Source organism: Saccostrea echinata, unplaced genomic scaffold (assembly GCF_033153115.1).
Source record: "Saccostrea echinata isolate AGI-Se365-2 ecotype Australia unplaced genomic scaffold, CSIRO_AGI_Sech_v1 ptg000045l, whole genome shotgun sequence".
In the NCBI taxonomy this organism is placed as follows: domain Eukaryota; kingdom Metazoa; phylum Mollusca; class Bivalvia; order Ostreida; family Ostreidae; genus Saccostrea; species Saccostrea echinata.
The window spans coordinates 3,220,236-3,292,324 of NW_026889794.1; the positions used below are offsets into that span (position 1 = coordinate 3,220,236).

The 72,089-nt window shown below is 32.5% G+C and overlaps 4 protein-coding genes and 1 pseudogene across 4 annotated transcripts in view; all 5 read right to left on the bottom strand.

The window, feature by feature from the left end:
• LOC133201784 (alcohol dehydrogenase [acceptor]-like) overlaps nt 1–2,362 on the bottom strand; it is a 6,752-nt gene extending 4,390 nt beyond the window's left edge. Inside the window, exons 1-6 of the mRNA XM_061337586.1 lie at nt 2,252–2,362; nt 1,895–2,103; nt 1,454–1,643; nt 1,112–1,240; nt 521–642; nt 197–364 (exon numbers count right to left, since the gene is read on the bottom strand). Coding sequence (XP_061193570.1) covers nt 197–364; nt 521–642; nt 1,112–1,240; nt 1,454–1,643; nt 1,895–2,103; nt 2,252–2,321 — 888 coding nt within the window. The 5' untranslated portion in view covers nt 2,322–2,362. The remainder of the gene's footprint in view (nt 1–196; nt 365–520; nt 643–1,111; nt 1,241–1,453; nt 1,644–1,894; nt 2,104–2,251) is intronic.
• A 3,636-nt stretch (nt 2,363–5,998) lies between these two features.
• LOC133201636 (alcohol dehydrogenase [acceptor]-like) lies at nt 5,999–18,367 on the bottom strand (annotated as a pseudogene).
• Nucleotides 18,368–34,980: 16,613 nt separating this feature from the next.
• LOC133201774 (L-sorbose 1-dehydrogenase-like) lies at nt 34,981–45,524 on the bottom strand. The gene is made up of 12 exons (XM_061337575.1): nt 45,457–45,524; nt 43,419–43,550; nt 43,076–43,284; nt 42,636–42,825; nt 42,291–42,419; nt 41,723–41,844; nt 41,401–41,568; nt 41,000–41,138; nt 39,541–39,689; nt 39,010–39,202; nt 36,905–37,136; nt 34,981–36,346 (listed from the first exon to the last, which is right to left on the bottom strand). Exons 2-12 carry the CDS (start codon nt 43,546–43,548, stop codon nt 36,181–36,183), a joined length of 1,827 nt encoding a protein of 608 aa, XP_061193559.1. The 5' UTR covers nt 43,549–43,550; nt 45,457–45,524; the 3' UTR covers nt 34,981–36,180.
• Nucleotides 45,525–50,105: 4,581 nt separating this feature from the next.
• LOC133201778 (alcohol dehydrogenase [acceptor]-like) lies at nt 50,106–56,793 on the bottom strand. Its single transcript, XM_061337580.1, has 11 exons — nt 56,661–56,793; nt 56,002–56,210; nt 55,556–55,745; nt 55,258–55,386; nt 55,009–55,130; nt 54,205–54,372; nt 53,631–53,775; nt 53,177–53,325; nt 52,654–52,846; nt 51,635–51,866; nt 50,106–50,532 (listed from the first exon to the last, which is right to left on the bottom strand). The coding sequence occupies exons 1-11, from the start codon at nt 56,785–56,787 to the stop codon at nt 50,367–50,369; spliced, it is 1,830 nt and encodes a 609-aa protein (XP_061193564.1). The 5' UTR covers nt 56,788–56,793; the 3' UTR covers nt 50,106–50,366.
• A 3,864-nt stretch (nt 56,794–60,657) lies between these two features.
• On the bottom strand, nt 60,658–63,456 carry LOC133201781 (techylectin-5B-like). The gene is made up of 6 exons (XM_061337583.1): nt 63,374–63,456; nt 63,005–63,148; nt 62,716–62,858; nt 62,180–62,276; nt 61,396–61,560; nt 60,658–60,977 (listed from the first exon to the last, which is right to left on the bottom strand). Exons 1-6 carry the CDS (start codon nt 63,411–63,413, stop codon nt 60,724–60,726), a joined length of 843 nt encoding a protein of 280 aa, XP_061193567.1. The 5' UTR covers nt 63,414–63,456; the 3' UTR covers nt 60,658–60,723.
• Between the last annotated feature and the right edge of the window lie 8,633 nt (nt 63,457–72,089).

Here is a 72,089-nt window from a genome sequence, read left to right on the forward strand (position 1 = left end):
AACGAATGAAAATTTATATATTTTTTCTTTTTCAAAAGACTTATTCTACATGCATTTTTTTTATTTTATGAAAGATCATTCTTCCAAGAAGCTGAAGTCTATTAATGCAACTTACTGTTTAATTAAATCGTAAAAAAATTTCCTGAAAAATGTTGGTTGTACTTTATACATTAGGCTATAACATTGTTTTCCTCACCCCCAATGATTGTAGGTGGTCCTTTGGTCCAATACCTGACAACATGAGAATTTGTGGACTATTAAATGCACCAGCAGAAATAATTACTTCTTTCCTTGCCTTTATTATATGTTTTAAGTTGTCTCTCAAAAGTGAAATGCCCACTGCTCTCTTGTTTTCTATCAAAATCTGAAATTTGAATTTAAATAATCTGAAATATATTATATCAGCATAAAAAGTGGTTTTGTAATTATATATAGACAATGATTGATCTCCAATTTGGCAGTATTTTAGCCATATTTCGGCGAACTTAGACAACAAAAACATTTTAATCAAATATATTACTTTGGTAACATAGGAGTTCACAGCCACATGAAGATTTGGACGATTCATAGCAGGTCTTAGAAAGGCTTTAGCTGTACTCCATCTCTCTCCGTTTCTGACTGTTTCTTGTGAGTGACAGTAGCCTTCATGAAGAAAGAGGAAACCTTAACATGTATGTATTAACCGCTTTGAACGTAACAAAAAATAAGTTTTCAGAGTATTTACTTTGCCCAGTGATAGGAGCCTTGGCTAAGGGGATTAAATGTAATAGAGGAGCTATATAATTGCAAAAAACATTTTATAGGAAATGATGCAGGTACATGTAAAGACAATTTTGCTCAAGTTCTATTTTTAACCCTTTCGCCCTCGTATTCTGTAGAAAAATTCAAAATGGGGCGAATAACATCACTAAACACAATCGTGTCTGGACAAATTTAAAACAGTGAGAAATCAGTTTCAAGCTTAAAAGATAAAAAATAACACGTATTTAAGATGACAGTGAAGACAGTAGTTTTCCCAGAGAGAAAAGAACTTTATCTGTGTTACAACAATTAAGATTCGCTTCAGATGACATTATTATTGGAGACTAGTGAAATTAAATATGTTTCGGACCTATTTGTGATTTTCCATTGCAGTCCACAACAGAATAACCAAGCTCTTCTATTCCTCGTCTATACACATCGTTCAGAGGGGTGGCTGTTCCGTCGCTAACTGTAAGTAGACCTCCTTTTCCATGGTAGGCTGCAACAGATATTAAACTTGACAGATAATACATATAATATAGCAGGTTTAAATGCAACTTACTTGATTTTTCATTGAATAACTTCCTTGAATGTTTTATTGGATAGAAACAAATATTAAAATTTTCCAAGTATACACATTTTTAAAATTTCAGAACATCACGAAAATAGATTAGTTTAAATAATAAATGATACAGCAAAAGGGTATTCATACGTGAGTTTTTTAATCTTGATATTTGAACATCTTCTGATTTAATGAAGTATGGGAGAGTATTCTTGTAGCTCCATCCTTCGGCACCCTCTTTTGCCCAACCATCAAAATCATGGCGGCTCCCCCTTACGTACATCATATAGTTTATGGAGCTGCTTCCACCAAGGACACGCCCTCTCGCCTGAGCACTTATCTGTCAAAATTGAAAAGATTTTTTTCTATTTCCACATTATTTTTTTTCTTGCTTTTTCGACGGTTTGAATTTTCTATTTCTTTTTCATCAAGAATTGATTAATTCCATGGTCGTAGTTACATGTAAATACATTATTATTGAGATCGACCAATTCCCATTTTATTTTCGAATGTAGCAAGTAAGTTATAGTCTATGTAATGTACCATGATTTCAATGCACTGAAAAGGATTTTTTAAAAATCAAAATTAAACCTTATTTTTTAAACCGAAACATGCGTTCTTTTGAGGAACTGTTCTATAGGCCCAGTCTTGTTTTGTATTTTGCAAACCTCCGGCCGCAATAGGTATATGCATCAGTTCATTCTCGTTTTCCGATCCTCCAGCTTCTATAATTAGTACTGATGACCTTAAATCTTCAGTCAGTCTGTTAGCAAGAACACATCCGGCGGACCCTGCTCCAACTGCAAAATAATCAAGCAAAGAGGACCAATGTTTCTTCTATGAAAAGAACTATTGCAATTGACAATCATTTAAAAATCGAAAATTCTCTACTCAGAAAATAAACTTCATACACGATCACCAAGTGATGGAGTATAATTACACACGTACCTATTATATAGTCGTATGTGCTGTTAAAGACAATGTTTGTTTCTTTACTTGCTTCGTTCTTTGTATTCATGTAGTAGTACACAAAGACAGCAAGTAATACCACAAAGAAGAAAGTCACTGACTGATCCATACCTAAATATAATCAAGAACATATTTGATACATATGGTATTCAAATTAAGTACTGTAATAGCTGTACCTTTAGAGTTGTTACTTTAGATATTTTATTTAAAGTTTGACTTGCCACTATTGTCCGTTTTACATTTTTGTTAATACTCTTTTTGATATTTTTGCTAAAAAGAAAACGATTATGCTGCGTCATTATCAAAATCATAGTGGATTTTACTTAAAAATATTTAACTACTACTAATGCCTAACCTGATTATGTATTTTTTGAGTTTAATAAAAAGAAGAGAGATTCTATAGTATTTTAATGAGATAAAGGATGGTAAATGCCAATTTATTTTATAATATGATTATGAATTCATGCGTTAAAGAACTTTATGTAAACATTGCTCGTCTAGATGGAATATCCTTTCGACACGAGACTATTTCCTAATAAAAATACTTTCGGTGTGAAAATATTAAATATTACCTTTTGCATTAAAACCGGGAAAAACGTATAATTCACCCTGCAGTTTCATATATACAATGCATATAAAACAGAGAGAGAGAAAAATCTACCTTTGAAAATCAGATAATGTGTCTGTCACTAGTTCGATTATTCGAAGTTTATATTGGTACATTTCTTCTATTTAAGTGCACTAAAGCATAATAAAAAAGATTGTATACAAATATAACTGATGTTTTTGAGATATAATTAAGATAAATATATCTATTATAACGTTGAATCATTCCGTTGGAGAAGATTATTGGTATATGTTGGAAGTTTCAATACTGATCGAAGAGACGTCTTTTTTAGGTCAAGGTACATTTTTATAGAAACATTTGGAACCTCTCTCTCGAGGTACTTCTTCATTACGCATTTTTTCATCAAGTACATTGCAGAGATATACAAATAGATAAATCTCATGTTAATCCGGATATGGTGAACTCTTTTAAATAAATTAGGTGCCCAGTGAAGCGCTTACAAATAGTGCTACGTGTTCATGTGCGTAGCTTGATTGTCAACTTTTACATATACTACAATCGTATGAAGAAAATAATCAAAATATTTCACCTGCAGATCAAGAATAAAAGGAAAACAGATATTAGGTGCATAAACTTATTACCTGATAAAGCAATGTCTGGGATGAAAGCTTGATGCAAACAGATCCACGTGTCCAAAATGTGCACTTGTGACCTACTTACAAGTAACCTTTAAAATTGTATCGTGCAATCTGTGTTAATCTTTCTATTTAAATCATACGAAAGGAATGGAGTACATTATGCAATATTACTTGTAGACTCGAAACAAGAGTTACAATTAATTATTTTTGCCGCATAACTTACTGATACAGAAACCAATAATTTTCCATGAAATATCCATTTTTCGTAATATGTCTAGTAAAGCGCGTAATTTAACTTGATGTTTATATGTCAATACATTTCAGAAGTATTTTTCTAAGATACTTTATAAAGAATAAAACATTTCTTCTCTCTTGAACTACCATGAATGAGCATGAATATCTCTATTGTGATGACAAATACCGTACTTGACCTAAAAACAATAATGCAAAGTGTTTCAGAAATGATTTATGGATGACATAATATTTTGGCAAGTCATCAGATAAATTATATAAACATCAGATCCTAATTAAATTTTTGAAAATTTCTAAGGTTCAAATATAACGCTTCACACTTGTATATTTCTCAGGAAACGCTGACGCACACCATGAAACAATCAAAAGTCAAATTTATTTCATAAAATTTAATATTCATAGCTTTCTGACATTAAACATCCTGTGTACTGTTTTCTTGTTAAACTTTAGACTCGCTTTCGTCTTATACGACATGACACAAATATATTTACACTGTATACAGGAAAGTAAACAGAAAATGAGTCCATGATTTTGTAGTGTGTAGTTTTAAAATTTGTATCCATAATCATAAATTCTGCTAAATATATCAGTAAAATCCTTATGCATAAATTGCAATGAATTATTTTAAAAAATTATCTACGAATTTCCCCGCTTACCTGATAAAGCCAAAGGGCGCGCGGCAGGTGTGGCCGGTCGGCAGGGGATGCTCACTCCTCCATGCACCAGATCTCACCTATGTTTTCAGAGGTCCGCGTGTGCTTTCTCACAATTTGTATATTTTAATTTGACTTTAATTTTGAGCATAATTTCTATTCTTTATAATATTCACGTTTCACACCAGAATATATCAAGTAATATTTTATCTAAGCAAACATAAATAACTTTTAGTGAACATGTAACTTTTAACTAACACCAATACTTTATAGAAAAAGAATTTACCTTCAACTGCATTTTTCAAATTGGTAATTTTTGTTTACTAATTATGTTGAGGACACAGAAAATGATATTTTGTGAAAAAACACAAGATTATTTTGGTTTTATCATTTTTGTAGAACAAATTATTATTATTATTATTATTATTATTATTATTATTGGTAATTTTTATTTTTTAAATTTATTTATTTTGGTTTGCTTTTGTTGTTCTGTACTGACTCAGTGATCGTGAAGTCTTTGATCAGTAAACAAGAATAACAAACAAGGAATTAAAAAAAAGATATATATATATATACTCCAAAGTCAAAATCTCCTAGATCAATAAATGTTTAGAAACTTTATTTCCCTGCTGTTCTTATAAAAACAAATACTTGCTACTTTAAAGTTAATGACACTATTTTCAAGCAAATACTGTTTCAAAGCAAACCAAGTCCGTGGGAAGGGACGTTTAATGGTGCCCCTTGTCAAAGATAACGAACCCCTTGTGAGAGAACGTGTGTCTGGGTTTTAGAAAAGAGTAAGCTCAATGGGGGCCAACAGGAAAACCCCAAACTTTCTAAAAGAACAAATTATTACCGCAAAACAATGGTTTAAATATTACTGACTCGGTGTAAAATGACACTAAATTAATCAATCAATCAACCAATTAATCAAACAAACAATCAATCAATCAAAAGTCCAAGTGTTCAGGGATATGTATATCCACTAAGTACCGGAAAAATCTTGGGTTAACTTCATATAAATAATTATGTCCTTTACAAAGAACTTCCAATTGAAATTCCAATGCTATAACAAGTTTAACTTACTGTACATTCTTATCTATCTTTACAAATAAGTGAAGAGATCTTTCACATATTTTCAGTAAATTTGTAACAAACCATAGATTCTAGTGATAAAAAAAATAAATAAAGAATAGTTCTGGAGAAGTTAAAAAATGTAAAAATGAATCTTGTCGCATTTTCCCCTTTTCCTTTTCTTTGATGAGTTACAAATGCACCAAACTTAAAATTGTATTTTTTTTTATATATAAAAAATGTTAATATACGGTAATATAACTTTAAAACCTCAATAAAACAAAACAGCAAATATTATTAACCTTTCTGAAATAAATGCTCTACATCTTCTACAGATTTTTTTTTCTAATAATAATAATAATAATAATAATAATAATAATAATAAGCATTGTAGTGGGCGTGTAACGTCATCTGCCCTGATTCATTCTAATATACAAAATACTACAACCATCATCATACTCAGAAATGATATGATCCTAGTTCAGCATTGAACACATGTATGTCCTTTTCATCTCTAATTCTGAATGATTTGATCAAAATATTAGTTTGCTAAGGAATCTGTGATTTTTCTTATATGAGTCACACTGTCAATTTCAAGTTTCATGTCCTCCGCTTTTTCTGCAATCATTATAGTTGGAACATTCGTATTTCCTGATGGCACGTTACGCATGACGGAAGCGTCCACTACTCGAAGATTCTTTATTCTTTTGACCCTGTTAAATAAAGTGATTAAAAATAGATAAAATACATATTTATAGATATTTACAGAGTAATTTTGACAGCCCATAAAAGTTTATTATACATATATATATATATATAACCTCAATCCTGTTTTCAAGGCAACTAGAAAAAGTCGGTCAATCTTACTGTAATTTTTCTATCCTATCTAAATTTTTGTTTCTAGATCTTCTCGCAGATGGCTAGGGCAATATTAATAATAATAAAACTTCAGAGAAATGAAATTTATCATTTTCCGTTCCTTCAGTTTTAAAAAATTTCAAAATCGTAATCGTTACCTTGGAAACAAACAAAATGTGAACATTTTCATGTTTCGTTAGGGATTTTTCCTAGCATCAAGGCAAAGAAGTCAATGCAAAAAAACTAATGACTGAACATTTTTTTTCACTTCTGACATGTAAATACAAAGACTTTTTTGTTTAAATTTTTTTTTCTGAAAATATTTCAAACTTCATTATGTTGATAAGGTAAAGAATTCAAAAATTTGTGGTAGCTTCCAGTCATTAAGATTTCAAAATGGCTGCTGTTACTGTGGAAACAAAAAATGTTATTTTTGAAAATGTCAAATTCTAAAAAAATTCTAAATACATGTACTACTAGTTTACATTTATATTCAAGTGTAATATTGTACTTTTGCTGTAAGTCCGGCTTGCGAGCTAAAATTTTCCATTTTGTATCTTGTCTGCATTAAAATAAATTATACCAAGAGGCCCATTGCCAAAAAAATAAATAAATAAATAAATAAATAAATAAAAAAAAAATAACGTGAGTGACCTTGGTCGAACGTTTTTTCTTTTTTCTTTTGGAGTCAAAGAGCTCCAAAGGAATGTAGAGGGGAATCGATGAAATATTTGGATGAAACGTTATCTTTACATTTCCTTTGAAAAAATATTTTATTTTAATTCCGATGTTAATTTTAAACCCCCTATTGTGGCCCAACAACCCCCTTCCCACCTCCACCTTAGGTCATGATTTGTAGACACTTGAATCTACACAACCCTAAGGCCCGATCTTACCCCAGGGATCGGGTACTAACTTTAATATTTACTACCTGATGATGCTGAATACTAATATGACTATGCAGATCAAGCCTTCTAGGTACTGATCTGGTGTTTTCGGGGTGTCAGGGGCCCGTGTTTTTGTTTTTCTCTCTTCACATTTCTTAACATATAGACCAAAATAGCGCGGACAAACTTTGATAAGTGAATGCTATGGCTCAAGTAAGGTAAAAGCTTACATTTATTAATCAAGATGAAAGTGAATTTACCTTAAATATAGATCAACAACGGCAGTAGGGTCATTTGGTGCCCCCATTCTACATGTAGACGTTGGGTGGTATACAGTGTAGGTATAATACTTGATTCTACAGACCCAGTATTCTTCAGACGGAAAAGGAAGTGTATTGCAGGGAGGTAAATACTCCTCATAAGGATCCGTAGGTGATGCCCCAATAGATTTAAAAGCTGTAGTGTTTGCTACTTTCATATAGATCTTTATTCCTACAAAAAATGAAATACAAGAAATAATTTCTAGAATTAGTGTTTGCTACTTTCATAAAGATCTTTATTCCTACAAAGAATAAATTACAAGAAATAATTTCTAGAATTATTGGCAGTTTTGGATTGTCTTCTTTTTGTTACTTACTCTTTTTATAAGAAGCATTTTTGTAAAAGCTCTACGTGAAGGGAATGAGAATTTTGCAACATTTTTTTTTCACTTTTAAATAATGTGCTTCTTTATTTTACGATGAAACAAGTTACAGTTGGAGTCATGTCATCAAATGGGGACATAAAGAAATGGTGATATGTCACATGTGATACAATGCGATCCCGTAGGTATAACATTGAATCATACTTGTGTTGTATACTGGAAAGAACCAATTGCAAATATAAATGTTAATTATATAATATATTTACCTTTTAATATCGTCTGGATGATCCAAGTAATTGGGATCTACGAGTGGCGGATCAAAGGGATCGCTACTCTGAAGTCTAATAGTTCCTCTACTCTTGGGGTGGAGAAGTACATTTTCTGCGAAAAATGTCCCAATACCTTTGTTGAGGTCATTTTCAAATTCCTTTCGAATGCCTTCCTTGTTCTCAAAAAAGTAACACAAGAGAGAGCGCATGCGCGACAGGAAAGACGAAAAATTTTGGCAGAGAAGATCGAGAGGAGAAAAAACAACGTAAATACAGTATAATTCCATCATCAAGTGAAATTATTTAGTTAGGAATACAGTTTGAACCGCGATATATGATTGACTCGCGTAATGTAGGCGTTTAAGGTTGGTAAGTCGGTTCCCAGCCCCAATATACCACTTTGACCAATCTCACCACGCCATATTGAATCTAAACCGAACATCCGTCTTAAATCCTAACCATCCATCATCTTCTATTATCAACTATATAATCAAATGACAGAAAACAAACTGAGGAAATACTTAGAAAAACCACGATTAGCTCCCACTGGAGAAAGGAAACTTAAACCCATTATTCTATCGGATAGTAAGGGAAACTACCTACGAAACCATGTATCAACTAATGTAGAGAAACAAATTATCTGGCAATCGAAAAGTGGAGCCAGGATTGAAGAAAGCACCAGCTGGCTGAGAAGAAACATCGCAAAAAGTATAATAAACCACGGAGACATCTGGTTATACGTTTGGATAGGAACGAGCGACCTCACAAGCAAAAACAAAAAGTACATCAGCCTTAGAAACAACAGTGAAGACGAAATACAAAAAATCTCCAAAAAATACAGAGAAATATCAGAAATTATCAAACAATACCTAGGCTCAAAGCTAACCATCTTAAACACACCCATTTATTCAATGAAATAATGGAACGAAGCGAAAGACACAAGGACCCAGACACATTTGACGATCAAGACGTAGCCCTAGCAACCCAGATATACAACCTAAACAAAGAAGTCGGAGAAATTAATAAAACACTAGGATCATACTCTCCAGAATTCACATCTGACCTGCAAACCAACAAAAAGGTCAATGTAGGAGATGGTCGTAAATTGAAAACGATAAAGCGCCACAACTTCAACCTCTACGTGGACGGAATTCACCCAGGCCCATTACTATCCAAAGTCTGGTTGAAAAAGATATCAGAACAAATTAAGAGAGATTGCTGGGAAACACCGAGTGGTAAGTAACGAGACAGTGTAAACAGATCCAGTCAGTATGGGTTTTTCCGCGCTATACTGGTTCATCATGTTTGCACTGACTCTACTCCTACTACTCCATTTCACCATTAGCAACACTGAACACCATGTCAAATCATGGAATTACCAACAAATTACACACCAACTTATGAATACTAAAATGAATATGACGGGAAGGAGACCAATATACATCCTGCTCAGAAACGATAAAGCGACAAACCTGACACTTTTGATAATCATACTATCCGGGGACATCGAATTAAACCCTTGACCAAACAACAAAAGCATTTTCCCATGTGGCCTATGTGAATTACCTGTGACCTGGAAATGCCAAGGGGTATGTTGTGATGCATGTGACATCTGGCATCATAAATCGTGTATAGAATTATGTACCCATGATTATGAGCTTCTCCAGCGCTCTAACGTACAATGGCTATGTTGCAAATGCGAAAGCATTAATGTCAACACTTTCACTTTTAGAAGTTATGAAATAGAACAATCAAACATATACTAAGGACTCACGGGACTAGATTTAACCATCGACTCCGTAAAATCAGTCTTTAGCCCATTACAAGCAAGCAGTCCAATAAACAAACAAAATGCAGTCATACCAACCATAATTCTACAAAATCCAGAATGGACAGCAACCCCTACGATGTTCCACCTAAAGAAAACCCTACGAATTATGATTCTCAACTGCCGAAGTATAAAAGATAAAAAAGAAGAATTCGAAACAGCTATTCATTATTTAAAACCAGATATAGTATGTGGGACAGAGTCCTGGCTCAAAGGGGTAAAACCAGGACAAAATCCATCAAAGGACGCAATTAAATCCAGCGAAATATTCCCACCAGAATACAATGTATACAGAAACAATAGAGGTACACTAGGAGGGGGTGTCTTCATCCTTGTAGAAAAATCAATAACTTCAATCGAAAAACCAGAATTCATAACAGAAGGAGAAATGCAGTGGGTAAAAATCAAAGTAAAGAACAGCAAGGACCCACTCATTGGCTCATTTTATATGCCACATAGAGAACAGAAACACCTGGACGAATTAAAGAAGTCATTAGAAATAATAGACGCTAACAACACCACAAACAAAATAATTACAGGAGACTTCAACTGCCCAGATATAAACTGGAATTTACAAACAGCAAAGGGACCAGATAGAGAAATACAACAAGAACTCACCGACATCATGAGCGCGAACAACCTCACACAAATACATGAAAACCCAACTAGAGAAGATCACCTTCTGGACCTGGTTTTGGTCTCAAATCCAACTTTAGTAAAATCATCTATAAATGTACCAGGCATATCGGATCATGACATCATAATTACAGATATGGACACAAAGGTACACTACAATCGTACGTACACCAACTAGAAAATGCTACATATACAGCGAGGCAAACTGGAGTAACATAAACAAAGATCTAGAGGAACTCCATACAACAATAGACGATAACAACCAAAGAAATGACTCAGTACAACAACGCAGTACAGTTAAGGCTGCACATGAAGATAATATGGTAATGAGGTCATAATGAGGTTTGACGTCATGACAGTTGCTCCGCCTTGATAGATCCATATAAGGAAATAGAGCTCAAAAAAGCTATTTAATGATGATTGCGAGAATTTGTAATGAATGTCTGTATTTTCAGGTTTAAATAAATAAACATTAGTGATTTTCTCTTATATAGTAACAACACGTCTTCGAAATAATTCTCTTTTTATTGTGTCGTTTGGCTGCATTCGGCTTCAGCCAAGCGCTTGCACTCGGTGACACGGAATGGTGTTTACATCTAAAAAGATGTTGTCCTTTGGCATACATGTACAAACATGTAACATAATATAAGCACAGCACGTCATGATATCAAATAGTATAATTTAGATGCAGTCACACTTACAGTGTATTTGTGAAGTCAAACTGCACAGTGTACAATGTATGTGCACTGTACATACAAGAGAGTAAGACCCTATAAATTTTAGTTTTTACCTCTGGCAATCAAAAATATGTGAATTTTAAGATTTCAGTTTTTACCAGTGCTTCATATTTTAAATTCATCATAGAACTTTTACTATCTATATCACTAGGCTGTAAATTTGTAGAATTTCTACATTAATGAAGATAAAATGTTTGAATTTTCATTTATCTGACTACATGTACATTAAGTCAGTCTGATATGTATATACATGTATTTATGTATTGTTTATATGTATAATTCTTTTGTCATTGTAGTTTTCACAGAATTGGTTAAAACTAGCATTTACATCAGCTAGAACTATCAAAATAGATGCATCAATTTCTCCACTGGGTATGATCACACTAAAGCATTTCACATTAATTTTATAGTATGCCAGTGTTAAATATTTTTTTTAAAATGTTGTATAGGTGAAAGAATTAAATGTTATCTCTAGTATATTGATTTGTTTTACTTAAATTAAGTATAGCTACCAATTCTACTTTTGCAAATGTCAAAGATTTCAACTTCCCAGAAAAGTTTTGTATCAAAAGTTTGTTTTCATTTATTTTATGAATTTCAGAAAATATAGTATAGCATGGTTTGTTTTGTACAATGCAATGTCATTTCATTCTACAATAGTAATCATTATGTTTTTCACTCATTACATATATATTGTGTTGTAGCTACTCCCAAACAATTTGAACAATTCCTTCAGGCAGCAAGTGTTTGCAACAATAAAATAAAAAAGGTATGCTCCATATCAGCTATAAACCATACATATTCCTAGCAAGATTATTGAAATGTTTTGATAATAAAAACAGTAGAGTCATGTATATGCTTTCCATGTTACTCAAAGCATTGTTTTGAGTATCACTTTTTTAAAACACCAATGAACCTTCCATAATGGTATTTCATTTTGTTTTCAGAATTGATTTCATCCAGAAGAACTGTTTGAACTGTGGACTGTTTGAAATATTTGCACCTGCTCAGAAATCCCTTCACAGCTTGTCTTTGAATTTGAAAGGCTGTTTTTAATTAAATAAAATTTCTAGATAACTAATACTTTGAATTTTTAACAGTACAATGGTGTGAAAGTTTGAAGTCTGTTAAGATTTGAGTATCTTTACTTGCATGTATTCTGACAGGTGCGTAGCTGCTTATACGCAAATACGCAGGTGCGTACACATCGTTTACAAATTTAAAAAAATGGGGGGTTGGGAGGGAGAGATTTGTGAGAAGAGAAAAAATATCAATACCATCCAGCAAATATTTCTGTTTCAAATTATTTTATCTCATACTGTTTCGATTCAAATTCAAATTCTATATTACCATGTCTTTATAAAAAAAAATTAAAAAAAAAAATGGTAATGTTTTATTAAATCATTGCCAAACCAAATAAAACATTCATTAATTTGTAATTCTTCTACAACACATTGATAATTTATTTTAAGATCTTTGAGAAAATATCAACCGTTGAATGCTGTGATCCACTAGAATATGATTTGAAATATAACATTATTTTTGTTAAAAATTGAAATTATTAATTATATTTGCTGCCGAAAGATGATACCAATATATCTTTTTAAAAAATATTCAGCCTCTACATGTACATTAAATTTGCATTTAACTTAGTATTTAACTTTGTGTTAAAAACAATATTACTATGTCTTGTAATTTCTAAAGAAAATCGAAATGGCATGATTTTGAATGAAATATTTGGTAAAAACCATGAGTTTCCAGGGACTTCGCCCCTGGGCCCTCATCTGGACCCACTGGGGGTCTCAAAGCGGACCCCAGCCATTCTCTGCGTACATTTCACTTCCATTCTGGTATGCGCCTGTCTGTGTTTTGGGGTACAACAAGATCTAAATTTCAGCATGTATATTGTGTTCACCTGTTCTTTAACAGAGTATCTGTTTCTGTATTACAAAGTTTTTACTATGATTATCTTGTTTGCGCATTGATTGATAATTACTCAAAAACATGAGACTAAAGCCCCCCTCCACCCCACCTACGCCGATATGATTTGTGCTACAATACCCAAATAAGTAAAACCTGATGTAAACACTGTTTAATAATTTATTTTTAACATGCCAGTAAGTATATGGTATCAAAGGAGCCAGAGGCAAACTGGTGAGGGGGGGGGGGGGGTGGTGGTAGATCTGTAGAAAGGAAAACAGGTTATTAAATACAGGAGTAAGCACCCCAATCCCTACCTTCTGTTCTTAAAACTTTTAACGTAGTCTAGAATCCATAAACAGTTGAAGGTTTGATAACTAATATAATCACATATGAAAAAAAAAAAAAAACTAAGTTCTGTTGGAGATATTTTTTCTGTGTGTCTACTGAGGAAGAATAAATGTTTAATCATTGATAGGGGCTGTCTATTTTTTATTTTTATTACAAATGACTGAATCTTTCAATATTTTTAACCATGGGCATTTTCCAATTTATTTGCATGATGGATGTTGCGGCAAATTTTAGGCAAACGGAGGAAATGCAGTAGGTGTCAAATACGTCTTGTGTAGCGTATAAAGGAAAGAAGATATACAAAACAAAGTAAAGTCAAAGATTTTTTATGCATACCGTTTTGATTTAGTGAAATAAAGCCCAGCGCAGTCCGTAGGTATTTGTTTAAAATTTGCGAGGTACACAAACTCTACTAAGTACCACAGAGTTATCTCCCATGCTGGATCAATGATGCGTTTGAAAACTATATTTAGAATGAAAGTGTTAAGATTTCAATTTTTAATCAAAAAGTGCAAGGGCAAGGCGACAACCCAAGAGGTAGGTTTTTATTTTAAATTCTTTATTTTACTGTATAGTTTTTAAAAAGTGATGCTCATTTCTTTGTAATTCATTAGGCAATTTAAAATTTCCGATTAAATGATGAAAAATACCCTATTTTTGAATACTGGTGTTTGTTTTCAATGGATAACTTAAATATCTCAGAAATCTGACTGAATGAGCATCAGTTTTTCGATAGGATAGATACCAAGGGACACAATGAAACCTTGTGCAGTTCAAATATTGTTTGCCTTGCCCTTGCACTTTTTGGTTAAATTTGACATTTCATATTCTGACATGAAATCGGAGCTCATGTGACTTTAGAGGGTCACATGATGACAAAAAATACCGATGTGAAAAGCGATGGACAAACTCTTCATAAAGCCATTAAGATATTTCAGATAGAGTTTCATGCTAAAAAATAAGACGGTTGAACTTTAAGTGTCTCGTTTTTGGTGACTTTTTATAGAAAATGTTGCCTTAACTGTACTGCGAACTATGGTCAACATTCAAAACGCAACTCTTTAGGACAATCGACTCAAACATACCAAACGAAGAAATAAGATCCAGGAATAACATCCCATGGATAAAACACAAACACAAGAAAATGCTTAGACGGAAAGAAAGGCTTTACAACCAGGCCAGAAAAATGAAAAAATGGTCCAACTATAGAGCATACCAGAAAGAATGCAAAAGATCACTAAGAAGAGCTGAGTGGGAACATGTCAACTCTAACTTAATTGAAGGACTCCAGAACAATAACAACAAACCATTCTGGAAGTTTGTCAAATCAAAGAGGCAAGACTCAAATGGAATAGCACCACTCAAAAAAGGAACAACTTTGGTAAACGACAGCAAAGGGAAGGCAGAAATACTACTCAATCAATTCAAATCCGTCTTTACACAATCATCAAAAGGAGATATGCCAAACACAAGAATCAAGTCCAGACACACTAAAACATCAATTAAAATCGACCAGAATGGCCTAGAAAAGTTGTTAAAGAAGGTAAATCCATCCAAAGCATCTGGTCCTGATAACATACCAAACCGCATACTACAAGAATGTGCAACGAACTTAGCACCAATCTTGAAAATCATCCTGCAAAAATCGATCGACACTGGGGAATTACCAAAAGACTGGAGAGATGCAAATGTATCTAGCATCTTTAAAAAGGGAGATAAACACCTTCCCGAAAACTACAGGCCAGTCTCTCTTACCTCAGTCACATGTAAGATCCTAGAACACATCATTTGTAGGTATATCATGAATCATCTGGAAACAAACAACATACTCACGAACTTAAATCATGGATTCAGATCAGGATACTCATGTGAGACCCAACCCCTAACAACGCTAAATGACTTCCTCAAAGAACACGACAAGTCACATCAAGTCGACGTTGCCATCCTAGATTTTTCAAAGGCCTTTGACACCGTACCTCATGACAAATTACTCCATAAACTACATCAATATGGCATCCAAGGAACACTTCACACTTGGCTTAACAACTTTCTAACAACGAGGAAAATGAAAACAATAGTAGAAGGAATAGAGTCGGAGGAAACATCAGTAGACTCAGGAGTGCCGCAGGGTACAGTCCTCGGCCCGATAATGTTCTTATGCCATATTAACGACCTACCAGATGCCGTGAACTCGTCTGTGCGCTTATTTGCCGATGATTGCCTCCTATATAGAACCATCAACAGTAGCAAGGACCAGCAATTACTACAAAATGATCTGAACCATCTAGAAGACTGGGCAAATAAGTGGGGCATGAGATTCAATGCTAAAAAGTGCTACATTATGTCTATAAATCAGAAAACAACAAAATTATACCAACTGAACAACCACATCCTCCAAGAAGTACAAAACAACCCGTACCTTGGACTTGAAATTTCCAATGATCTCAAATGGAGTCTGCACATAAATAACATCAGTAAGAAAGCAAACACCACCTTAGGCTTCTTAAGACGGAATCTCCGAAATGTCCCAGAGCAATGCAGAAAAACCGCATACATATCCCTTGTTAGATCCATCATGGAATATGGAGCTACTATCTGGAATCCATACCTCAAAGGGGATATAGATAAATTAGAAAAGATACAAAATAGAGCCATCAGATTTATTAAAAAGGAGTACAGCAACAGGAACCCGGGAGCAATAACATCTATGAGAAAGAGCCTCGACATTGACACCCTTGAGGAAAGAAGAACAAGCCTGAGACTTATACTCATGTACAAAGTGGTTGAGGGGTTGGTGCCGTCACTATCGCCTCACTCATTTATAACAAAGGCCAAACCCAAGCGCCAAATTAAGCCAAAACATTTCAAAGACCATCATACAACAAATATAGCCCAGAAACACGTGTGCAACAACAGTAAAGGCTTAGTTATACCTACCAGCAGAACACCGCAATATCAACATTCATTTTTTGTCAACACGTGCATTCATTGGAATCAACTTCCGGACTCAGTCGTGCATGCGAAAACTGTAAAGGAATTTAAGACCTCTCTACAGGAACATCGACGCCAGTAACATCCGGCGCTCTCTCTACCGTTGTATAAAAGCCATAACTGGATTCTACAACGTACAGATACAGATACAGAAAATTCTGGCTAAAAAGCTAAGTTTGTAAATGCTATGAATTGTGTTTTCTTTTTATAAAGCAGTATATGTATACATGTATACTTTGAATGGAAAGCATCTTTCCAAATTTATTTTTTTCTTCAAAATTTTTAAATAATGAATTTTTTTTTCAAAATTAGCTTTCTGTTATAACGATAAGTATTCAGACTCTTATACTGTGTATCTTTCAAAGCGTCTCTTACCTTTGGGTCAATGTTGAGAAACTGTACGTACTGGTCTGCGGACGATGGGTGCAAGCTGACGCTTGTGTGGAGGGAGGTCGGTTTTTATTATCTGCCAGGAAAACACTTGCTTCTCCGTGCGGATTGCTCAGTTCACCTTTATTTACGAATAAACAGGATCTATGTCTTTACCTATCTATCATTAAGGAAATGTTTTCTCCTTTTTTTTTTTTAACATTACTTGTCTTCAATTCTTGATTATTCGGGACTTTTTTAAATTTCTTTTTCAGATGTATGTTTCTTATTTCATTAAACCTATTAAAATATATCTGAAATTGTTAACGTGAATACCTGGTATGAATTGCATCTATGAAACTGAGAAACAATTTACATGTTTTATACTTCATAATCGGTGAAGGTGTTGACAAGTCAACATGCAAAAATACAAGCAAGAATTTTTTCAAACCTGATCTAAATGTAAGATATTTCAATATAGAAGCTAGTGATGGTGACGTTCTTCCTCCACTGGTTGTGTTATCATTATAAAACATGGCTGTCATAATATGGTCTTGTAAGTTTTCTCCCACATGCAGATCAACTACCAGTGGAATCTGTTATGCGACAAAAAAGATTAAGAATAAGAACTTACAGTATCAGAAACATTTATCAGTATTTTTTTTTTTAGATTTATTTAAGTTTTTAATAGATTAAATCTTTTGGAGTTGATATTTATTTTCTTTTTTTGTAAGGGTGTTTGAGACGTTTAAGTATAAATAGGGAAAGTTTGTTGAAAATTATCCAAAGTAAGAGATCGTATAAGATTATTGTATTTTGCTCGTATGGAATTATGAGTTTTTGAAACCTATATTCATTTATTCATCTCTGCTGAAAGGTGCTGTTAATATTTTGAGAATTCTGCGCTGTGACTTTGTAAGCGGACGAATATGTTATTTTTCAAATAGTCTTTTAATGTTTACACAAGAAAAAAAAAACTTAAATCAAGCAGGTATTTGTTTTTCTTTTATTAACTCAAACCAAGTTGAAAATGGTATTTTTTGTTTACCCCTGACTTTGCCAAATGACGTTTTGGTCCAACACCAGACAACATTAGAAGCTTGGGAGTATTGATACTGCCTGCTGATACAATCACCTCCTTCCCAACCACTACCGTGTGATTTAAATTGTCTTTTTAAAAAAAGGAAACACCTGTAGCAAGTTTATCTTCTATGAGGATCTACGTAAGAAAAAATAGATAAAAACATTGTTATTTTTTTTATCCGTTATTGTACAATACTCAATATAAAAATCATAGGCTCATAAACCAGCAGACTTATGCTACATATAGAAAAGCTTGGATTGTAAATATTTTATTTAGGAATTGAATTCATATTTTGAAATGTATGATGTACATGAACTACGACGCTTCACACCGGCATGTTTCAAGAAGCGCGTTCACTGATTCTTTGAAGTTCATGTACCGCACAAATTTTCAAAAATCAAAGAACAAAATTCACCAACCCCAAAATATGGCCCTTAAATTTCGCAAAAATTAAAGTAAATATTTCCAAGGAATATTATAGTCAAAAATGAACATCAGAATCCCGGGTTTAAGAAAACAAGTTAGGTTTTAAAAATAGACACACGTTCAGAGCTGTATAGGTGTTAGAACCGGTCATGGTCTCATAAATTTATGATATTTTTGCCAAAAGGTAATAATTTTAAAGAATTTTCTAATAGTGCACACTTCTTGCCCCAAAATATTCAAGTTAATCTGAAATCTATATATCTCCAATCACTCAAAAATACTGAAATATTTTGGGGCGAGGTGTGTGCACTATTTTAATTAAAAAAAAATATATAATATTCCGGATTGCGATTATGTACGTAATAACCATGTTAACACTGACTGATGATGCGTTGGTGGCAAAGAAAATGAAAAATACACTGTAGTTTGTGTTAAAACTAGATAAAGAAGAAATTAATTTAACTAAATAATTTCGCCCCCTTACACTTTCAGTCGACTGGTGTATCGGTCTTTCAAAGTGAGTTCTAGACTCCCTTTCTTCTTCGTTTCGTCTAATTTTGTTTTCATGATCGCTATGTTTATATTAATTTCAATTATTAATTTATAAAGTAAAAAATAAAAATAAAAAAGGTAAACGAAACTATGATGAACCGAAAGTATTTGGGAACGAATTGTGCAAAGGAAGACGTCGGCTTTCACTTTAGATCTGGTAAAAAAAAAAAAACAGGCATTGTCAAGCTTTCAAGTGTAAGTATTCTGAATTTCTCTTGATTTCAGATGAACTGGTTTGTGTTTCATTTATATATAACAATTGATTGATGTGCAGTTACTTTGCTGTTTTATTATTTGGATTATTGACATATGCCCAGGATTTGTATATGCATTTGTACGGGGTTCCATTTGACTTGTACTGTACCAGCTGTGTACTTGCACAGGAGGAGTCGGCATGCAGTTTATCCATTAAGCAACGTAAACAAGAACCAGTGAGCTTCGCGAGCGTAGCTCACTGGTTTTTTGTTTACGTTGCTTTATGGATAAAACTGCCGAGTTCTGTAGTATATGTAATGTAAAAAAAAAAAAAAAAAAAAAAAAAAAAAAAAAAAAAAAAACACACACAACATTTGTACATGGATAAAAATTCAAAAGTTAACTAATGAACTTTTTTCGATTAACTTTAAAACTTTCCGGTGTTTCAAGAGAGAGAGAGAGAAAGAAAAGAGTGAGAAGAAGATTTCAGTAATCCTTTTAAATGAAATCAAAAAATGTAAAAATTAGTTAACATGTATTCTCTATAGGCTACAGCCCTTTTAACTGCAATGGTTTTCAAAATCAAGTTGAGATACAAGACATTTGATAAAAATATGACCACCGATGCTTTGTGCTTGATATAAATTACTTTCAAGCAAATTAATTTAGCAATATTGATAAAAAAAAAATAATAATAACATGTATAGTAAGATATTTGACATATTGGACGAGAATTATACCCTTAAACACACTGAAAAAAAATATTCCTCCTCTTTTTCATGTTTATGTCATTGGAAAAAATGATTATCAATCTCTGATCTCAATAGCACAACCCAGAAATTAATTTATTGATACTTTACATGACTTCACATTAACATTTTAGGTCTTTTACCGAAACAATATGTCAAAAATTGGTGTTTTTGAAATCTTTCATGAATTGCTTAAATCTACATTATGTCTTTCACACTACACTCACAAAATCATATTTGATATAAAACCATACTTTTTTCAACTATATTTGACTAAGAATTTTATTACAAAATTTATTTTATCTATAAAATTCATCTGATTTTCTCACGGCTAGTGCAAAATCAACTTAAACGTTACTAAAATTATTTTGAAGTATTTATTTAAATTCTATTCATATATGATGCATGCAAAAAATCAACATGAATAGAGAATTTTAAATCAGTAGTATTTTCATTGCATTTTTAATTCATGCATAACATTTGATTACAGGAAGCCTTAGTGTGAGAGGAAAAAATTGAACTGTGTACATTGCATGCTGTTAATAAAGAGTGAAACAAGGAGACAGGAAAAAAGTCAACAAGGACATTTGCAAATATTTGCAGTAGAAATTTCTCATTTCTGCTGCTGACAATTTTATTATCTGCTCAACAAATTCTGACACAAATTCAGCAAGGAATATTCAAAACAAAAAGACAGCTGCCAGGGAGTGAAGATGGCTTTCAAATAAAAGCACCAGTACAACTTACTTCAACTAAAACTCCAAGTCCTCCATCAATTTCCTTACCAATTACATGTACATCAACAGTGAAGAGGCATGCTTACTTTTTTATTTGTAAGAGACCAGGATCTATGTTAGTTGTTGTACCTTCAGAATGCCGGCTGTCTTGTACATGTACTTAAATTTATCACAATATTTTGAATGCAGAAGGTAGCAGCAGTCCAAATTATTTAAAAGATGGAAACCTAACTCCTGAATACCTTGAATATCTGTAGACAACAGACCATGTATTCCCGAATAAACATTTTGTGCTGGATCTAAAAAACTACCAGCTTGATTTTGACAACAAGAATTACATATTCTTAACATGACATTTAAAGGACACATATGAGACACTGTGTCAGAAACACCTTGATAATTTTCTTATGTTCGAATGTTATATTGGTTGAGGTAATGGCCACTCAAGTATGTTGACTATTATATTCTTTACAATTTTTAATGTATTATATGCTGTGTGAGTGTCATGTCAGATGTGGTAATAGGCCAGTTCACATGTAGACTATTACCTGGTATATACCTCTAGAATTCTTATGTATAAACTCCTTTGTGAGTGTTAAGTTGGGTGTGGTAATAGACTGCTCTACATGAAGAATATTTTTTTATTATTATGCATTACCTCCTGTTTGAGTATTAAGTCGAGTGTGTTAATAGGACTCTCCATATGTAGAATATTTCTTTCTAATTCTGATGAACATGCAAAATTAAATATGTTTGATTGTTATGTCAATTTTGTATGCTACTCTGTGCATGTAGTGAGTATGATGTCATGATAATATTTCTCTAAACATGGAATACATTTCATTGATTGAAATAAATAAAAAATTACAATCAAAATTACAAATAAAAAATTTGATTGTAATATATAAAAAGATAGTATTGAACATTTCTAGATTTGACTAATTTTATAAAAAAATAAAAATTAGATATATCCATTCCTGAATTAAAAAAGAAAAGGACATACAGGAGAGAGAGAGAGAGAGAGTATATGTGTGATATGTGTGAGAAAGAGAGTATTCCATCATTTTTCATTGTGTATCACTAGCTTGACCCCCCCCCCCCCCGAAGTAATTCTGTGCTGAAAGTGACTGGTTAATGACCCATACAGCCATGCACTGATTTAATAATACTGCTCACCATGCTGTTGCATTGCATGTTAGCTAGCACATAGCAGAAAATGACCAAAAATCAAAGGGTACATATATTTCTAAAGCAAGCAAGAGTGCCTATTAGAAGAAGGTAATGTTTTAGATACACTGTAGGAAGATTAATGTTTTTGATGAATTATGCATATGCAGATTACATTTATACATTTAGTAGCATAAAAATTGCACATGATAAACAATTTTATTATCAATCATTATCATTCATGAAGCAGTAGAAATTTCTATTTGAATTCGAACTTCATTGGCTAATAAACTTTGTTAAGGAGCATAACAAAAGGATGAATTGCTAAACACAATATAGCAAAAAGTTGTTAAAGAAAGATCTTAGACTTTAATCTTTATTATTAATATTTATATTTAATTAATAAAATACCACTTTATATTGGAAAATAAATGCTAGTAATTGTTACCCTCCTATATCTACCGATTGTTGTAGGGTGCACGCTTATGATCGAGATCTGAGGTACCAAGTTTGATTCTTGTTCCTGACGCCGCGCCAAAAGTAAGTAAACATAGACAGTGACTGTTCCTTCACCAAGCACCCAGCATTAGAAGTGAAAGTCACGGATCAATCGGATGAGACCTTAAAATTTGAGGTCCTGTTTCACGGTAGGCGTTCGTGATAAAGAACCCTCACAGCTCAATGAACCTGAGTGCCTAGTGAAGGTCTAAATTTGAAGACCTTCACCGGTATATGGTGACGTCTCTATATGAGAGTGAAAAAATACTCGTAAGGGACAGAAAACAACAATCAATTAATCCTATATAATATATTAGGAAGTAATACGTTCTTTATCACGTATTAATCTGTATAGGGTCATGGCGTCATATTTCGTATAAAAAAAATTAATTCACTAAAATCATTATGTGAATAACCAAAAAAAACAAAAAAACAAAAAACAAAAAAAAACAAAAAAACAAAAAAAAAAACAAAAAAAAAAACACAAAAAAAAAAAAAAACAAAACAAAAACAAAACAAAAAAAAAAACAAAAACAAAAACAAAACAAAACAAAACAAAACTTTAAGATATCAAAACAAAGACTATTTTTCCCATTCCTGGAAAACAAAATTTATGATAAATGTTCCTTAATTTTTCATGTAGGGCCCATTTTGGTGGGTTCTTTTCTATGACGGAATACATTATGTTCTTATAAATAATGTTAACGTCATAAAATTACAGTATAGAAAACGTCAACGTCATGACGTTATGAGTTTTTATTGAAAAACAATACCAGATTTACACACCTGTAAAAAGAAAACGGGACAAGATATCGTCCAAAAATAAATTGTTTTATAATCTACAAATTCTTACGTATTATCTGAGAAAGTTACATCCATTTTCGTGACAGGGCGGATTTTGATACTTCGTGGCTCTTGTATAAAACTCAGTTTTAAAGAAACTATTTAAGATTTTTTCAGCAAACGCCATACACTAATAAAAATTATCATGTTGCATTTACTTCTGAACCCTTGGCGGGCATTCATGGCCTATGGAGACATTTCTTGTTTTATCTTCAGTTAGTATGCTATGATATAACACATTTTTCATGAATCTCCTGTTTCCAATTAAAAAAAAGACAAATACCTCTTCTGAACTACTGAAAACCTTTTCAGTATTATTTTTTTTACTTATCACAAATTTAATAAGACAATGTCGATCACATTATCCAAATGAGAAAGAAAATCATTTTGATCTCAAGTGCGTAGGATACCTTGATATACCTTAAATCTGATCAATTGAACTATTTCTAAATGCCAGAAGAATTTTTTTTCCAGAACCAATTGTTTATTCATCTTCATTACCAGCAACCAGAAGAAGGACTATCCCCCTTACATTAATTGTCTCTATGATGAGGAGTGGGCCTACCTTTACGGATGATGTGTTCCGATCGCATCCCAATTCTCTTTATTTGTTTGAACCAATGAAGTATCTATCACAGAGTGTTGGAAAGACTGAAATCGTTAAAGTGAATGGCACTGCAAGGTAAATGGAAAAGTATCTGAAATCTTTGAAAAATAATACTTACATATATTTAAAATATATTTTCCAGTTGTTATGATGCTTTTGATCTTAATAACCAATAGGAAATCTATGCAGTGAATAAGGACACAATTCTCATGAAATTTTAAATTTGCTTTCAAAAGAATTTTGAAAGGCAATTTTTATCATATTTAAATGCCATTACATATTCACGTAGCCTTATTCTTCAAATTTAACATAAAAGGTCCTATAATGAAAACCAGCTGCATGAGATCCATGCTGAAATGATCATCAATCTTCTCATGTGTCGTTTTCAAGATGTTCCTTTCCATGTCTTTAAAAGTAGCCATTTCCTTTACCATAACCATCTCAACCAGCATTACAGCTGTGCGCAACGTATCAAAGATAATGTTACTGGCATGAGCAACAACATATCCCAGATCTCATCAGAAAGTCTAAAGGAGCAAATTCGTTCACTATGAAGTTGATAACAGTTAGAATGAAAACCATTTCAAGGGTAATGAAACTTCTTCCAGAAGTTCATGTTATTCATTTGTTAAGGGATCCTAGACCAGTCTTGCTTTCACAAATAAACGTCGGGCAAATTGATAAAACAAAGATTGAAAATGAAAGTAGCTCACATTGCACGAATCTTCAGAATGATCTAGCAGAGATCGAGGAAGACATATATCGAAACAATTTTCACCGACAGAGGTATGAGGATCTTGCTCATGATCTTGGACAGTTTCAGGGTATCTTTGAATTATCTGGATTGAAATTTATTCAAGCAGTACAGAACAGGGTTAGAAGTATAGCAATGAAGACAGGGATGTTAAACTAATGCCAGTATTGTTCAGAAAAAGGTGATGCAATGGCGACTTCTCTACAATGGAGGGTTTCATCAAACTATTCCATTGTTCATGCAATCCAAGAGCAGTGTTTAAATATTATTGATAAGCTGGGATACGTCTCGGTAAATTCCACAAAGGATCTGAAGGACACGAAGATTTCACTAACAAAATGGTAGAAAATTTGTTTGAACTGTAACGAGAGAGAGAGACACACACAGAGAGAGAGAGAGAGAGAGAGAGAGAGAGAGAGAGAGAGAGAGAGAGGAGGGAACTGCAATGGGCACTGCAATAAGTTGAATTAGTAGTCTTTTACATACTGAGGCCTTTCATATGCTTTTGCTCAATATTGGGTTTCATAAATTTATATATATTTGTAGAAGTTCTAGCATTGTAGGTTTTTTGTATTTAATTCAAACCTTTTGTAGGAAAATAAGAACGTATAAACTTATGACTTTTTTCTCTTTGATTTTATCGTAATATTGAATTTCATTAATTTGACAATTTATTGACAAGTAACAAAAAGCAATATTCAAACCTTTCAAGGGAAATTGGAAGAGTGGAAGGCTGCTTTCGACAAACACATGCTCTGAAGAGTATACAGAGACATATAACAATCTGTGCATCGAGCAAAATGGTCTCTGAGAGCCAATTTTAGCAAAAAGTAAATGTAGAAAAAAAATAAAGAGAAAAATCTGGAAAATATTAGCATTTTTTATTTCACTGTAAAAACATTTAATGGTAGTCACATATCAAATATTGGTTAATAATTGTTAGAACTGAAAGCTTTGAAGACTCAATATCACTACCTTTAATTAGCAAACAATACGCATGTGATAATCAAATTGTATAAGCATAGAAATTAATGAATTATCAAGAGCAATTTTCTGTAAGGGCTTAAACTGTTCAAGCATGGTTAAAGATTGAGGAAACTTTGCTCAGTATTATAACTTGACACCAGAAACATTAATTAATCGTTAAGTGATTGCTATGTGTCTTGGCCTCCATGATAATATACGATTGTATCTTATTAAGTCTTACAAAAACTAAAAAAAGCAAATTTAAGTCTTACACAAAACGTTATGCCCTGTTGCTAAATTATGTAAACAACTGTTTTGAAATATATCTCTAATCATACCATATCTAGTAACCATGGCTATTGGGCATATTTTTAATATGCTAAGAACGCTCTGTATTCACTTTAACCAAACTGTACATGTTATTAATGGAACTATAAATACATGTATGTTCAAAGATACTATTATTCAAATTTTACGATATGTTGCCATGGTAACTACGATACATAGCAACCAATATTTATCTTATATTAGTTTAAGGTATAAAAATACTTTATTAAAGAAGGATTGAAGAAAAACATAAAAAAAAATGGGGAATCCTCTGCCAGTTCCTTGTGTTTATACACTCTTCATACTGTACTTCAGATCTTTGTAAATCATAACCAAGTTTCATTTCTCGTTTCAAATATTTCATTTAATAAGGATTTTAATGACAAAACAGTCATGTACATCCATGAGTCCTGTAACAATGCCCATCTCGTAGGTATAATGATAAGGTTTTGATGAATTTAACATTTCTGACCTAAGAAAATAAAATGGATTGTGGTGTCCATGCGGTGGAAAAATTATACACTACTTTGTACTAAAATTTACATGCTTCTAATCATACCTAAGTCGCTTTTGCATTGAACAGTATATTACAGTCAGCGATTGTCATGACGTGATATGCGTTGAAACTGACGCTCAAATGTTCATGTGATCAAAACAAGCCAATGCATAATTGTCCTTTCCTGAGCCCCTCAGAACTACTTTACATATATTTTGTGTAATACAAAGAAAATAATGTCGCTGAAAATATCCTTTATACATGTAAGGTAAGAGCTATAAATTTTGTCTGATATGCATAATAATATAAATGTAACAAACAATCTGTCATAAAACGGGCACAAACAATCCACGGCTTTATAATACAGAACAATAATATGTACACATCAGTTTTACACTACACACTTCCAAAACATTTCATGATATAAAACATTCTAATTTACAATTCTACAATAAAGTAACATTCAAGTAACAATTATGAATATTTAATGACATGGACAGTGTTATATCAGATCTTATCAAAATGTTTATGTCACGTGACTGTTTCCTTCGTAAGAAAGATGACAGGCGCCTTATGAACAACACATGATAAAATGCCAAAATAAGTAAGTAAATTGCAGTGTTATATGGCAGATAATAATGAAAATCTGACATAAAACATCTAAGTACAAGTATCACTGTCCCTCACTGTTTGTTCAACATTATCTCATAAGACAGTCTAGCTATACAATAACAACAGTTGTTTCCATGACAACATCAAAATGCAATGTTTATTGTATCAATAATTTAAATAATCAAAAAGGTAGTTAGAAAGACATAAACAATAAATAATTTCTAATGAAATTTAAAACTGGATGCTACTTTACATGCAACTGTAATTAAATCCACACTCCTATGAAAAGTATTCTAAAGTCCACCCTCATACATATTACATGGTAAAAAATCACTATAACAATAAGCTGAAATCCACGCCCTCCCCTCTACATTACATAGTAAAGTACTAAGTCCTATTATATTACAGTACAGAAAGGCTTTTAGAAAAAGATCTTTATATTCACAACTTTTTCATTAAACAAATAACACACTTTAGTAAAGTTCAATGCCTTTTCTGAAGCTTGTTCTTGTTGCTTAAACCACTTAAGGAAAACAGAAAAACTTAAGCTGAGTGAATATGTCATTTATTGCCAAGATAAATGACGAGAAGTGAAACAAAAGCATGTATAATATATAGCATATATATACAATTACAATAATGTACATTAAAAGCTGGGATGAGGTCAAATGATGAATAATTTCAATTTAGATATGTTATATTGCAACTTAGTGCTTATCCCAGCTATTGTTATATAAACTGATTACAAAGTTTGTGCAACAAGAAGGAAGGGAGGTGGTGGTTAAAATTACCATGACCTCGTGTTTCCACCGGATTTAAATATTGGGAACTCGATCCCGATTAAAGTTGAACACGACCTTAATACAGCATAGTGAACATTTTCGGAATCTCAGACACCTGACATCGCACTGCGGAAAGCGGACTTGCGAACAAAAGACAACTTACGGGGAGCGTATTATAATACGTTTTAACATTTACTTGAGAATTTTCTTTCATTATCTCTGACATCTATTAAAACGAATAAATTGAAAGTAATTAAATAGGTCAGAATTGTAGAGATTGGTAGAGATTAAAAATAGTTCGTTCTTAGCACATTTTGCAAACAATTAAACTACCACATTAATAGATCATAATTAAATATGTGTATCTTTACATCATATGCAATGGCGGATTCAGATGGGTAACGGGAAATACAACCCCCTCCCTTTGATTTTGGAAGAAATAAAAAATAATAAATGAGGACTGTTAAGAAAAAATATGTAAGAAGGGGTGAAAAAGAGAGTTTTGATTGTATACATGTTATTGGAATCTTAAGGATACACTAAAGGCTTTTTTCAAGATTTTCAACAATTTTGAGATTTTTGTCTAAGAAAAAGAAGTTAATCACTGCTTTATAATGCATGTAAAATTTTTGGTAATTATGAAATGGTTTTCTAATTATTTAACAATAATGATACATAAACACTACCACATGTGAATGTTCCGTTATTGAAGCTTCTGATTTGATCTGTGACTGCCTGCTCATGAAAGACCCAATAAATCACTGTGACCACTTGGGGAATTCTTCACTAGCCACACAGACATTATCAGTAATTAAACTATAGGGACTCTAGATTTACAGAAGAAGATCTAACAGACCACTGATAACCATAAAATAGGAGGTGGAGCTTAGCTCTTGCCATTTTGCCGGGAAATCTTTCTGATTCAGAATTGAAGCTATTTTACTTAATTAAAAGCATTTAAATACAGAAAAGAACCTCCCATTTTTGTGAATTTGCATGGAAATTATGGCTAAGTGACAGGTATCCAAAGATGAATCTCCAAGGTGTCATATATTCCTAGCTTTGGCAGATTTTGTTGTGTAATGGGTTTTTGCCCTCTACTGTAAAGTAAGATCAGACAGTTTGTGGTATTATTTCAAAGGATTCAGCTCCCTTATTTATTGACCAATTTCTCTGAAAATTGGATGGGATACTTCCCAAATGTGTGTTCACAAAACCGTATCTCAGATTTTTGATATCTAGCTTAGTTTTGGAATTATTGAGGGAAGTTTTAAATTAGGGTAATAAATTGTTAACATTGAAGGACAAATGGCTGTAACTTTTGAATTAGAAGATTTATCAAAAATCTAAGATACAGTTTTTAAGTTCAATCTTTAATCTACCTTGAGGCAAAATTACCACTTTGAGGGGTTAAATACAAAAAAGTTGATTTATAAAATATTTATGTACTAAAATTTATATTAATATTTAAATAGTTTTTAAAAAAGTTATTAATTAAAGTTTAAATTTGGATAATTAAATAGTAAATTTAACAAGCTTTCAAATGATATATACATTTATTATGTTATCTTTGATAATGAAAGAATTACATGCAAATTAATTTCCGGCATTTGGAAACCTTTGGTGTATCCTTAAGATGTAACAGGCAGTAATTAAACTTGATATTTGATTCATCTTCTTCAGCACAATAAAGTCATTCAAAATTTTCGATATCTCTCGATTGCACACGAAATAGGAAACCGATTTTTTATTTCAACACATTAACCACATCAGCTCGGTTAAGATAATATGGAAACCAATGACTTTTTTAACAATAAATCGGATATGAAAAAGAAAACAATTTTGAAAAAAAAAGTCACAATGAGGAATGAGAATTTGCAAAGTTTGATTTGAAAAATCCAAAAGTACATTGCTAATCTGACTTTATTGGGTAATTTTAAGAACTCAAAATTTAATGAAAGTAAACAATTAAGAAAGATTCCCTCTCTATTTTTAAAAGAAAAAAATACTTGATATAGATAACACATCAGTGTACCTGCAAAAATTCTGAATTATGTTTAGCACATTAATTAAGCCATTTCTTGGTTGAATATAAATTCGTGTATATATATACATTTAAATAGAATTTAAAAGTTTCATGTTATTACCTCGATAATTCAAATTGTATTTTTATCATGGCCATGATGTAATTACAAATTCTTTAGTAAAATACATCGATGCAATAATATTTATACGTTTATATTAAAAAGCCTGTCTTTCAAGATCCAAGAATTAAGAAACTTCCTGGACCCCCAGCAAGGCGTCAAATTCAAATTTTACCTGTACCCAGTGGAAATCTCAAGCAGGTGGCCTCAGATCCCACACAGGTATCCTGACTAATTTAAATCACACTTTGCGCGGCTATTCCAACAAGAATGTAATTGTTCAGTATTTTTATTTTTTTAGGAGTAACATGTTTATGAATTTAATTTTTAAATCAGTAGTTATATGTCAAAGCCCCGTGCTTGTGCCCCCTTTACAATATGTGGATCTGCGCCCAATATGTGGAGTACGCGTACGGAATACGCTGTATGTGATATGTTATTTACGTTCAAGACACCGATAACGTGTTATTGTCCAAATTTATTTATTTCCCGAGAAAGTACTTTTTTCTTTAAATTAAATGTTTTATGTGCACTAACAATTCCTTAAACAACATGTATCATATAATATATTTTATACAGTGACGTCATAACTTACTTTGACAGATTTTTTTCTTATTTAAAGATCATGCGCTCATTAACGTACCTATATCAAAATGCAATTCCTTTACATTTTCTTAGTTCTTGGTTCTCTTCAGTTTCTGCTTTTTATTTGTTGTGGGAAAATGGTGCAACTGGAATTAAACAATCTCTTGGGAAAGTGGGCAAATCATTATTTTAGGAAAAGTTGGGGGAGACACCCCCCCCCTTTCAATACCACGTGCGTGTGCACACTTGTACAATATAGAGTGGTGTTAATCATACAAATAAGAACGAAATGTGATTATCGAGTACTATTAATCAAGACTACAAAAATTATTTATATTATTCACTTTTTGACACGTTCCCTTACGTGAAAAGTCCGCTGTCTGAAGTCAACTGTCGGATGTCTGAGATTCCGAAAATGTTCACTAATGATAACTACAAAATTTAATTGACTTGACATTAACAATGTAAAAAGCTTGCATATAAAACATTTTATGAAACATAAAATTTCATTTATGTCTGAAAGGTATTGATAGACAAGCAATTCATTTGAAAATCAAAGTATACTAAGATTTATTCAGTATAATAATCTTGGATTACCAATTAAAATATATGTATGTGCATAGCTTTATCAATACGTTAAGTCTACATATATACTACAAATAATAAAAGCAGTAGATTTTCCCTATTATTTGTAAAGAATACCACAGACTACATAATTTTCACTCAAGTCCTTCTTTTTATTTATACTCCCCCCCCCCCCCCCCCCAGTTTTCTTCAGTGTTCTAATAATGAGACTAATATTGATGAAAATATTGTTTGATGTCCCTTGGTTACCCACATATTATCACAGTTTTATTTCAGTGGGACTAAAAAAAGTGTAAATATTGTTAAAAGTATCTAATAAAACTCTGATCAATCTTGCATTATACCTGTTACATGTAAAAACCGCGATCATATTAAGTTCTTAAATATTCACTGAAGAGATCCTTAATTTCGAAATGAAAGAGAGAATGCTTTATGAGCCTTGTATTTTTTAGTATTGCATGATTTTAAAATCGACCTACTCTAAATTGTCTGTGAAACCAATGCTTCTTTTTTAAATGTCTAATTTGCAGTTCATAAAACTTTTAAATTCTATTGCATATTATACTTAAAGCAGAATACAAAATAACTTGCTTGGAACTAAAAATCAGAAGAAAATGTATGTTAACGTTGGTTGTAGTGCTCACCAGATGTATATACGCCTTAATTGTAATGCTCTTAGAAGAAAAGGTAAAATACTGTAAAATGTGTATTTTTACGAGGTAAAATTTTTATGCAACAAATCTTTCGAGTGGTTTTTTTTTTTTTTGCGGAAATAAAGAATTCACAAAACGATATTATTCAAAGTAAAGTTCTATTTCTCATTTCAAAACTATTCGAATAGTACAAAGAACAAGGTACGGCTTCAATATAAATCTAGCATTGTACTTTTCAAAAAATGAAATTATTGTGAGAAATTAAACTTTATGCTATCTGAATAGTTTAAATTCCTTGCAGTAAGATCATACAAATCGTTTTCCCAAAAAACCTCCTAGATGCCAATAATAAACATCTGCATTTTCTTTTAAAAAATGTGAACATTGGTCCCCCACGAACGATGTTGATTGCACAGTATACTTATATATATAAATGAGAGCTGTTCAAATACATTAATTTTTTTTACCTTGTTCCTTTTTCTACCTTTACATCACTTTTCTTAAATTTGTGTAAAGATATTTTAATCAAACTTCGTATGCTGATACATATAGATGAATGCTATTAAATTCCATCAACATGTTTTGACAATGACCTTCCTTTGACCTTGACCTTACTTTTCTTAACTTTGTGTTTAGCTCAATTTCAAAGAAACTTAAGATATTTTTATCCAAACTTATATGCTTATACATATTGATGAGATGTGTTCAACTTCGACTTTTTAAGTTGTTTTTTCTTTGACTTTGACCTCACTTTTCTTAAATTTGTGTTTAGCTAAGTTTCAAAGAAACTGTTATAGATATTGGTATCAAACTTCATCTGCTGATACAAATTGGTGAGAACTATTCAATTGCAACCAACATTTTTTGACCTTGACATTTCCGTTGACCTTGACTAATACTTTTCTTAAATAAGTAACAATCTTTTCTTAAATAAGTAACAATCTCAATTTTAAAGACATTTAAGATATATTTATCAAACCTTTATATGCTTAACCATATTAACTGCATCAATTTTTTTTTACTTGAGATTGACTTTGACCTTACTTTTCATAAATCTGTGTTAGGTAAGTTTCAAACAAACTATTCAAGATATCTTTATCTAACTTCATATGTTAAGACATACAGATGAGAGCTATTCAATTGCATCAACATTTTTTGATCTTAACCTTTCGTTTGACATTGGCCTGACTTTCGTCGAATTTGAGTTTCAAAGAAACTATTCTTGGAACTTTTATGTAAACGTAAGCAATGATACATTATTTGGTGAGTTTTCCTCTCTCATGAACTTGAAGCGTGATCAACTCCACATATAATGTAGTACAGGGAACGGGGTGGATATACTTGTTTTCTAATTCCAACACAGATTGCTGTATCCAGTAATTTAGAGAATTGCTGATCATCTCGGTCAAAAGTGTCCATTTTTCCGTGCGAAACGCCACTCCTTGAACGTTTAAATTGCCCATTTGGTATTTTTACGAGTGTTAGGATTTTTTTAAGAGTCTATCACTCAACTCAGGCTCCATCATGTTTAAAATATCTCTTATATCGAAACCCTTAATATGTTAAATTTTTAGTTCCGGTAGATCAAACGTCATACTTCCCAAAGAATCTTCTACCGGTATTTGGTTTCCTAACTGACCTAAGGAATTTTCAATCATAATTTCGATTGCCACTGTGTCTTAGAATTGTGATAGCATAAAATCACAACCGTCATCCATGGCGTTAAGACTTGAATTGACAAGGTAAAAAGCTCAAGAAATTCAACGCGCTATCCTTTTCAAATTACGTGCTCTATTTTCATTGGTCATATAAAATGGTATGGTGAAATTTTGATAGATCATTGCTAACTCAGTGCATGGGAATATAGTTGAATCACGTGCTATAAACGTGAAATTGACAGATCATGGGTAACTCAGTACCTGAGAACAATGATACAAAACATATAGAGTACCTTTTAACTCGTGTGCATCTTCAGATATCAGACTTGGGAGACAAGCCCCAACGTCTTATATCTGAAGATACACGAGTTAAAAGGTACTCTATATATTACTTATCACCTGCATATGGGGTTTTTGTCTCCAAGTTTATTAGATATGAAAGAGCATGCTCTACGTATGAACAATTTCTAAAACGAGGCAAGCTATTGACAAACACGTTGATGAAACAAGGATATCAACATTCTCGATTGAAGTCATCATTTCGCAGGTTCTATGGTCGATATAATGACCTTGTCAGCAAATGCAACCTATCATTAAGTCAAATGTTGACTGGCGTTTTACATACTAATTGCTAGGCCATTATTTACACACTGAATTGTCTACGGATTTTTCTGTTTTTCCCGATCAAGACGAGGAGCATACAAGGGTGTGTCCGGTCGGCAGGGGATGCTCATTCCTCCATGGCGCCTGATCCCACCTCTGATATGTTTGGAGGTCCGTGTTTGCTCTGATCCCGATTTGTATTGTCTAATTGGGACTTTGAGCTTGAATACTGTTCGTTATCTCCATATTTCTTGAAATAGCACTCAAGACAAGTCTATACGATTTACACATCAATTACATTCACAATAGTACACAAAAATAAGGGATAGGCACTTGTGTAATTTACCAACCGGAAACAATATGTATTGATGTGCAATGACAATATGCTCGGTCACACCTTTATACTATCTAAACATAAAGGACTCGGTTGAAATGTAAAGTGCAAGAAATTAATCTATCTGGAGCAGGTCTTCCGTCTAATGAAGAAAAAAAAATGCAAATTAGTATGTAAAAAAGGAAACTGGTTTGAAAACAATCAATTTATAATTATATGACACATCTTCGGGAACTTTTACCATTCAATTGCAAGGAGATATTTGTAAAAAAGAAGCCACTGGTTACTATTTCAAGTGTGACCAGAAGTGACGTCGACCGAAAAATAAGGTCGAGTCCAATGACTCAAATCATTGACCCCGGGCTTCCATCGGGGAAAAAAGGCTTGCTCTAGGGGAACTGGCTACCTCGTTGAAATACTTTGTTTGAATATACCGATAAAATTTGTTATTCCGTTTTATATGCAGAAAGAAATAAATAAATGAAACATGCTGATTAAGAATTACTTTAGTTAAATGGTAAACTGTCACATTAAAATTCTTACTATAAAACATGTGGATCTTTAGTGAGGACTTTCATAAAAGTCTTTAAAAAGCTTACACATTTACTTAACTATTCTATAAATAAAGGAAACATTACCTCAAAGTTTGATAGGAAAAAAGGAAAAAGGAAAGCAAATCATTGAAGAACTTACTTCATTGAATTGTCAAATTGATAAACATTCAAACCTAACATTATATTTTGAGTTGATCATACGTTTCAACTGAGATTCTGCCTTTAGTGAGCAAAAACAGCAAATGCTGATACATCAAAAATTATATTCGTTGCATTTGGTTATCAGTTTTTTAAGAAAGTATAAAGATGAATCTGAAAATGCTCAGAAGCCGTTAAAGGTTTGACTTGATTGTATATTATTAATGAACAATAATTTAAACGAGTTGCATGAATATTCTTTTTCAATAGGAAAAGGGTGTATTTAAAAAAAAAGAACCGACAGTTTCACATGGTCACCTGTGTCAGGATAGAGTTAAAATTATGCAGAAAAGATATAAAAAACGCACTTTCTCTCAAAAATGCTTTTAAATTGTTTGAAAGACTTTTTTCATATTCGACTTTTGATATATACGAGTCAAGTCAAGCAATTTTTATTTATACTCGGCAGATATATACATTATAACAAATAAATACAAATTTGGATAGCTCTTTATCCGACTTAAACGACTTATATATATATAAGAAACTAACAGCACAAGTTTGTTTATGCCTACTTAAAACAAAGCACAAACAAGTACATTAATAGAAAAAGCTGAGATAAACACATATGATTAGTACGAATAAGGACCATCATAAAACAAGAAAGAGAAAAATATGATTTTACACAGTTGCACTAACAACAAAATTTATACTATTATAACATAATAAAATATACGGAAGAGGACTTATATTTGATCATATTTATAAACATTTCAATTCTGTAGTTTTTTGATTCCAGCGGTGTAGCAAAGTCTCTGTTCACTGTTCTTGATTAGCTGTAACAAAGGCTGTTAATGATCAACATTAATTGAGAATGCTGAGAAATTGAGAAACCAAAGGCAAAGTATTCAAAATCGTTAAAAGTTTTTTTTAATGGAAGAGAGAGAGAGAGAGAGAGAGAGAGAGAGAGAGAGAGAGAGAAAGAGAGAGAATATTTTGTAAACCCTGAGTAACATCGGCCAGGTTTAATTAGAACAATAGTATCTCAGTTAACAATTTTTGGTTTCTTTCCGAAATCTATTAAGATGTGTTACATGTCATTTCAATTCCTTGGGTTTCTTGTCTGTAACTGTGTATATGCATGCACCAACAGCAATTCTTTAACAGTTCAACATTCATAAAGATTTATAAATCTTTAATCATTTTACGGATGTCTTCAACACTATCAATTCCTCGAATCATATCGGCCGCTTTTTCTGCTATCATGATGGTAGGAGCATTTGTGTTTCCAGAAGTAACATGGCGCATTACAGACGCATCGACCACACGAAGATTCTGTATACCCTTTACTCTGCAAATGTTAATTGCTGTTGTGTTATTGATACTTACAAATGGAAATATAAATGCAATATCTATATCTATCTATCTATCTATCTATCTATCTATCTATCTATCTATCTATCTATACACACTCACACCCTCACACACACACACACACACACACAATATATATATATATATATATATATATATATATATATATATATATATATATATATATATATATATATATATATATATATATATATATATATATATATATATATATATATATATATATATTGTTTTTCACTTGTACAAAAACATTACGAAATAGTGCTAAATTACAATTCAAATGACGAATTTTAGATTGAATTTCATATACATCATATTGAAATTTTGCTAGATATTAATTATATTCTTGAATTATATTCATTTATGTGAAACCTCTTAAACTCACTCCTTTACAGACATTTTTCCTCATTAAAACGGTGCTCTTAAAATCTTCAATTTTCAAATTCTTTGTTTTTCTACTCAAAGCAAAATAATGTGTTTTTGTATAATTAAAAAGTGGAATCGAATTGGAAACCTGAGTCGTGGATCAACAACAGCTGTGTCATCATTATGAGCTCCCATTCTACATGTAGAGGTCGGATGCCAGAGACCGAACGAATAATACTTGATTCTACAGACCCAGTACTCCTCTGAGGGGTATTGAAGTTCGTTACAAGGAGGATAGTACTCTTTAGAGGGATCTGATGGTGATGCACCAATGGATCTGAATGCTGTTGTGTTCGCTAATTTCATAACCTGATGCACTCCTAAATCATAAAAATAGTTAAATACTAGGGATGTCAAATCGGTCAATTTTTGATAATCGGTTACTCGGACGTTTTTCCGATCGAGTACCCGGGTACTCGGTAAAAATGAAAATACAAGACAGTGTGTTAATTTTCTTGAGCCCGGTAAAGCTCTATTAAATCCCAAAGCTGTTTTATCACGTTTATAAATGTATATAAACAACTGAGTCAAAGGGAAATGATTTGGTACCAAATTTATTTATCAAATAAACTCAAAAGACACAATTAATACATAAAAAAAAAAATAAAAATGGTTTACAGTTCTTGTTTAGGACCTATTTCATCAACGCGAAGGGACAATCTGTTAGACAATCTGTTAGACAGATTTGTGATGTTAGACAAACGAAAGAGAAGGAAAAGACGTTGTTGGGATCGCTAATCCAATTATTTCATAATTTGGTTGTTTCCCACTAAACCTACTACGCAAACTGACTTTCAATTTTTTTAAAAATCTTTAGTTATTTCTAAATATTTCTTCACTTTTGAAGTGGGTAGCGGTATTTCTATGCATGTCCGATTTCGCTACCGTATATTAATTGAATAATTTAAAAACGATTTGACTATAATAGACCATACTTAAACGATGTTTGCTGAAAACAATCATTGAAGCCATCCAAAAATTAAGGACCACAATAGGTGAGAACTGCTGTGTACCAGATGATTGGTCATTACTGTGGAATCATCATTGTTCGTGGGGGATCAATGTTCGTGGATTTCGTGGGTCAACCTAAACCACGAATTTACATCCTCACGAACAATTTTTTTTTGGTCAGCGTACTGATTAATTAAATCTACCAAATAAATGAGCTGCCCACGAAATTACATCCCCACGAAACAATGAAATTTTGCTTGCCCACGAACATTGACCCCCACGAATTTAAATGATTCCACAGTAATTTCTGTATATGCACAGCCACAGGCGATAACGGGTGTTTTACAGATGTAGATGACGACACGCTAATTACCGTATGAATATTTAAATAATTTTTTGATAAGTTTTTGATAAAAATATGTACTTTGAAATAAGAAAAAAATATACTTCCGAGTAACCGAGTACCATTTTTAGTATTCGATGCTCGGACGTTCGATCGAGTACCCGGTTAACCGGGTACTCGTTGACATCCCTATTAAATACAATAGTATCTGCTTTAAAATAAGTTATTTTAATTTACTACAGTTAGTTTTCAAATACATACTGTCTTTCAAAATAACAATAAGTAAAGAAAGCCCAAAAGTCCACTAAAACAGAATATATTATGAGTAGAGCCGATTCGGGACTCTTACAATATCGGAGGTCGGAACAGGTGCCATGAAGGAGTAGGCATCCCCTATCGACCGGTCACACCCGCGCCGTGCATTCCTTGCAATTAGCAGGTAAAAGGAAAAATCCGTAGACAATTTAATGGGAAAATAATGTCCTAAAACTTGTGTGAAAAAAGTCATTCAAACTTCAACCTAATGATCCATAGATGGTATTTGCTAACAAGGTCATTAAATCGAACATAATTTACTAAATGTTGGTTTTAAACAAGATCACCGATATCCCTGTATCATCAAAACATTTAGAAAACAGAGACAGGTTACTGATAAAAAGTAGACGTCACAGGACTTTCTACAATCTCGTTTAATTCACAGTTTTGGGAATTCAATTGTCGTAGTATTAGCCTGCCTCCGATTAAAATTGATTATGTCAGAACATACTCTTGCGTACCAAATCAGTTAAGAGACTTAGACACAATATGCAGTAGATAATGGAATAGTATTACTAACTGCTTAATTTATTTTCATACATCGTATATGAAGAAAACAATTGCCATAAAGATTACAAATTTACCTTTCAGCAACATCTTTATGTCATCTGGATGATCTAAGTAGTTGGGATCTATTAGTGGTGGATCAAAAGGATCGCTGCTCTGTAGTCGAATGGTTCCTCTACTCTTGGGATGGAGAAGTATACTTGCTGCGATGAAGCTCCCTCCGTTATTACTGGTGAAGTCTTCATATGCTTTATACACACCTTCTGTAATCTTAAAGATTTTAAAATTGGTAACATTATGAATTTGACATATGAGAAATCACTATATTTTGAGAGTACGGAAAGCCTGTTTTAATTAGTATTGTGAAAGCCATCAAAGTTTAAAAAAATTACTTTCATTTTCAACCTTATCTAAACCACAAGCAATATCGAAATTTTCTTAAAATGTCGATAGTAATAGGTAAAAAAGCACATATTTCTGTCTTAGCGCCGTCCGCAAGTTTATGGCTAATAGGCCTCATAATAAACGATATTTAAGCGCATAAAAAGACAACTAATAATTTTTGATAAATGTTGACTGCAAGTTAAAATTATATGAAAGAATTTAACCTTTGGATCCCAGTTTAGCATTTTTGTAAAGTCATAGGCAACAGAAGGTACCGACAGCACACTGTAGAACGTTATTTGCATGTATGGAAGCAAGGTGTCATCATCTTTCAGAAAAACGCTAGACTCTAAGTGTGACTTAGACAAAGGACCTGTAAAATTTACAATATTAACTGATTCTTTAATTAACTGCTTGAGAAAAACAGTACATGAATTATAAAAAAAAATTTAATGCATGAAAATAACAGAACTAAAAATGCCTTAAAAGTTATATTGATTTGTTTCTCACAAGATAATTTCTAGGGATATTACTTTGAGTTTCAAACTGTTTTAAGGTTTAATGATGTTTTATTGATTTAAGTTTAATGATCGTAATAAGAGACAAGGTGAATATAACGAACACTAATAGAACTAATAGAATCTACAAACAATGCAAATTTTTGGAAAGAAAATAATACAAGGACCCCCGGATATTTCAGAGGTAGGATTAGATGCCTAGTATACTCTGTTGACAGGTCATACCTGCTGTGAGCCCTGTGTATTGATCAGGTAGACGAAACATTTCGTAGTCAAATTTAGTATATAAACAATTGGTATAAAACAGGACATTCAAAATACATGTTCGACCCAATGATAAGTTATATTTACGAACAAGGTAACGACAATAGAATTTCGAAATGTTGTTGAAATCCTTGTTATTGTAAGTTCACTGGGATTAATTGAGTCGATATATGAATGGAAGTAATTATTGGTAATTGATTAGAAATCGTCGATATATCTGAATGTCGAGTTGAAGGTTACTGCAAGTTTTTTCTTCTTCTCATAAATTCTGCTTCATAGAAATATAAATATAAACCAGGTCGGCTAATAAAGGAGCACAATTAGTGCCCATAGAATCCCAACAGTTTGTTGGAAGACCTGATATCCGAAGACTACATAAAGGTTGTCAATGAGGAACTCCAGTATGCTATTAATTTCAAATTCAGAGCACTTATGTATAGAATCAGGGTATTTTTCCCACAAAGTAATTTTGTTGATGATCAATCCTTAGACACGAAAATTTCCGAATTCCATTTTTATTGAAGAATCAGTTGGCTATGATATCAAAAACCTCTAGAAATTTAATTTATCATGAGGAATGGTTGTATAAAATGTAGAAAAACTGTGCGTTTCGATGTTATTAACTTTTGAAAAATTTGTAGACTTTAAAACTTTCTAAAAGTTCTTTGGAGTTTTGAGGAATCAACATCAGATTAACACCACTTCTAGAATATGCTGTACCACAGTATGTCTGAGGGTTTTCCTTTAACATTTAGCAGTTAACATTTTTAGAAGTAAAGATAGGGGTTTGGTAAAAAAAAAATCAATATTTTTCTTTTTTTTTTTTTGGAAACTCAAAAAAATTTGAGGATATAGTGAAGTTTATTGTATTTCTAATACTCAACTTTTTAAATTCATCTACCTGATTTGAATGCTAAGTATTGGAAATGTGATGATGCTGACGGTTGAAAAGATGAAGTTGTGTTATCTTTAAATAGCAAAGGTGCAGTGACATGATCCTCTAGATTGTCTCCAACAGGTAAATCAGCAATCAGCGGTATCTGTACATGTTTTTGAGGGCAAATAATTTAAAACCTAAATAATTTTACAAAACGAAGAAAATGTTCAAAAAGATCATATATTTTTTTTCTTTTTCAAAAGACTTATTCTACATGCATTTTTTTTTATTTTATGAAAGATCATTCTTCCAAGAAGCTGAAGTCTATTAATGCAACTTACTGTTTATTTAAATCATAAAAAAAAAATTCCTGAAAAATGTTGGTTGTACTTTTGGACATTAGGATATAACATAGTTTTCCTCACCCCCAATGATTGTAGGTGGTCCTTTGGTCCAATACCTGACAACATGAGAATTTGTGGACTATTAAATGCACCAGCAGAAATAATTACTTCTTTCCTTGCCTTTATTATATGTTTTAAGTTGTCTCTCAAAAGTGAAATGCCCACTGCCCTCTTGTTTTCTATCAAAATCTGAAATTTGAATCTAAATTATCTGAAATCTATTATATCAGCATAAAATGGTTTTGTAATTATATACAGACAATGATTGATCTCCGAGTCGGCAGTATTTCAGAAATATTTCGGCGAACTTAGAGAATTAAAATATTTTGATCAAATATATTACTTTGGTAACATAGGAATTCACAGCCACATGAAGATTTGGACGATTCATAGCAGGTCTTAGAAAGGCTTTAGCCGTACTCCATCTCTCTCCGTTTCTGACCGTTTCTTGTGAGTGACAGTAGCCTTCATGAAGAAATAGGAAAAGTTCTCGTGTATATATTAACAGCTTGAACGTAACAAAAAATAAGTTTTCAGAGTATTTATTTTGCCCAGTGATAGGAGCCTTGGCTAAAGAGATTAAATGTAATACAAGAGCAAATAAATCATAGGAAATAATGCAGGTAAAGAAACTTTTGCTCAAGTTATATTTTAACCCCTTTCGCCCTCGTATTCAGTGGATAAATTCAGAACAGGGCGAATAAAGTCTCTTAAAACACAATAGTATGTGGACAAATTTAAAAGAGAAATCAGATTCAAGCTTAAAAGGTCGAACATAACGCGTATTTAAGATAAGACCGAATACAATAGTTTTCATCAGAGAGAAGAACTTTATCTGTATAATAAAATTTGAGATTTGCTTCAGGTGATATTACTATAGAAGACAGGTGTACATTAAATATGTGTCTGACCTATTTGTGATTTCCCATTGCAGTCCACAACAGAATAACCAAGCTCTTCTATTCCTCGTCTATACACATCGTTCAGAGGGGTGGCTGTTCCGTCAGTAACTGTAAGTAGACCTCCTTTTCCATGGTAGGCTGCAACAGAAATTAAACTTGACATATAATACACATAATATAGCAGGTTTAAATGTAACATACTTGATTTTTCATTGAATAGCTTTTTGAACGTTTTATTGGATAGAAACCTTTACAAAATTTAAAATTTTCCAAGTACATATTCTTAAACTTTCAGAACATCACAAAAATAGATTTGTTTAAATAATAAATGATACAGGAAAAGAGTTTTTATACGTGAATTTTTTAATCTTGGTATTTTAACATCTTCTGATTTAATGAAGTATGGAAGAATATCCCTGTAGCTCCATCCTTCGGCACCCTCTTTTGCCCAACCATCAAAATCATGGCGGCTCCCCCTTACGTACAGCATATTGTTAATGGAGCTGCTACCACCAAGGACACGCCCTCTCGGCAGAGCACTTTTCTGTCAAAATTGAAAAGAATTTTGCTATTTTCAAATTATTTATTTCTTGCTTTTTCGAAGGTTTGAGTTTTCTATTTTTTTTTTCTTCTTCAAGAATTGATTAATTCCATGTCAGTAGCTGCATGTAAAGATATCATTGAGATCAGCCAATTCCCATTTTATTTTCGTATGTAGCAAATAAGTTATAGTCTATGCAATGTACCATGATTTCAATGCACATGAAAGGATTTTTTAAAAATCAAAATTAAACCTTATTTTTTAAACCGAAACATGCGTTCTTTTGAGGAACTGTTCTATAGGCCCAGTCTTGTTTTGTATTTTGCAAACCTCCGGCCGCAATAGGTATATGCATCAGTTCATTCTCGTTTTCCGATCCTCCAGCTTCTACAATTAGTACTGATGACCTTAAATCTTCAGATAGTCTGTTAGCAAGAACACATCCAGCGGACCCTGCTCCAACTGCAAAATGATCAAGCAAAGACGACCAATGTTTCTTCTATGAAAAGAGCTATTGCAATTGACAATCATTTAAAAATTGAAAATTTAAACTTCATACATGATCACCAAGTGATGGAGTAGTATCACACACATACCTATTATATAGTCGTATGTGCTATTAAAGACAATACTTGCTTCTTCACTTGCTTTGTTCTTTGTATTCATGTAATAGTAAACAAAGACAGCAAGTAATACCACAAAGAAGAAAGTCACTGACTGATCCATACCTAAATATAATCAAGAAAATTATTACATATGTTATTCAAATTAAGTACATGTATTATCTGCACCTTTGGAAGTGTTACTTGAAATATTTGATTTAAAGTTTGACTTGCCACTATTGTCCTTTTTAATAGACACTTTTTTTAATACTCTTTTTGATATTTTGCTAAAAAGAAAACGATTATGCTGCATTCATTATCAAAATCATAGTGGATTTTACTTAAGAATATGTAACTACTACCAATGTCTTACCTGATAATGTATTTTGTGGGTTTAATAAAAAGAATACAAATAGTGTTTTAATGAGATAAAGGATGCCTATTTATTTTATAATATGATTATGAATTCATATGTTAAAGAATCTTATGTAAACATTGCTCGTCTAGGAGGAATATCCTTTCGATACGAGACTATTTCCCAATAAAAATACTTTTGACGTGAAAATATTAAATATTATCTTTTGCATTCATACTGGGAAAATAAAATTCATCCTACAGTTTCATATATACAATGCATATGAGAGAGAGAGAGAGAGAGAGAGAGAGAGAGAGAGAGAGAGAGAGAGAGAGAGAGAGATCTACCTTTGAAGAATCAAATAATGTGTCTGTCATTAGTTCGATTATTCGAAGCTAATTTTGCTTCATTTCTTCTATTTAAGCTCGCTAAAGCATAACGAAATAGATTGCACATAAATATAACTGATGTTTTTGAGATATAGTTAAGATATAAAATGTCCATTACAACGTTGAATCATTTTGCTGGGGAAGATAATCGGTATATCTCGGAAGTTTCAATTCTGATTGAATAAACGTCTTTTATAGGTCAAGGTACATTTTTATGGCAACATTCGGAACCTCTCTAGAGGTGATTTTACATTACGCATGTCGTCATCAAGTACATTGCAGAGATATACTAATAGATGAATTCTTATGTTAATCGGGATATGGAGAACTCTTTTAAACAAGCATTCTGAGAGTATTGCATTAGCAATACTAGTCCCCTACCGGCAAGTGTAATCTGGTTCCCGTTAAGAATTGAAAATGCCATAATTCCGTCAAAAATTAATGAAGCGGAACGAAATGCAAACTTGATCTATAACTAATCAAGGTAAAGCCACATACTAAAAATCAGCTCAATATCTACAAGCGTTTAGAAGAAAATTGCGGAAAACCCTTAAAAATTGAAAAGGCCGTAATTCCGTCAAAAATCAATGAAGCGGAACGAAATGAAAACTTGATCTGTAACTCATCAAGATACACTCACATACCAAAAATCAGCTCAATATCTGCAAGCGTTTAGGAAAAAAGTGCGGAAATCCAAGTGGGACAGACTGACAGACAGACAGAGGGACAGACAGACAGCTAGACAGACAGACAGACGGACGGACAGACTCAGAGGAAACCTATAGTCCCCTCCGGTTTCATCGGTAGGGACTAATAAATTAGATGCCCAGTGAAGCGCTTACAAATAGTTCTAGGTGCTCATGTGCGTAGCTCGATTGTCAGCTTTTACATATACCAGGCGCGGATCCAGGAATTGAAGTTAGGGGGGGGGGCGTAGAAAGTAGGCAGGGGGTCTGGGGGCCGCCCTGAGGCCCCCAGTAGGTCCAGAGCAAAGCCTTGGTGGGGACCCAGGGGGCGAAGCCCCCGGAAACTCCTGGATTCTAGAGATTTTGTAGGGTAAAAATGAGGTTTACCAAGTAGACATTTTTACATTTTTTTGACGAAACTATGATTTACGCTAACTTTGACAGTTTTAGGGGGGGGGGCGGGTGCGCCCCCCCCCCTTAAATCCGCCACTGTATACCCCCCCTTAAATCCGCCACTGTATACTACAATCGTATGAAGAAAATATTTTATTTGCAGATCAAGAATAACAGGAAAACAAATATAAGGTGCATAAACTCATTACCTGGATAAAGCAATGTCTGGGATGAAAGCTTGATGCAGACAGATCACCATGTGCACAATGTACAGTTGTGACCTACTTACAAGTAACCTGCAGTCTGCAATCTGTGTTAATCTTTCTATTTAAATCATACGAAAGAAACTAGACTTTGACCCGTGCACGGGTAGACATTGTTATGAATGCATCGATGTGCATATCGGACATTTACCAAGGGTATCCTAAGTAGGAAAGTAGGAACATGAAAGTACTTCTTGCTGCAATATTGAAGTCTTTTCCTGGGTGTGTGTGTGTGTGTGTGCGGGGGGGGGGGGGTTACAACTCTTTTGGGATCATACAATATCATTTCCATTTTTTTTATTGAAATCATACAATGTAATCAGAAACATTTTAAAATAAATGTTTTGATGTATTTATTCAGAGCATAATTTTTTTCAAAATATTTAGTAAAGTCTGAGTTTACCGCAAACTTTAAAGTCTACTGACCTTGACCGATTTTATTTTGGGACAGCCAATGAGAATTTGGGAGCGGATCTTGAACTGAATATTGGAATTTTTCTTACTTCATACTTAAATAATGCAGCAAAATTAAAATACATACCTCATAAGCATTTATATATCTGTTTAGTGATAACAAAAGTTAATCAAGTGCAGTATTAAACGTTTGCAATCAAAAGTCATTATATCACATGAGAACTGTCATGGCTGCTGAAGAAGACAACTTGTTTTCACGCTGGTGTATTTTTTCTTGTGGCGATTTAATAAAACGTTAGTTTGTTTGCTACGATTAAATATAATTCATTTCATCAATGAATAAATATTTTTTTATGATCCTAATTTTGTCCCACCTCATAGTTTTGAGATTTACTATGCATGGATTATATTTTACAAATGATCGATATTTTAGCAGCATTGATAAAATGAACTGTACGGGCCGCAAGGGCTGACTTCAGACTACCTATTAAGCGTAGTTATCACGACAACCTTTACATATTTAGAAGAACAGTTAGGCTGCCCCTTCTATATAACGTACTAAAGATCAATAACAATAATTTACATATTTCACCCACTTTTTTTGAAAGTTAAAGAAATTTTTGGAGGTGAATTTAAATATAAACAATAAAATGCTTTCTTTGATGGTTCACATGGGAAATGCACGGCGCAAGCATTGAAGAAAAAATTACATAATCCTCTAATACGGGTTACATTTTTTTCCTGCAATGCTACTTTTATGCAAGTGTCATGCATATCTCACATGAACCACTTAAGAAAGCATTTTATTATTTAAATAACAGCTATGAATGCATGATACATATGCATGGACATACACGCGGACAAACAGGCAGGACAATAAACACAAAGGCATACATAAAAGACAGGAGGTACGTATTGTTGACAACATGGCTATAGGATTTGACTGGTTATACCTGGGCCCCAGGTAACTCAGGGGGTGTTCAAAGTATTGTTGACAGACCAGGGTCAGAGGTCATTACACAGTGTTACATGTATTTACATAACAAAGCTATAAGCCTACAATAATGCTATTAATTTCACTACACTCACGGAAGAAATATAATGTGAATTTTTTGCATGGAATCAAATATTTCTTTGCCCTTAGTTTATGTCTCATATTTACCGCGTTATAAATCTCAGCAGTGAAGGTAATAGTAAACATGGCGAACAAATTCAAGTTGCAATCATTTAGACACATTTCAAATCGAAAATATTGGTTATATTGACGTTATTTGATTATTTCGATTTATTTCAAAGTTAAGAATTGGAAATAATGTTATTGTAATATTTGGCGGAAAAAGAATGCCTACTTTACTAAGATGTCATTCTAGCTGGAGTTTTAACACACCCCCCCCCCTTCCCCTCAAAAAAGCATCAAAGAAAGGAAGGATAAAATAAAATCGGGTAGTTACATTATATTGCTCCTACGATCATGAGCTTTTTGCCTCCGTTGAGATAGCCAGAGACATAAATAACATGTAATAAATGTGTCTCCTAGATGGCGAATGATTATCCACGTGGCCACAATATCACATTTGCATGGATAAACTCAGAAACGATAAATAAATACAAAAACGTGTAAATTTTCATTGGAAATTTGCTATGTATTCTGTTCAAATATATTTATGATTTTTTATTAGAGAAATCATAACATAACAAATATATATCTACTTAATACTTTTTTCTTCTCTGATTTGAACACCGTGATTTAGCGTGAATGTAATGCGCACGCGCAAGATTGAAAAATCCAAAAAATCCAGATGATTTCCGGAATTTTTTGAGGAATTTTCGTTGATTATTAATTAACGAAGCTTAATTGAGAAAAAATAAAAACAAATTGGTAATCTTCAAGTACCAATGATGTTTAAAATATATAAAACAAAAGACAGTACTCTTCTGATTTATCGGTATTAAAGGCCAAAAATTCGAGTCTATAATTTTAATATAGTACATGTAGTATAGATCGAATACGGACATTACGCAATATTACTTACACTCGAAACATGAAGTTACTATTATTTATTTTTGCCGCATAACGTACTACCTTTCTGATGTTGATACAGAAACCAATTATTTTCTATGAAATATCTATTTTCCGAAATATGTGTAGTAAAGTGTAGTTTAACTTAATGTTTATATCTCAATACATTTCAGAAGTATTTTTCTAAGATACTTTATAAATTATAAAACATTTTCTCTCTCTTGAACTACCATGGATGAGCATGAATATCTCCATTGTGACGACAGATACCGTACTTGACCTCAAAACAATAATGCAAAGTGTATAGTGTTTCAGAAATGATAGTTGGATGACATAATGTTTTGGCAAGTCAACAGATAAATTATGTAAATATCAGATACGGATTGAATTTTTGAAAATTTCTAAGGTTCAACTACAACGCTTCACGCCTGCATATTTCTCAGGAAACGCTGACGCACACCATGAAACAAGCAAAAGTCAAATTTATTTCATAAAATTTAACATGCATAGCTTTCTTACATTAGACACCCAATGAACTGTTTTCTTGTTTAACTTTAGACTCGCTTTCGTCTTATACGACATGACACAAATATATTTACACTGTATACAGGAAAGTAAAAAGAAAATGAGTCCATGATTCGGTACTCTGTAGTTTTAAAATCTGTATCCATAATCATGAATTCTGAATATGTCAGTAGAATCCTTATGCATAAATTGCAATAAATTATTTTTACAAAAAAATTATCTACGGATTTCCCCGTTTTCCTGATAAAGACAAGGGGCAGGTGTGACCGGTCGACAAGGGATGCTCACTCCTCCATGACACCTGATCTCACCTATGTTTTCAGAGGTCCGCGTGTGCTTTCTCACAGTTTGTATATTTTAATTTGACTTCAATTTTGAGCATGATTTATAATATTCCCATTTCACACCAGGATATACCAGAATATATCAAGTAATATTTTATCTAAGCAAACATGATTAACTTTCAGTGAACATGTAACTTTTAACCAATACTGTATGGAAAAAAGAATTTAACGACTTAAACTGCATTTTTCAAATTGGTAATTTTTGTTTGCTAATTATGTTGAGGACACAAAAAATGATATAATGTGGAAAAAAAAAAAAAAAAAAAAAAAAAAAACCAAGAATATTCTGGTTTTATCATTTTTTGTAGAACAAATATTTTTTTTTTTTGTTGCTATTTTCTATTTTTAAATTTATTTATTTTTGTTTGCTTTTGTTTTTCAGTAGTGACGCAAAGATCATGAAGTCTTTGATCAGTATAAAAGAAGAACAAACAAGGTTTCAATAAAAAAAATTATAGATATATATACTCCAAAGTCATAATCTCCAACATCAACAAATGTTTAGAAACTTAATTTCCCTGCTGTTCTTATCAGAACAAATACTTGCTACTTTAAATTTAATGACACTATTTCCAAGCAACTACTGTTTCAAAGCAAACGAAGTCCGTGGGAAGGGACGTTTAATGGTGCCCCTTGTCAAGGATTACGAAGCCCTTGTGAGAGAACGTTTTTCTGGTTTTAGAAAAGAGTAAGCCCAAGGGAGACCGCCAGGAAACCCCCAAACTTTCTAAAAGAACAAATTATTACCGCAAAACGATGGTTTAGATATTGCTGACTCGGTGTAAAATAACACTAAATTAATCAATCAATCAATCAACCAGTTAATCAAACAAACAATCAATCAATGCACACGTGTATCAAAAGTCCATGTGTTCAGGGATATGTATATCTACCAAGTACCAGAAAAAATCTGGGGTTAACTTCATATATATGATTATGTCCTTTACATAGAAATTCCAATTGAAATTCCAATGCTATAACAAGTATAACTAACTGTACATTCTTATCTATCTTTACAAATAGGTGAAGATACCTTTCACATATTTTCAATAAATTTATCACAAACCATAGATTCTAGTGATAAAACAAATAAATAATGAATAGTTCTGGAGTTATAAATGTAAAAATGATTCTTGCCGGATTTTTCCCTTTTCATTGATAAGTTATAAATGCACCAACCTTAAAATAGTATATATATATATATATATATATATATATATATATATATATATATATATATATATATATATATATATATATATATATATATATAAGTTAATATACGGTAATATATCTTTAAAACCTCAATAATACAAAGCAGTAAATATTAACCTTTCTGAAATAAATGCTCTACATGTTCTACAGAATTTTTAAGAAAAATTATAAGCATTGTAGTGGGCGTGTAACATCATCTGCCCTGATTCATTCTAATATAGAAAATACTACAACCATCATCCGTATACTTGGAAATGATATGATCCTAGTTCAGCATTGAACACATGTATATCCTTTTCCTCTCTAATTCTGAATGATTTGATCAAAATATTAGTTTGCTATAAGGAATCTGTGATTTTTCTTATATGAGTCACACTGTCAATTCCAAGTATCATGTCGGCAGCTTTTTCTGCAATCATTATAGTTGGAGCATTCGTATTTCCTGATGGCACGTTACGCATGACGGAAGCGTCCACTACTCGAAGATTCTTTATTCTTTTAACCCTGTTAAAAAAGTATATAAAAATAGTCAAAATACATATTTTTAGACATTTACAAAGTAAAGTTTATTATATATTTAACTTCCATTCTGTTTACATGGCAACCAAACAAAGTCGGCCAAACTTACTGTAATTTTTCTATCTAAATTTTTGTTCCTAGATCTTCTCGGAGATGGCTTGGGCTAGATTAATCCTAATGAAACTTCACAGAAATAATATTTATCATTTTTTTTTGTTCTTTCAGTATTTAAAATTTTCAAAATTGTAATCGGAAACCATCAATATGTGGACATTTTCATGTTTCATTTTTTAATCAATGTCCAATTAGCCTCTTTGAAATTTTATGGTATATTCCCTAGCATCAAGGCAAAGAAGTTAATGCAAAAAACTTATCAATTAAACATTTTTTTTTCATTTCTGACATGTAAATAGAAGAGGTTTTTTTTTTTGGTTCAAAATTTATATTTCTGAAAATATCTCAAACTTCATGATATTGATATTTTAAAGAATCCAAAAATGTGTGGTAGCTTCCAGTCATTGAGAATCCAAAATATCTGCTGTTATTGTAATAACGAAAAAAATTATTTCTGTAAATGTCAAATTCTAAAAATCTAAATACATCTACCACTTGTTTACATTTTTATTCAACTGTAATATTGTTTTAAGTCCGGCTTGCAAGCTCAAACTTTCCATTTCGTATTTTGTCTGCATTAAATTAGATAATAACAAGAGGCCCATTCCCAAAAAAACGATAACATGAGTGACGATGATCGATCGTTTTATTTAGAGTCAAAGAGTTCCAAAGGAATGTAGAGGGTAAATCTGTGAAATCTTTTGAAGAAACGTTATCTTCACATCTCTCTAGAAAAAATATCTTAATTTTAATTCCACAGTAAATTTTAAACCCCTATATGACTATACATATCAAGTCTTCTAGGTACTGATCTGGTGTTTTCGGGGTTTCAGGGGTCCATTTTTTTTCTCTATTCACATTTCTTTAACATACAGACCAAAAGACGGTGGACAAACAAACTTTTATTAGTATATGCTATCGCTCAATTAAACTAAAAACTTACATTCATTAATCAAGATGAAAGTGAATTTACCTTAAATATGGATCAACAACGGCAGTAGGGTCATCTGGTGCCCCCATTCTACATGTAGACGTTGGGTGGTATACAGTGTAGGTATAATACTTGATTCTACAGACCCAGTATTCTTCTGACGGAAAAGGAAGTGTATTGCAGGGAGGTAGATACTCCTCATAAGGATCCGTAGGTGATGCTCCAATAGATTTAAAAGCTGTAGTATTTGCTACTTTCATATATATCTTTATTCCTAAAAAGAATGAAAAACAAGAAATAATAGTTTTTAAAATTATTGCTGTTTTTGATGTCAATACAATAATTCAGCCACCTGAGGAGAATAATATTGTACTTCGAGGTTGGCTACATCATTGGCTTGCCTTGAAAATACGCACAATATTTGTTTTACTATGATTCAATGATCAAATGATTCTACATTTGCTGTAGTGTAGCTTAACGTTATTCTTAATATTTTAAAGTATTTTATATAACTGGAGGAAATTTTAAGGCAAAAATCAGAATAGGAGAATATGTAAATTTTGATGATATTCGATTTTTAAATATTTTATAGCAGTTGTGACATTAATTTTGGATAAACCCTCATAATAATAGAACCATGTTCTGAGCTCTTACTTCAGAATGTTCGACAAATGCAATATGAGGATAACTTACGTTGACACTCTACATCAAGGATTTTATCAACAGTTGAAAGAAATCTTGGCAGTTTTAGATTGTCTTCTTTTTGTTACTTACTCTAAGTTTTTATAAGAAGCATTTTCGTAAAAGCTCTACTTGAAAGGATGGAGAATTTTGCAGCAATTTTTTTTTTCACTTTTAAATAATGTGCTTCTTTTTTTTTTACGATGAAACAAGTTACAGTTGGAGTCATGTCAACAAATGGGGACATAAAGAAATGGTGATAGGTCACATTTAATACAATGCGATCCCGTAGGTATAACATTGGATCATACTAGTCTTGTGTTGTATACTGGAGAGAACCAATTGCAAATATAAATGTTAATTATATAATATATATTTACCTTTTAATAAGGTCCTTATATCGTCTGGATGATCCAAGTAATTGGGGTCTATGAGTGGCGGATCAAAGGGATCTCTACTCTGAAGTCTAATAGTTCCTCTACTCTTGGGGTGGAGAAGTATATTTTCTGCGAAAAATGTCCCAATACCTTTGTTGAGGTTATTTTCAAATTTCTTTCGAATGCCTCCCTTGTTCTCAAAAAAGTAACACAAAATTCTGGCTAAAAAGCTAAGTTTGCAAGTGCTATGTATTGTGTTTTCTTTTCATAATGCAGTTTATGTATACATTTATACTTTGAATGATTGGCAATGGAAAGAATCTTTCCAAAATCATTTATTTTCGAAAATTTAAAACAGTAAAAGTTTTTTTTTTTTTTTTTTTTTCAAAATTAGCTTTCTATTATGATGATTAGTATTCAGACTCTTATACTGTGTATCTTTCAAAGCGTCTTCGCCTCGGTCAATATTGATATTTTTCTGGTGAATAACAAACCTTATTCACCACCGAAAGAGTCCATCTCTCACCTTCGGGTCAATGTTGAGAAACTGCACGTACTGGTCTGCGAACGATGGGTGAACACTGACACTGTAAAATGAAAATTGTGTGGAGGGAGGCCCGTTTTTATTATCTGCCAGGAAAACACTCGCTTCTCCGTGTGGCTTGCTCAATTGACCTACATTTACGAATAGACAGGATTTATTAGTTTTTACTTAACTATTATTAAAGAAATGTTTTCTTTTCTTTTCTTTTTTTTTACATTGTCTTCAATTCTTGATTATTCGGAACTTTTCAAATTTCTTTTTCAGATGTTTAATTTGTTTCTTATTTCATTAAAAGATATCTGAAATTGTAAACGTAAATACCTGGTATGAATCGCATCTATGAAACTGAGAAACAATTTACACGTTTTATATTTCATAATCAATGAAGGTTTTGACAACTCAACATGAAAAAATACGATCAAGATTTTTTTCAAACCTGATCTAAATGTAAGATATTTCAATATAGAAGCTAGTGATGGTGACGTGCTGCCTCCACTGGTTGTGTTATCATTATAAAACATGGCTGTCATGATATGATCTTGTAAGTTTTCTCCAACAGGCAAATCAACTACTAGTGGAATCTGTAATGCGACAAAAAGGATTAAGAATTTTAACTTACAATATCAGACACATTTGTCAGGAGTTTTTTTTTTTCTTTTTTAGATTTGATTAAGTTTTTAATAGATTAAATCTTTTGGAGTTGATGTTTATTTTCATTTCATGTAAGTGTTTGACATGATTAAGTGTAAATAGGAAAAGTTTGTTGAAAATTATCCAAAGTAAGAGATCGTATGATTGTATTTTGCTCGTATGGAATTATGAGATTTTTGAAACCTATATTCATTTATTATTAATACTTTGAGAATTTTGGGCTGTGACTTTGTAAGCCGACAGATATGTTATTTTTTAAATAATCTTTTAATGTTTACACCAGAAAAAAAATCTTAAATCAAGCACGTATTTGTTTTTCTTTTATTAACTCAAACCTGGTGGAAAATGGTATTTTTTACCCCTGACTTTGCCAAATGACGTTTTGGTCCAACACCAGACAACATTAGAAGCTTGGGACTATTAATACTGCCTGCTGATATAATCACTTCCCTCCCAGCCAGTACCGAGTGAATTAAATTGTCTTTTACAAAGGAAACACCTGTGGCCAATTTATCTTCTATGAGGATCTACGTTAGAAAAAAAAAATAGATAAATAATAACATTGTTGATTTTTTTATCCGTTGTTGTACAAATACTCAATATAAAAACCATTCGCACATAAACCAGCGGTCTCATCCTATATATAGAAAATAATCGTGTAAACTGGAAAGCTTTAGGATAGATAAAGACAAAATGCTACTACACAGCGTAGTCAACAAGATTTTATAACAAAGGCGAAGAGCATTCCAAAAATATCATATGAAAATCAAGAAACAATTGTGCATAAAAGTAGTTTAAGTAATAGGTGATGCTTAAGGCAAAGAAAATGATAGATAATATGGCCTAAAGTAGATCCGATAGGCAAAAAGAAATTGCAGAAAGAACAAGGATAATAGAAATTAATGTAGATATTTGAAAACCAAGGAACTGAAGACATCGAGGGCCATTAAAGTAGACATGAAAGGTACAGGCTACTTAAATATTATCACCGGAGAATTGACAGAAACCAGTGGAGAGACCTTTAATTTCACTTCTTCAAGTGCAGTTATGCAGTAATGCACTAAGAGATTGAAACATGACGAAAATTCGCTTTTAAATGTAAAGGATTAAAATCATCTCTACAAAAAAGAATAACGAATTCTTAGGATTATAAGAAAAAGTACCTTGGTTACAAAAGCCTTTGTTACAATTTGAAGGTTTGAACGATTCATGACTGGTCGAAGAAATGCTTTGGCAGAACTCCATCTTTCGCCATCCTTAACATTTTCTTGTGTCGGGCAAAATCCTTCAATTTTGATAGATGTTGTTGAATTTAGTAATTATTATACCGAATACATGTTTTCGCGCCATCAAATGCTTTTATTTGAAAATATAACATATCATTTAAAAAAAAAATTCTTGTTAGTTCAAACCTGTCTGCGTTTTTCCATTGCAGTCAGTCACAGAATATCCTAACTCCTCCATTGCTTGTCTATACACGTTACTTAGCGGTGTGGCCGTACCATCACTCACAGGAAGGGGACCCCCATTTCCATGGTAAACTTAATAATCAAAAAGACAACGATTGCCAATTTAATTATACGCAATTTGTTTCTCATGTTTTAACATCAGTTTAGAAAATTTCAGAAATGTTTTGATAGTCGTAATGTTATTATGTGTATGCCAAAATTTCAAACATAAATGTAAATACTCAAAACGGATAAAATTTACCTGAGTTTCGTAAATGTTCTATTTGAATATCCTCAGATTTGATAAAATATGGAAGAACGTCCTTATAACTCCATCCAGAGCAGCCTTCTTTAGCCCAGCCATCGTAGTCATGGCGACTTCCGCGAACATTATTCATGTTATTTATGGAACTTGATCCGCCAAGCACACGACCTCTTGGCCAAGCACACCTCTAATAGTAAGGTAAATTGAATTAGGTATTTCACAAGAGAGAAAGAACAATTGAACTTCATATCTCTTTTTTAGCATAAATTTTGTTTTCAATCAATTGAAAATATATTGATTGTTTTGAAATGATTGAAGACGTAACATATTTACATAAAACATTCATAATCATTTCTTAAACATACCAATAAATAAATAAAAAAGAGTAAAAATAAATGAATAAAACTGACATTCATTTATACGAGTGTGACCTGAAACCAGACCTTGTCTTTCATCCCTAGGCATGCTTTCGTTTGTGGGATGGTTCTGAAAGCCCAGTCTACCTCGGTGTTTTGAAGGTCCATGGCCGCAAAGGGTACTCGAATGACTGCATTATTCTCCTCAGATCCACCAGCTTCTATCAGAAGTACTGAGAATCTTGGATCCGCCGATAGTCTGTTAGCGAGAACACAGCCCGCTGAGCCTGCTCCCACTTTATCAATTCCAATCAAAAGAAAATAAAGAAAACTGAGATTTTTACTGAAATTCAAATAGAATTAGCATCATAATTATTCTAATTTTAGACATAATATTGGTTGGTTTCTTTCCTTCAATTTTATAAAGTATATTATAAATTGATGTTATTTAACATGTAACTTGTGTAAGATAGAAATAAAGTATGCAATTCTACGAAAACTAAAAATTTGTAAACAAAGTCTGATTGTTGTCATTTTCAGAAAAAACTAATACGTAATTATTAAAAGTTGTTATTATGGCTTGTGCATTAATACACACGTGTCATATGACGACAGATAATAGTGTTTATTGAAATCAAATAGATACTCGCGGATATGTAAGATTAGGAAACATGCGTTATCTTAAATATACTTAATGATACTGCTTACAGACTAAGTAGATTAGTAAAGGAATACTTAATACTAACCTATAATATAGTCATAAGTCTTATTAAGTGGTACTCCATTTTCTGAAAGGTCCTTGTTCCGCATACGTATAATGTTATATATAAAAATCGCACAAATGATAATCAATATGGAAAACAGCTTACTCATACTCTGCAAAAGAGCTAAACACATGCACTTATTCAAGTTTAAAGCTTAATGTGTAGATGTAATGCAGATATATAGATTAAAGCCATGTATGAATACAATTTGCAATGTCATACCAAAATTATATACATTTTTTTCATTCTGTTAGTAGTTTTTCAGTAGGAGTCATCATTATGTAATAGGGGAATAGATGCTTATAACTTTAACCCCTTTCTTTATTTAGCCAAAAAAATATAACTAAAAGTATATGGTCGTCTACTGTTTTTTTTTATGTGTCTAAATATAGAAGACACGCCTAAGTTGTCTTTTTAAAAAGAGTATAAAGAAATGTAGTAGCCCTGCTAAAACAATCATTCAAAGTAAAAACGTACATGCATCGATCAATATAAATGTTTTTAAAACGAAACTATACATGGGACTTTCATAAACTTCACATGAACCGTGTAAAGTTTACTTTCGATACGAAACATTGTTAGCATTCTTACCGTCTCAGTATCTTCACATACACGTATGGTGACTTAGCTCAGATATTACAATATGTAAAATAAAGATCCGGAAAAACTCAGGGAAGTGACAAGAAACGAGGAATTATGATAAACACTGGAAAATGGTAATCGATATTAGAACCTACACAACAGCAAGATTTTGCTCAGATATTTATAAGTATGGCAATTAAAAAAATCCGGAATCAAACAAGGAAGTTATAAATCAAGGAAGAAATTCTGAATTATCAATAACAGACTAAAATTTATGAAAAATCAATAGGAAAAAAGCACACGTACCTTCCTTGAGAACCTTAACGATCTTTATAATACACCTAGACAGGCTTCGAGAATTAAGGCGGAAAAATATTTATTTTGCGTTCTACAAAATAGGAAATTTTATGAGCCTGTATAAAATTTTTGATAAATACAATCAATCAAAATAAATAAAACCATGAATCAGTCCTCAAATTATTTCAAGAAAGATATTTTCCAAAGAATATTGACCTTTCTCATTTTATTTAGAAACAAATGAACCGACTACCAGTTTAAATAAAAATTGGCTGACAGGTGCTTATTTATATTTATATAAAAAGAAAGATGAATGGATAAATAAATAAATAAAATGATAACATTAACACCAATGACGACTTTCCCAAATAAATAATTTTTTTTTAAAAAATCTTAAGAAACATACTGAATGAGCCATTTTTTCTTTTGTGTTGCTTTTAATTGCTTTCATTTTATTAGAAACGTTTAACACATGCCCTACTAAAATGATGAATTCGATAATGCTTAGACACAGTAAAGAGGAAAATAATTTACTAATGATAACCTATGACAAGTCAGTTTAGATATATAAAAAAACACAACAACATATAAACAGAACACAAAGAATAGATATGGGTTACCCCATATCCAAGATATTCGACTTTTATTTTACTCGAATTTCACTAGAAAAAAAAACTGCACATGTTATGAAACTGGTGTATAGTTCTTCATGTCCGTAGCAAATACCGTTGATCACCAGTCTAAGCGTCACTAGCAAACAGTGCACACACTGTGTTAGGTCTACATACGTGCTATGAGATTGTCAATCGCATCTTCTCGATCAGGCCTTTCTGCCGAGCTCGGAAAAACACGTTGTTTTTTGTGTCGAGAAGTTACGATTGCAGGTGTTATATATTAACCATTCCGTTATTTAAAAAGAGACAGAGAAAAAACACACACACACACAAAATTTAACTTTTTTGCGTTTTTAAATTGATCGAGTTAATCGATAACCTAGCAACGCTTTAGATAACCCTCTAGGGTCGGATCCAGCAGTTTTTGAAAAAAAAAGGGGGGGGGGTCAGGTCACACCGCAGGCACTTAAATTCAAGTCCGTACGTAGCAACGGTTTTCAAAGTGGGCAATCTCAAAAAAGAGTTGACAAGCAAAAATAAATAAATAAAATAAAAATAACAGCCTGTGCACCACACTGTAAAATCCTATTGGGGGGGGGGGGGGACTTCGTCTAACTTTTCGGTACATTTTGAATTCTTTTAAATGTTTGATTTTCCATATTTTGAACCTTTTGAAGCAAAGAGTGCGGGGGAGCTTCCAATGCAAATCAAAACTTATATATTAAAATTACAACAAAAGATTATTTTGTTAGAAAAAGTGAGCCCCCTCCCCCACATACTACGGGTACATTTTAAACCTTTCTCTTCATTGATTAAAATATCCCCATAATATAAATATATTATAATATTCTGTAATATTCTCTTATGCATACTGCTTTTCATAACTTTTTATGCATACTTCTTAAAGTTAGTTACTTCAGGAGATGGTCCAAAAATGGCATAGCCTTTCGTTCGCCGGAATCTTCCGATGATATCAAAATGAAATCGTTCATGTTACGTGTGGGTGGTCGGGGTCCGGGGTAAGAAAGCAATAAGCAAAACTCTATCTAGAGAGCAGAAAGGGCAGAGATTGAAGTACTTATTTTCTTGAAAATACTAAACGTAAAAATATCAATATTACGGGAAAAAACATTCTCTCTTTCTTCCTCTTTCTGCAAAAATAAAGGGGGTTCCAACGTCCGGAAAACACCCCCTCCCTGGATCCGCCAATAGAGTTAAAATTCAACCATTACGATACCTGCACGCTTAAGCCTCTTTAAATTCGGTGGTTAATTTTAAAGGCTACATTACAATTATGATAGATACCTGGTAGATCAACAATTCATATTCATATCATTTCAAGGTCATGATTTTTTTTTATCATTTATTACAGCCTAATTAAACAGACCTAAATAACGATGAAAATTACAAGATACATGTAAAAAAAATTAAATTTAATTACACTTTTGTATAATCACTAAATCTAGAAATTTTCTTTGAATTTCGTTTAGAAACACATGCATATGGTCCACGTATTGCAGTCCTTTTTTAAAGGACAGCAACTTGTTTTATTTATAATTGTCATAAGAACTACGCACGCTAACTTTCGATTCCCGCCTACATTTTACACCCATTTAATTCAATACTTATGGCAATTTGACCGTAAAATCCTTGTTGAATATAAAGAACAGTTCAATGGTAATTGACTGATAATTTTAATGCCAGTATTAAATAGTTAATTATTCCTAATTCCAGCTCTTGAAATAAGGGGGGTAGACGATATTTTCCATTGAAATCGGGCTTTAAAGCATCAACACATTTTAAAATATTCTTGGATATGAATAAATGTTCCTAAAATCTTTTCTTATGTTTTACGCATATAAAATTAAACATATATTATTTAAAAAAATACAATACTTTAGTTGTAAAACCCTTTGAAATTGGTGAAAAATAAGCATTATTGTAGTTTTTTGTCTGTAAACATATGTTCCCCCCCGTGAAACACAAAAAGCTTTGGTATGAATTTGTAAAATGACAGTCCATATTACTGTATACAGTAAAAAGGAATTTTTGTTTCACGGGGGGGAAAGATGTTTTAAAAATATTTTCCGTTTTCCGTTGATTTCTATAGTGAAAAACACAAGTTTTACCCAAATTATAGAGTTATCTCTCTTTGTTTTCCCAAAGAAGTAATGTTTTATGAAAATTCATATAAATATTTATATAAATATGAAAAATCATCCAAATATGTTAACTTTTGGAAATCGACTTGGAGGTAGGCGGGAGAACAATGCTGTCGTTCGCAGTTCTTTGACAAAATGACGCTAATTATTATTCTGTATTCTGCAAGAATAAGTTTTAATGATTCTGAGAATTAGTGGTACATTCACACTAAGCATTATATCTTTTTAACTCCTCATATTTTGGAATAGGGTGCAAATCGCTTGTCACTCATAAGTATTATTTACGAACAACACCAAATTGAAAACAAATACTCACAACACTCCTTTTTTTCCTTGAAAGGCTTTATTATACAATTGAATGAATTTAACCTTTGATAGATATCATTTAATTCACTTATTTTTTGGACGTATCATCATCTGTGTCCTTTTCAATGCTTCGTGTTTGCCTTTCCAGTAATACCAGACAGGATGTTCTGAAGATATTACAGCAGAACCTGTATAGAGTCCGTTAAGATTTGAACCATGACAAGCATCATACCACCAAGCTCCATGAAATGCCTGTGCGCAATTATTACCGCCATGTCTATCGTTATCTTGATCTTTGGTGGTGAACTTCATGTTGTTCTGATATTTCAGAGCATCTCCTATTATAAAAATATTCCACATTTAAGACAGTAAATGTTTGTTCTTTTAATACATCAAATGTGTTGTGGCATAAAAAGGTAGACCTGAATTGAGGCAATAACTAATATATGCATTAAAATTCCTACTTGGAGGTCCTGAAGAATTTAAAATATCACAAAGTAATTTTTTTTTTTTTTTTTTTTTTTTTTGGCTTTTCAAGATGATATTCGAACAAAAAATACCAAAAACAAAAGAATAAACAATAAAAAATTTAGAAGATTAAGTTGTTTGTTTTTAAAGTTATTGAGTTATCGGACAAATAAGCGGAGAAAAAGAGCTTCTACCGAAATAATATAGATAAAGGGAAACTAATCAGTTAATGTAAATTGATATTGATTAAATCATAATTAAGAAATTATAAAAATAAATTATGTGCACCTATTGTACCGGAGAAGCCCGACACATTCAACTTATATTTGTTGCTTTCGTTGTCCACAGAGAATCTGGAATATTTGGCGTATCCCTTTTCACCATTAAATCTTTGCAGATCAACACGGAGAAGCTGCGGTGTACCGTTGGTGAGTATGTTAATGACATCATTTCCTGATAGTTGCAAACATTTTCATAGAGCAATTGTGGGTAATCGTTACTTTTTAACACATATAACAAAAAATAACAATAATATTAATGGGACCTGCTTCAAATGAGATCAAAACATTTATCGTATATCCTTTTTCTGATTTTTTTTTCTCGTTCAGATCTTATTAACATTGTATCTTACATATTCATAGAATAAACCACCGGTTCCATTAACAAGTTTATATATCAAAGTAAGCATAAGGCAGCTTTAATTGTGAATTTTTTAAAACTTATCTTACATCTTTCTACTAGCACACATTGATATGAATGCAACTACAATGAACGGTTTATTAATTTTTTACCTAATCAACGAAAAAGACCCTGCCATGAACAGGGTCAAAATCGCATGTTTATTAATAATGGTCAAAACTACAAGACATCAATCTAGATGCTTCTCAATATGTTGCATTATATCCCAAAAGAAAAAAAAAATATGTTTTTAGTGTAGAATGAAAGAATTCTAAAATTATAAGTATTACAATCTGGGATTTGAATAAGAATTAGTCATTTTCTTGTGATTGAAATGGAGTAAATATTCCTGAATCCAAATATTAAAGATTTTCTATTTTGATAACTGATGTACCAATCCAGTAATTTTTGGAAGGATCTCCAAATCCATGCTTGTATTCTTTCCATGTTCTGTAAAAATCAGTCGATCCATCTTTTCGCCTTTGAATAACCTAAAAACATATATATTATTGTTAAATACCTGTAAATGGAATGCAATGCAATATTGCATGTATAATTATGTTATTTATTTTTAAGTTATTACAGCAAACAAAGAACGTCTAGAACAAAATTATTTAAAGGTAAATGACTTACATAACTTGAAATAATATCCTTATTAACAAGCTTTTAAAGCCTCTGTCAATGTTGATTTAAGGAATTTATCAAATTCCATTACTTGTGGGTCATCTTGAAGAAAATTGGTGGACACACACGTGATAAACATAAATAACGAAAAAGAAAATTGACTGAAAGAAATATATATATATATATATATATATATTATAACATTCTTTCAGTTAAATCTCAGTCCTCTTGCCTTATTTGTTATAAATAATCAAGGGGAAATCCGTGAAATTAAAAAAAATATAAATATAAGAATAAACTATTCACTGTCCACCCTCCTCCCTCTGTCGTCATGTCACAGAACACTTCCTTCCGGGTGTGTCCATCTGGGTAAATCACATAAACACCATCTTTTCTTTTTCTTTTTGGATTTGCATTCAATATTCCTGAACAGTCTTTTGCTTTTCGTGCTTCATGTAGTTATATTAAAAGAGGATGAAAACACTATTTGGAATTTAAAATTTTTTCCATGTTTCATAGAGACTATTACTCGTTACTTTATAAACTTGATTCATAAAGTGCTAATACATGTATACACATTGTAAAATACACCTACATATACGATGTTTGTCAGTAACTCCCTTCATTTCATAGGTAGACAACACTTCGACCTTAAGGTCAACAGGAATCATAGATTTAATATGCGATTTACTCGGCTTCCAAAGGACTTTCTTGGTTTTGAAAAACTTCTCTAGCATGCCTATAAAAACAGATTCACGGCATCAAATACATTTGACTACTTTATTGACCTACAAGTGTATGGAACATGTGTGTCCTTTTTTGTAAAGAGGTGTTAATTATTTATTTATTTAATATTTCATTTATTTGTATTCATTCTGTAAGAAGAAAAAAACATATAAATATTATTTCTATATCCGAAATTATATAATTTTCAAAATACATTGATAAATATGAACGTTGTTACCTTGAATATGTGGACTTATATCATGTCCATTGCAATACATAGAAAAAGCCAAACATAGACATATTGATCCTAGAATCACCTTCATTTTTGTGGACAAATTAGAGGTTATTGAACGAAAAGTGTAACCCTTTTTAAGTAGTGTAGTGTTTTCCGATACTTGCATTAAAATGAAATTAGATACATTGCATGACCTAACATCTTGTGACAGAGAAGAATAGGCACGGAAGTGCTTTCTCTAATTATTTGAAACTTATTATTCATAAAGGATGATACTAAATATTTTTTTTTTCAAAACTGAATTAATTATATTGATGTTGCAATGCGTAAATCTTCCTTAAATCGCTGGTGTCATTTGAAAAAGAAAACAGCTGTTTTAGGGGGAAAAGCATTCAAAAAGATATAATATGATTTTTAGAGATAAGAAGAATACAGATTAAATGAGAATTTAATGATAGTTTATTCCTTCCACTTTTCATAATAATTCACAAACTTTTTCATAAATTCAAATCTTGTTCTATTTTGTCAAATTTTCAGAGAGTTTTACATTATTTATGCAAGTCATGTCGTCTTCCCGATTTTCCCGTGCAGAAGATTCGTATATTTAGAATTAGCAGTGGATCAAAAAAGTGTTTGTAAGCGTCATGTAAATATCATATACACTATAACAAAAAAAAATACTCAAGTGAGATGTTATCTTCTATGCTTACTCCTACAAGTAAGAGCCTCTGTTAACGTCCCTATGATCCTTGTACACCTCGGAATCTTACATCCGAAGGTCATTTTCTAACGAGCTGGTTCCGACTGAGAATTAGTCGGAACACATTATACGTAAAGTAAACTGTAAACAAGTAATTCTCGGGTACCTATGTATTTGCATGAGGTATAACAGTCACAAGAAATGTTATCATAAATTTCACTTTAATCAGTATGCATCAGTGTTCATTAATAAAAATCGTCATGGTTTCAAAATTTCATCAGAAGTACTTTCGATTTGACTTCACATTAATTTTGCAGATTCCTATTCTGAAAACGAAAATTTCAGTTATTTCAGAGCGGAAGAGTAGTTTCCTTTCGTAAGTTTTTCTGCATTCCATTTCCGAATTATAAATAGACGACTTGCTTTGATTTCTGCTTCGATTTTGAAAATAATGGATTGATTGCTAATACAGTAGATTAACATTGTTTTATGCTTAAGTTTTATTGCAAATGATAAATATTTTATTGTTGCGTGAAATTTGTAAATGTCAAAGCCTGAATTTTTATTTGCAATCCTTGTTATTATAACGCACCCAAATCATAACATGGTGTATGAAGTGGCTCTTTAATGTGTTCTTCTGGCGAAGTACTAGTATCAGCACTTCCACGGAGTCAGTGCATAGTTCACGTGCACAGTTACATCCAGCGTTTACAAACATTCTCAGTCTAGTCTTTTTCGCGCCGGTGCAGACTCTTTGTTTATGATGGCGTCGTACCAGGTTCAACCGCCAGAAAACATGACCTTCACAAAACCCGAGGAGTGGCCGAAATGGATAAAACGGTTTGAAAGGTTTAGAATAGTTTCAGGTTTAAGTAGGAAAGATGAGAAAATTCAGGTTTACACACTTATTTACTCCATGGGTAACGAGGCTGAGGACATTTTTCACTCATTCGAATTAGGAGAAGAGGATGCAAAGAAATATGATACAATTCGTGACAAATTCCAGACACATTTCGGAGAATATCTCGCAGAAATTTAATCAAAGAAAACAACAAGAAGGCGAGTACGCAGACAGTTTTATAACAGCGCTGTATACAGTAGTTGAACACTGTGAGTATGGAGAACTAAAAGACGAGATTGTTTGAGACAGAATAGTTGCTGGCATAAGAGACAGCAAACTATCTGAAAAACTTCAGCTAAATCCATAACTTAAACTTGAAGAAGCTGTTAACCAAGCACTTCAAAAAGAAGCTGCGCAAAAACAACAAGCTATTGTGCGCAATGAACTAGCTCTTTCTCTGGAGAAACATCAAGTGTCGATGCTTTAAGTAATTGCAAGAAACCTGCAGTAAGAAGGAAACATTTTCAACATGCTCGATCTGAAAAACCTGGCATGTGAGATTTTGTAAAACCGTTCGACGGACACAATGACAAAGGCGTCTTATGTCACAGATGTGGGTATTCGCAAGTCTTAACCACATTCATAGCACCATTCGAGCTATATTGCTTCATTTCGGTATATCATCAGCCCTAGAGTACTTCCTATAAAAAGATGCAGATGATCTTAGCCGGTTTTAAGGGGGGGGGGGGGGGTTGCCAGATGGACGATGTACACGTGTTTGGAGCCTCCCAAGAGGAACATGATAGCAGGCTAGAAAACGTGTTAAGAAAACTATCTGAGCCAGGCATTACACTAAACAGTGAAAAAGTGCGAGCTCTCAAAGGATCAAATCACGTTTGTTGGACATGTAATAGACAAAACTGTGATTTAACCTGATCCAAAGAAAGTGTCAGCAGTCAAGAATTATGAGGCACCACAAAATGTGACAAAGGTTCGACGTTCTTAAGAATGGTGAATTAGTTCGGACGATTCACTCCTTATTTGGCAGAGTACAGCAAACCATTGCAGTACTTGTTACACAAGGACAATGAGTTTACATGGGGACCTCCACAAGAGCCAGCTTTGAGCAAAATTAAAGAAGAAATAAGTAATGAGACAGTATTAGCCCTGTATGATCCTAAAGCACCGACAAAGATGCGTCGTCGCATGGTCTTGGAGCTGTACTTTAACAAGCGACAGACAACAGTACCGACCATTGGAAGCCAATTGCCTATGTGTCAAGATCTATGAGCTAAACAGAACAACGATACGCGCTAGTTGAAAAAAGAAACTCTTCAGTGACATGGGCCTGAGAAAAATTCTCAGATTTCTTGATTGGTATGAAATTCAGCATAGAATACCACCACAAACCCCTTATGTCACTACTAGGGTCAAAAGCTATTTGTGATCTACCACCTGAGTTCAACTTTTTCGCATGCGCCTTCCGAGATATGAGAATGAAATACACCATGTCCTGGTAAAACACTGTACACAGGTGGCCAGGGATAAATCTTGAAACAGGGGACCTGATGAAAATCTGTTCTGTCTCTGTGAAAAACAGACATGATCAGACTGAACCTCTAGACCTATTAAATTCCTAGACAGGCGATGGGAGATGTTAGCAAAAGACTTATTATTTCACCTGAAAAATGAAAACTATTTAATTGTCGCTGACTATTTCTCCCGCTGAGTTGAAATAGCAAAGTTAAAAAACACTACCTCCCAGTCAATCGTAATCATTTGGAATCGATTTTCGCTTGACATGGTATACCAGATTCACTGGTGTCTGACAATGGACCACAGTATTCTAGCTCAGTCTTTCAGATTTTCTCCAGGAGTTAAAGATTTCGAAATCAAACAAGTAGCTCTGTCTATCCACAAGGAAATGGTAAAGCCGAACGTGCTGTACAGACAGTAAACGTTTGATAAGAAATGCAACTGACTCCTACCTTATATTACTGGCATATATAGCAACGTTGTGAAAGACTGGAAGCAGCCCATTTGAAGTTTTAATGGAGAGAAAACCTCGGACAACTACTACAAAAAATGGCCAGACTTGGAAAAGATATGTCAAGTAAAAGTACAACGTCGTCAGAGCCAAAAACCTAACTTCAACAAAGCAAAGAAAGCAAGACCGTTATCTCAGTTGAATGCTGGAGAAACCGTATGGGCGAAGGGAGAAGGAGGAGAAACGACTGAGACGGTTGTAGCCAAGTCACAACAGAGCGACTGTTCTTATATACTTGAAATAGCCAACGGATCAATTAACAGGAATCGAAGACACTTGGAACCAACCAATATGTTGAAGGATGAAGTATTTGTGAGTGACACATTGGATCAAGATAACAATATTTGCAGTTTTATAAAATGCACTGAGTGATAATGTGTGTGGTGAAAAAGTGCTGTGGGCAAGCCAAAACCAAGCTGCGATAAATACTGTAAATGACAAACATGTACGCGTCGATCAAAAAAGGTTCGCGCATCACCAGATCTGGTACAGTGTCCAAGTCGGTCGAGAGACTGAACTTAAGACTTGTTTTTATAACTGTTTTATTGTTGGCTTGTGCATGCTTTAGATAAATTCTAATATGTAATGTTCATTCTAGTCAGTAATTTCTAGTCATAGTTTTGTTTGTTGTTGAAAATGCGACTATGTTTGTTTTAATATGAATTTCGATATTATTCCCTGCTTTATATTGTTATTGTAATATCTTGAGAAAAGGGAAATGTAGGATAATCTGTAGTATTGTAATGTACATGTACAACTGAGGGGTTCGGAATCATTCCATGTACGATCTACTAAAAGATTGTTGTGACCTCACGGGAATAAAACAGCATGGCTCGTATTTGCAGTTCTTGTTATTATAACGAACCCAGAACATAACACTTTACGTCACGGTAGATCATGGAGAAAAATCCTTCGGACTACCTCAAATATACAGAGATTCATCATAGTAAATGTTTGCTTGAAAAAGATCCTTCACTGCTACTGGCCATACGTTCCGCAGTTCTAAATTAGCCACAATCCACTTGCAATTGTTGGCATCCCAGCATAAGTGATGTATTCACAAAGGGGCGTAATGTGAGCAAATAATCAGCGAACAACAAATTTACATTTAACGTATAAGATAAAAGTTTTAAGTTTAAGAAAAATGGGAGAAATGCCAATTAAACTGAATCTTTCTGGTCACTTTTTGCAAAGAAATAGCAAGAAATTGGATAAACATCAAATTTAAATAGAGATTTGTAAATTGAATTAGTTCTGAAATATCAGATTCATACATAAAGCATTGTTTATGAAACAGTTTTAGCTTCACACACACACACACACAAACACACACACTAATCAATGTTTATCTTTTCATGTTATTGAGTTTTAATCCGTCCATCTTCTTTAATTCATGTACCTCTGAACAATGTCACATGAAAAAGATAAATTTCAATTTCTTCAATTCGTACTTTTGAAAATGAAATATTCTCTATTGCCTTTAAATTATCACTCATTGTTATGAGGATTATAGTTAACGCAAACCTTTTTTAATTCCATGATCACTCAGTACATTTTTAGACCTCCAGGTCTCTATTCCCCGACCAAAATTTGTTATAGTTAAGTATAGTTGTTTACTTTAGTGAATACATAAACTTTGATTCTTTTTTTTACTATGGGACTTTACACTTGAACTTTTTCTGAGAGTTTGAGGCTATTTATCTCCAAAGAAAAAGGTACGGCTTTAATTATAATCGGACCTAGTATTTTTAAAACATAAAAATTATAGGAGGAATTAAAACTCATGCTTTCCTGATTGTTCAAATGCCTTGCGACAAAAGCATACAAATCGTTTTTTTTCTCAGATGACCTCCTAAATGCCCATGGTGACTTCGGGAAATTATGCATTTCCCGTATCTTCTTAAAAAGTTACAAAAGACATCAATTTTCAGTTGAATTTTTCTTTCATACAATACAGACCATTTGCATTGCCCACACATTTTAAAAATGTGTGATTTGTTGAAGATCTTTTAGACAACATATCTGAAAATGAAGTGTGTGACAGCTCACTATTTTCATAGGGAAAATAACTCCTTAAATGAGTCATTTTAAGGTTCTTTCTTTTTAAAAGTCATATTTCCAGAACGGTCCTTCTTAAAGCCATATTCTTTCCTGATTCATTACATTTCATTTATTTAAGCAAATTTTAATCTAGATACAAGATATTATTTATAGAGAGTTTCAGTGGACCATGACATGAAGTTGGAACGTGATCAAATATACTTCAACGCCCTTCGGCGTAATAGTAGATCTGATTACGTACAAACTTAATGTCATATTACAATGAAACTCTAAAAATGACATCTTATTTCTTATATTTATACATGTATTTATATTTTAATTTGTGTTACAAAGAAAAAAATTGCACTTTTTAGACTCTGGTTTGAATATTCTGCTAACGTACATTTGTAACTTTATTTGATCTTACAGTCTAGACCTTTCAAATGTTACTTACAGTTTGCTTTCCGTATATAAAAAAGTCTTATCACGTGACCAACTTCATGACATCAACAATTGAATGTCATTTTCATTAGTATTTTGACAAAAATTTGAAATTCATAGTAAATATATGTACTTTCATTTACTATAGTAAAAATTTTGATTTACTTAAGTAAAATATTTGAATTACTAAAAAAGCTTACTATACTATATTAAAATATTGTTTACTATAGAAGGTTATAGTTAACTGTAATATTCTTGTTACGGTTCAGCAAACTTCCCTATTCTGTCCAAATTCGGCAGTTGCACTAATTATATTGCCTTTCGAATACAGTATCGGTTACCTTTGACAGCAGCTTGATTCACTCATAGAAGTCTTTTTTCAATTTGTAATTAATTACTCATCATAGATTTCCCTCTTCCTGCATGATTAACATAAATACATACGAATAAAGTTGGTGATAATATCCTGGTTAAAAAAAGGAAAACCTGACAAATTCCCCTCAATTTAAATGAAAATTATTCCAGAATAAAGATTTTGTGGTTTATAAACCATCATACCTATCATGACAATATTAAGCCTCAATCAGCATGATATTTGATAAATGCATGATCCATAGGTTGTAATCTAGATAAGTCTTCATGCTTCTACATTGCTTCTCAATGCACAAAAGATTTTTGATCTTTGATTATGAATTGCCGAACTGCTAAGTTTAGTAAGAAAATTTTCATTTAAAGAACATTTTAATTTAAAAAAAAATGGTTCATTTCGTTCAAAAGCAGGATCATTCATTTTGCATAGTTAAGCTATGTTTTCATTGATCAGAATTGTATTCCTTAAATACAGAAAATGTGACATCATCATGTTAAAAAAAAAACATGTACCTGTATCTTTTAGAAAATATCAATTATCTTTACAGAAATTCTTCATCTATAATAAATTATACTTTAAGTGTCAAATAACCGGATTATAGATATCGTAAGATAAAAAGATTCAAATTCACATACACAGTGGCAAGCAAGAAGTTCTTTAAACAATTATTTGTTAAATTATATGTAAAGCAATAATAATTGTATGTAAAACGATAATCTATGTGCCTTGTCAGAAATGTAGCAGTTTGGAATACCTTCTTTTTACCGATATAAAACTAAACTTCCTGAATTCTAAGTTTGAATCTTTTATACATGGAATATGCACTCATTCCAGAAAAAAATCTAAAATATATTGTCATGGGTACAAGAACGGTTTTCATGCGACCCAAATCAGTGAAACCCTTGTGGCGACTGTGTGCAAGTAAGCTAGAACTGTTGTAGGAATTAAGAAGCCAGAACATCAGATTAGTGGTTACAAGTACAATTGCACTAGCGGATAGCAATTTAGCTCCATCCCGTCCTACTGTAAAGCGACGAGAATGGATAAAAAGCCAAGTCTGTAGGAATATCTCAAGCATCGAAAATATGCAACAAGGAATAGTTAACTTTGTTGGCGTGTTTCCAGAGAGTCCCGCTAAAAGAGCATATGTATAATATGCAATTATTCCAGTGACACTGAGAATTAAAATATACTCTCGAATAATCATCGGCTTCTTAGTATATTCAAAGTTCTTCTTGAGTTTATATCTGCAAATACACACTATAACGCAGTTACACAATGCACTTACTATAACACTAGTTTCCAAGGCAATGTTAACATCTTCATATCTCCTGTCATACACAAAATTCAAGAAAACTACTGACATAATTATTGGAAAGTTTATGACAATTCCAAATATCAGAGCCAGGATGTAGGTTCCTTTAATTTCAGTATGTTCCATGCCTCGGCTTTCAAAGCCATCATAGGTCATCGCTGTAGAAGAATGATATGGACCCAACGTTTGAAACGTTGTAGCGCTTTGCCACAGAGATAGCAGAAGGGTTGAAGCAAGAATACAAAACTCTAGCTTAGGGGGTAAGAATATTGGAGATACAATTTTTTCTAATTTTCCTTGAACTTCAGAGCTGTCTAGGCAAGATTTGTCATTAATTTCTGTTGTATTCTTAAAAGCGATTGTTTTTTGCATAGTTGAGCTATACCAGATGGAAAAGTTTGTTGCAAGGATGCAGACTATGCAAAAATGTAGATAAATCGTAGGCTCCAGTGGAGCTCCTTTGTTGTATGTGAGGACTGCAATTTCGAAAACTATAAATAGAACTTGCAAAATGTTGGTAAAAAGCACGAATAAATTAATCTCAAAATCATCATCTGCTTTTCGTACACATTCTTGATAAACAATAATGTGTATGCATAAATAAATCATGTTGGCCAGTCCAAACAGCCATAAAAATCCTAGCTGTAAATTTAAAGATGGATCTTCTTCTGTATATTTGAATTGAGCCACAAGTCTTTGACGACAACTTTGAATCAGTAGAATCAATGCAGACAATAAACCAAAAAAGACACATATAGTAAGAACAGTCAACTTGCTCATGCGAAAATTGTCAACTCTGCTCTTCTCTGCTGATAACACTCCAAAAATAACGAAAAGACCACCAAACACATGAGCTAAAAACAGTTGTGACGCTATCTGTCCATCTTTGAGGGTTGTGTATCGGAATGCTGCTGGACACACTGGTTGTAAAATGAACTTGCAGATGGATTTCGTAAGATTTCTCA

Bases quoted from the DNA above. Each gene is read 5' to 3' on its own strand.
- LOC133201774 (XM_061337575.1), bottom strand. From the start codon at position 43,548: ATGGATCAGTCAGTGACTTTCTTCTTTGTGGTATTACTTGCTGTCTTT. The intron at 41,139-41,400 runs GTGAGGAAAACT...AAACATGTACAG, and splicing joins ACCACCTACAATCATTGGGG to ATACCGCTGATTGCTGATTT. The intron at 37,137-39,009 runs GTAAATTTGTAA...TTTATGATTTAG, and splicing joins CATAAAGATGTTGCTGAAAG to GAGTGCATCAGGTTATGAAA.
- LOC133201778 (XM_061337580.1), bottom strand. From the start codon at position 56,787: ATGAGTAAGCTGTTTTCCATATTGATTATCATTTGTGCGATTTTTATA. The intron at 56,211-56,660 runs GTTAGTATTAAG...GAATTGATAAAG, and splicing joins GACTTATGACTATATTATAG to TGGGAGCAGGCTCAGCGGGC. The intron at 55,131-55,257 runs GTTTGAACTAAC...TCAAAATTGAAG, and splicing joins CAATGGAAAAACGCAGACAG to GATTTTGCCCGACACAAGAA.
- LOC133201781 (XM_061337583.1), bottom strand. From the start codon at position 63,413: ATGTATTGCAATGGACATGATATAAGTCCACATATTCAAG. The intron at 62,859-63,004 runs GTAGGTGTATTT...AACTACATGAAG, and splicing joins TACTGACAAACATCGTATAT to CACGAAAAGCAAAAGACTGT. The intron at 61,561-62,179 runs GTACATCAGTTA...TGCAACTATCAG, and splicing joins TTCCAAAAATTACTGGATTG to GAAATGATGTCATTAACATA.